At 46.8% G+C, this 72,089-nt stretch overlaps 1 protein-coding gene across 1 annotated transcript; it reads right to left on the reverse strand.

Annotated features, from left to right (window-relative positions):
- Positions 1-15,148: 15,148 nt before the first annotated feature.
- On the reverse strand, positions 15,149-27,509 carry LOC138497973 (lymphocyte antigen 6E-like). The gene is made up of 4 exons (XM_069621747.1): positions 27,358-27,509; positions 24,534-24,653; positions 16,079-16,299; positions 15,149-15,352 (listed from the first exon to the last, which is right to left on the reverse strand). Exons 1-3 carry the CDS (start codon positions 27,494-27,496, stop codon positions 16,103-16,105), a joined length of 456 nt encoding a protein of 151 aa, XP_069477848.1. The 5' UTR covers positions 27,497-27,509; the 3' UTR covers positions 15,149-15,352; positions 16,079-16,102.
- Positions 27,510-72,089: the final 44,580 nt, after the last annotated feature.

The following is a 72,089-nucleotide window of genomic DNA, read 5'->3' on the forward strand; positions in this document are numbered from 1 at the left end:
ACAGCAACTGAAGAAATCCTTGAGTGAACATCAGGTCTGCTCCGCTCTGCTGCTCAATAGACTCTGCTAGACTCTGCAACCGCTCCACGGTGCGAGTAAGCTTTTACAGGGTCTCCGCCTCCAAAAACAGCAACTGAAGAAATCCTTGAGTGAACATCAGGTCTGCTCCGCTCTGCTGCTCAATATACTCTGCTGGACTCCGGTCTAATATCCCTGTATGCTTGGCATCTTTGGCAGATAGTTGCCTTGTTTAGAAAGTGCCTTCTAACAACTGACACTACTATGCTGATAGATACCCTTTCCAAGCATGTGGTTTCTTTGAATAATGATTATATGCGGAAGTGGCGAGAAGTAGTAATTAATGTCCTAGCGGATGTCGATGTCTCTATTGGCGTACTTTTACACAATCCCTCTAGAGCAAAAACAAAAATATTTATATGGGATTGGATAAGAACTAGAGACAAATGTTTAACATATCAAGATTTCAATGGTAATTGTCAAGTTTAGAAGATGTATAGCTTAACTGAGCCGTATGTGATTAAATCTCCTTCACTCATTCATAGAACAGAGTTTGCACGACTCAGATTTAATCTATGTCCGACTAGAGCGATTAAAGATAGGCGAAAGATGATCTTACCACAAGATAACATTTCTAGATTCTGCAAAATCAAAGGTCAATCTGAAACCTTGCGCCACTTGATGGTTGAGTGTAAATTTCTTAGAGTAAAATGAACTGAGCACCTGAAACCAGTCTTAGAAGAATATAAATAGATAACTCCAGAAAAGTTGTGGCAGTTGATTTATGGTGGCTTGAGTACACCGTTAAGAATTAACTCAATTAGATTTTTTAATGAATTGACGCTATTTGAAGACTAGTATGTTTGAATCAGCATTGTCTCAAGCCTATATGTGAAGCATGCCTGTCAGTCAGTTTTACGACTAATTGTTATTGGCTTGATTTATTACTTATTTCTCTTATTTTTGTTTTTTTATTTGTTTTTACCACATTTAATCTGGCTAATGGTTAATTGTAGAGTGTTATAATGATGTTAGTTTTATTAATTGTGATATAAAATATTGTAAAGTTGATGAATTTCAGCTCTATCAATAATAAAAAGTTCTTCTGGCCACTAGGGCCTTTTAGCAATCATGCAACAAGAAGCCAGTTTGTTTAATGGTGTTGAAGAGACCTGGGCTAGCAACACAGCTGCTCCTGAATGGAAGCCAGGTGGAGCTGTGAGGTTACCCTGTTGAGCACTTAGGTTTCTTTGCACAGAGCTTGCTGCTGCCAAGACCGGGCACACGCATCCCACCCGATCCTGCGCACAGCGGTGGCACAAGAGCATTCATATTTCTCTATCCATTTATGTTCCTCTAGGGCACATGTCTGGATTACTTACTCCAATCATTACTTGTAGCCCTACTCTTCCTCGTCACAGTCCTTGCATCGCCACCCACTCTCCCTAAGGGTCTGTGGTTTCTGCCCTCAATGGGCAGGAGTGGGTACTTTGCAAGAGGTTTCTCTGTGATACATCGCACCTAGAAGAGTGGGCCAGCCTGGCCTTGAATGGGGTGAAAAACATTTGAAGCAACGTGGAATATTCTCTTCGAGGTGCTATTCACCTCTCTATGTAAGGACGCTGAAGAGAAAGAGGGTTGAGGGGGTAATGTTGCTGTACCCAGCTGCATAGCATGCTCTCCTTAGTCAGGCATCTCCATCACCCCAGTGGTAATCTTTTGCTCTGCAAAGTAGTGGCGAAACCCCAGAAAGCAGAAGGTCCACGCCTCCCACACGTCTTTCTTTTGCCAGGAGTGTATGGATTTGTTTCCCGGAGTGGCGGAAACCCATGCACGGTATAGAAAACAAGCAATACAAACCCCCACTGCAATCCTAGGCCTCTCTCACATCACATGGGTCCACCCAACACTGCTTAACGATGCATACAAATGGCAGTATAGATGATCCAATCAGAAAGTGAAGATATGAAGCAAGAAAAATTGGGCCAATCAGATGCACTTCGGCAGTAAGACTAATTACAAGAGTAAGCACAAAGAAACACATATACCCAACCCTGGAAGAACCCTACGACACCTCGACTGGCTGCCACAGGAGGTTTGACTCCCCGGCTGAGGCATGCTATTCTACACACAAACAGTCTTCCTATCTCATAGACAAGTTCACTATTCGGGCCCATTGTTCCAGAGAAGTTACCACCATGGTGCTCTCTATTCTAATATTCCAAAGAAATTACTATGACAGCAGACGCTTCTTGGGCAGGGCCGAACCCATCTGGCATACCCATCCTGGCCACATCAGACACACGGAGTGCCTTCAATTCTACATGCACCTATGGCAACACCCAAATGCACACATCAAAAATGCACTTACACACCCACCCCAACACCCCTCTGCTCTCTCTTTCCCTTTCCCACTTTGAGGTTGCCACTGAGCTGCCTTAAGTGCTGCATCAGCAAACTAAGATTGATGGTGCTTGCTTTTCTGATCCTCTAACCCCCTTCCTTGTCTCTCTCCTCACCCTGACAGACCTTTGCAGTAAAGAATGTGTTATCAAGATTCCAGTGTGTTTCTACTCGCTTTTAAGAAATAGATCTTATGTGTTAGGTTTTTGTTGTGTTATACTTAAGCCCGGAGTATGAACAAATGTGCTTTGCAGTGCACAATCTGGACTCATTTTTCCAACTTTTGTTGGGTTGTGAAGCTCCCAAAACACCCCTGGGCTTTCTAGGTTTGCTTGCACTGAGTACTATGTGGGCACTTTGAAACAAAATTCAGGGACTTCTTTGGCTCTACACACACCCTCCTTCAGGTAAATTAGGAAACCACATAAAATGGACATGTGCTTATGACTTCAGTAAAGTAGAAGATTTCATCAGCAAAAACATCTGATGGGAAAGAGTTAGAGATGGTTGGCATAGAGATGGTTGGCATAGAGGGTGTTACTCATTCTGGTCAGAGTAGTGGAATAAGAGAAGAAATTACATAACAGACTAAAGAAAAGCCAAACATAGATGCCTTAAGAATGATTACAACCTACAATCATGACAGCCTGGAAATATTCAATATCTATCTATCTATCTATCTATCTATCTATCTATCTATCTATCTATCTATCTGAGTTATTGTATTGTGCCACTAACCCAGAGGCCTCAGGGCGCACACGAGAGAGAGGAAAAGACAAACAACATAACAACAAATAATCCAAAAAGCCAGACAAGAAAAACCAACTTCATCCTACAAGCCAGCAGGAAAGATCAGGTGATGTTACAAAGGTGGCAATGTAGGGATAACATGTCAAGATATCCTTGGAATACATCTGCATTTACTATTACTAGATGAAGACATCAAACAATACCGGACTCCAAACTCTCTGGTCACTTACAAAAAAGAAGGACCCAACTTCAAACAGAAATGATGCCATAGCACCCTCCCCTGGTTGACACCAGAGACTTTAAGACGATGGCTAGAACAACGTCTGTAATGATTCTACAGGTGAGGTGTATGCAAATTATGTGAGAAATAACACAAATGTCTTCCGGGATTGGTTGATTACTGCGCTGTTTGCATGAGAATTGGTCGCAATTTTTTGGGTGCTTTTTTGCCGCCTGTATTTGTGGGGGGGTGTTTAGGGATATCATTAATGTAAAGGGGAGGCTGCAGGGGGTCTCCTCCCTCATATATATGCGCCAAGATGTACCTATCAAAAACAATTCAACCAATTCTCCCACGAGTAATTCGATTCGACCAAATCAACCCAAACTAGTCTTTTCGATAGGGTAAACAAAACAAATGGGTTTCAGGAGTACTAAAGGTCTAGAATGTGTTTGTGGAAGACATGCAGGTAATAGTATCAGAACCACTAACAGCGAGACTAGCTGAAGAATAAGAGCAATTACAGCAACATTGAACCTTACCATGTGGGAGTACATGGGACCTGCCATTAAAAGACAGTATAGCCAAGATTAAATGTGGTGGGATAAAACAAATGAAAAAGGAAACAATGAAAATCAGTGACCACTGACTATTGTAAAATAGTCAGTGTGCTGTCACTTAGGACCATGCATGAATTCATTCTTTAATGCTGATTCAACTAATATGAAACATGTGTGTCGGTATGTTTAACTTCCTGAAATGCATCAATAATGGAATATACAGACCACTGTGAAAGTATCTATGTGGACATTGTTACCTTTTTAGTAGGACATTTTATCATTTTAATTGACTACACAAATTATTATTAATGTACATATAAAGAAGCAGCCTTTGAATGAATTGCCTACATCCACTCTAATGATAGGGCAAGGGAATAATACAATGAATATTTATTTTAACTCAATAAAAAGGTTTGGTATAATTAAAAAAGCATCTAATTGAGTGTGCCTGGTCACTGCTCTCTTTACTTCGTACTATTAAAGTGTTAATACATTCATTCTTAATTGCAACCGATCAATAATAGATTCTTGAGCATAGGCCGCTGTCTACACCAAGAATGTTCAGTGAAACGCCCAGGAGCAACGCACGCCATGAGTCTTTCCTCTATTTTTAGTTAGTCATGCACCTGTATTGAACATGACAAACACAAGTGTAAATGGTTTCAAAGCAAACCAATGTTTTAGGGTTAGAATTCCTTACACACCACTAACTGGAACTAATATCAAAGTGAAACATAACCCTTTTTAGGATTTACACATAGATTCGGAGTATGCAATGACGAAAGTCTTCAATTTCTATTAGATTCATCACGATATATCAACATAGCCTGTTGAGGGTACAGTCATCACTAGAGATGCTTTTCACACATTGTGGGGTGCATTTAAAGGCCCCTAACAGAAGTCCCTTTCACATGTATAGCAAGATGTTAAACACTGAAACAAAAAACAGACTGGATTTTGCTTTTGTTTTTCAAGTAAGGTTAAAGAGCATTGTGGAAAGGGGCCTACCTGTCATTACCAATGGACAAGCAGCAAATAAAAATGCCTTTAAAAAGCAAAAGTTAAAAATAAATCATTGCTCACGGAACATTTTCAGGAAAACAAAATGTGTGGGTTGACAAAAGCAATATATATTTGGTTTCACCTACACAACTCCAGTGACATTTGAAGAGCCACTTTGTCTGCATGACAAATGTCAGCCCAAGGCAGTTTCTGTTCGATGGCCAAAACTTCACAAAAGAAAACTCCCACTTCCAGCCTAGATGTCTCATCTCCCATCTAATGACCACCCGCAATGAAAATGTGCTGCTAAAGGCGTCGAAATTCAGTGTTCTCCAGACCTGCTGGCTCTGAAAGCAGGGACTTCAAGGAAAAACACCCTTGGCTGGAGTACGACTAATATGTGTGAAAATGGTGGCACCCACTTCAAAAAGCAAGTTTGCAACACAAAGGAGGCCGATTAAGGTACAGGCTGACCCAGTGAAAACAAATGGCCGGAAACAGAAATTGCTATTTGTCCCACATGAAGATTCACAATTAAGTTAAAAGGACTATTACCATTTAGGCCTTTTCTTCAGCAACCATAATGTGGATTGATTTCATTTTTGTACCTTTTTTTAATGTAATTTCTAGGCGATTTGGGGGATATAAAATGCATCTACCTTTGACTCTGGGAACTGTATGGCCAGTTAGACTAGGTTTCCGGCTGATGTGAGAGTTGGTTAGCGGGTGGAAAATGAAATTAGGGATATGCTTAATAACACACATCTTCATAACTGTGTTGCTATTTATGGAAACAGCAGAAATGTGCCACATGGCCATGCTTGTTACGCTCACCTGGTATCCACGGGGGCGCCACACGATACTGGATGGAGGTCTAAGCGCTATCCCGGACCCCTCTCTGCTTGGTTATGTGCCAGATATTGGGTAGCGCCTATAACAGGAGAATGGAGGGTTAAGATACTGGTTCTGTGATGGGTGGACTCCCACCTCCCTCTGGTCCAAATCCCCTCCCTTGGGGTTATTGCTCACCTTAGGTTTTTGTGCGTTGAACTCTCCGTCCTGCGTCTCTGTGCAGGGGCGTGTGGTTGGTGCAGGAGTTCCATGGACCTAGTTGCTTCACTGGTCCGTGTGCCCATATGTCGGGTCCAGACCGGCTGTAACTCCGACTCTGCTTGCTGTCTTCCGGGTGAGTCATAATGTCTTTTCCGTCTTTATTCTGTCTCTTTCTTTCCCTCTGTTTTCTCTGTCTTCATGGCGACTTGCTCCACTACGCTGTTCTCTAAAAATGTCTCTTTTTGTTTTCACAGGGATAGTTGCGATCTCGGAGTTGCCGCGCAGATGGCAAAGAACATGGTGAGTTATTGATGCGTGGAGCGCTGCGCTGTTTATTGGTGTTAATTGCTAACCTGTGTTCTCTTCTCTTCTTTGTACAGGTTGCAGTGATGTTCCGGAGTGAGGAGAGATCGAATCGCTGCTTGCCCAGGGAAGAGCTTTGTTAATGCTGACCTTGTTCCTCCTCCCTTGCAGGTTTCGGTGAAACCCGGAAGATGGGCGAGGTAAGCGAAGCGCAGGATGGATTCAAGGCCGGTTACTTCACAGGTAAGTGTTCTTGCTCGGTAATGCTGTTCTTGTTCTTCCAGGTTATTAATGGATTCCGGATCTAGGGCTTCAGGATAAGGCTGCTGGAGAAGCAGATGAGCAGGAGCTGGACACGGTGAGCGTTACGCTGCAGGAGTGCAGAATAACGCGAAGCATGTTCTGCTGTTTGGGTGTGGTTTAAATAGCCCAGGTAAAGTAGTTCCAGGCCAAGTAGTTCCAGGCCCAGCCACACCCAAAACACTAGACCGCATGGCTTGGTTCTAAAGAGCTGAGCTGTCTAATAGCCCTCCATGTTGGATTAAGGTCCAAAACTGGTATTGCTTTATTCCTGATAAAGTGGCTGGCGCCAAAGGCGCCAGGACGGACTCCATGTATGTTTCTGATGGAGTTTTAAGGCCTGTGGGGCCAGTGTGAAGGGCTTTAGCCCCACTGCTGCCAGGGGGTTGTTATACCTGAGGGGGTCAGGGGCATGGATCGTGACAATGCTACATCGTACGGATTTGGTGGTCAGCTAATCTAATTCTCCATGATTTGTTAAAACAGAAAATGTGTTTAGTAAGTCAGTTGCTAGTAAAATTATGAAGTTGTGATACATGACTCCTTTTTGCCAAAAAGTTCAAAGTAGAACAGATGATGACAAATAGCAATTGCCATATGTTGCTACAGACCCCTAAACCGATCGTGACTTGAAGGCTGGGTTGGTAGGAAAGAGAGGGGTAACTGCCCAATCCTAGTGGCAGGAATTATTGCAGGGTACTTACCCAAGATTGTAAAAATTGGTGATGTCATTGCTGCTATATAAGGGAGAATGCACTAGGACAGAGAACACACAAAAACCGGGGAGACAGAAAATGAGAAAGACAGGAGGACAGAGAGAAGAGACAGGCCATCAGGAAGGCTGTTGAAACTTACCATCTGACAGCTGTAAGGAGGTACCAGAGAGGATTGCTGAGAGTGTATCTGGGTGGAACTGTCTATTTCTAGGAAGGCCTCAAAGCTGACTGGGTTCTGTGGTGGAGAGCGGGAGGCCATCTTTGAGAGTGGAGTGACCAGACCCTTGCCCTATCTTTTCGGAGTGTCCTGAGATGCAGTTCGCTTTCCTGAACAGAGGCTTGCTATGTAAGTAGAACTAAGACCTGGAAAACCAAAAGGTGGAGGCAAGCTGCTTGCCTTGAATCCTTTCCCTTTATAGTGGGTGGGGGGGTCAAAACTGTGTAGCTCCTTAGCCTATGTAACACAAAATATTAATGTAATGAATTCCCCATTTGGCAGAACACTACAGGGTGAAAGCTCACGTCCCAGTGTGCGCTGAAAACTATACACCCGGCAACCGTGAAGTACACAAATTGCACAGGGTTTGCGGGACGGTTTCATTGCTGCAGGCGAGCGGTGGTGGCAACGGACAGGTGAGCGCTGCTACTTTCTCATGATTAGATCCCTCGAGTAGGGATGCTGTATGTACCCAATATCTTTTATAACAGTGGCCCCCCCAGTGGGAAGTGGCGCACACGTTAAATTAGCAATCAACTTGTAACATGGAGCACAAGCTCGTTAACATCATGCAAACTCTCACTTTCATGGGGAACCGTGGATACGGGCGTACGAATTTGTCCAGATTTATACTACACTATCTAATACATCCTATTTTACTTGCAGGCATTAGGCGGAACGACCGCATTCACTCCTTTCTTCACCTTGCAGCTAAATGCTTTGCAGTGTCACTTTACCCGATACGGGAAACCAACCCTCCATCTTAGACCAGAGATTTGGGACTAGGACCTCTTGGATTTAAACATAAGCAATGGCTAAAACTCCAAGGTTAGTAATGTTTTGCAATACACGTCCAGCAGTACATTAAGGCATATATTTAGCAATGGCATATTAAAAGACCCTTTAATATTTATTTTCAGATTTCATATGAGTGACAACATTGAAAACAGGATCCATTTTAATCAAGAATAATAGGCACCAGGCCCTGAAGACGGATTATATCCGAAACGCGTCGGCACACACATAAAGGAGCCTATTAGAGTCAGACTATAGACTTTGAATGTTCACAGAAATGTGATTACACCCTTGTGTGACAACAACACAACCATGTACCTTACCACTGCATTTTAAGTGGACTAGGTACTCATTTTTTAATTGTGAAACCGTGATGTCAATGGTGTATTAGAATTGACGTTCTTCTTTATTTACTATTGTGTTATGTATACTAAAAAATGAAAATTGAAACCAGTAGAGTGTCTGTTTTTTGGCAAAAGATACCTTCACAAACATACAGTTGTTTCCAATTTATTGCTGGAAATGAAATGATTATTCAACAAACATATTGAATTTGTGTAATAATAAGACTAGTCATAAGGATTTCTTGTCCTAGAACACCTTTATATGAGTTACTACGGGATTTATATCTCCATAAGAGTGTGCTAGTGGGCCTCCTGTTAGCGACTAACAGATTTTGCTTCATATTTGTTCCCCATTAAAGACTTGGGTGGCCCTTAGACTGTCTGACCCATACGCACCTGCAATAATTCAATGTATGTACCCATAGTTAAGGGTTGAATTGGTGCGTCTTGCACTACTAGTAATGACCACAGTTTAACTTGTTGCGCCCCCCTACTACCTCTCTTATTCACTCGCTGAAAACTATAGCCTATAGTTTAAATGGGTAATCCTTGTTGTCCAGTTTACCCCGACTTCTTTAAGGAAAAGGGGTGTCTTTTTTCTTAAATTAGTCCAACCTTTTTATCCAGCTTCCCCAACACAGGCCTTTCAGTTAGGGGCGGTCTGAAATCCAACATTTCCCCAAGCATTGCAATTTTTGAAATAACCACGTGTGTGGAGAGGGAAGGAACTCCTCGTGTTGAGGGTGGCTTCTCAAAGAACCGTTATAAGATAATAAGGGAGCTTGTAAACCCTCAATTCAGCTACATATTAAAAATGCTGAACTCATCTTTCCTATTACAAACATACATACATATTTTTCCCTGTCCATTAACTGGCTTTAGAATGCCAGGCCTTCCTCTATGTCCTTTACCTATCATGGAAGCCACAGATACCCCAACAAACACATACTCCCAGCAAAGAACCATCCCGTTTTTTACTTAGGTTTTATGCAACGTTTACCCCTTAAGTATTAGATAAATCCTTCCTTCCTGTTGCTGAAATATAGGAGCCTAAATGTTGACTTCCAAGGCACGAATGAATAAATATAAGTGACACTACCACCTATGTCTCTTTTGGCCATATAGAAATCACGTACTATGTGGTCTGTCAAAGATCAAAAAGCTAAGGAATAATGATTACTGTTTCAGTAATGAAACAATGACATTCGGAAATGGCTTGGTAAAACAATGAATGTGTGCAAAAATTCTTAAATCAATACAAATCTCTATGGGAGCAACCTTGGAAAGATACTAACAATCATGAGCTATAGTTTCAGCAAAAGTAAACATTTTGAATCTGAATGCAAGGGTGAAAAAGAATTCAAATAAAAATCACACATGTAAAATTTAGCAAAATTGTGGATTCCCTCCTAAAATTAACCAAATGTTTTTTAATAAAAACGGGTAAAATACACTGATTTCGAGGGCAGATGGGTTGGATTGTGGCTATAGGTTTTATGTATAATCCAGAGTTGAAATGAAGTCTGTAGCTATTAAATTGAGGAAGATATGCAATGTTCAATGAGAGGCGTTTTGGACAAGAAAATATTTACTATAGTTTTACTCTATGCTAGGGTATTCCGGAGGGACACAGTAAGCTCTAGAGTTGATTCATGACTTCAACACCAGATCCCCAGTGCCCGCCCCGGCGGAACCAGTCCGATCACTCGAAGTGGAATTGATAGTTTAATATTTACACAAGATAAAAATGACTAATGAAATGGCGCTTAGCAAGATAAATCAAAGACAGGATTGCAATAAGGATTCTGACAAAATTACAAGTTATTAAGGTAAGTATAGGGTGGTTTAGAGATTGGGATGAGACAAGGGAAGCAAAGGTATGCTATGGTTTTCTATGATTCCTATTTATACTTACAGTCCACTTTAATTTAGGATTTTGGACTGTCAAAGGTTCTGGTTATCACAAGGATCAGTCTGACTAAGGACAGCTGGGCAAATCTGGCGGGACAGGATCGTCTGGCCCGTTCTGGTCACCAGACTGCACTGGACTGGCCCTTCTGGTTACTGGAGATCAGTTGGATGGCGAGTTTGGAGTAGGCATGCATCTCGTAGTAGCAAGCCAGGTTGGATCAGGAACCTTCCCTTGGGTTTTTGGGATTTTAGAATGTGAGGCCTAGCTGAAAAGGGGTTCAGCAATTCATAGGCCTTGGCTTTGCAATGAAATCTGGAATCAGGATCAAGCAGGATGAAGAATACAGGAACAGGAGGCCACGCAGGATATCAGGAAGAAAGTCAGGAATCAGCGTGTACTCTGTGTGTTGTCAGGTTCCCTTATCTATCATGCCAAATGACATCACTACAGTATATGGCAGGGGCAGACTTACTATCCACAACCATAATGCTAGGATTGGGCAAGAGCATAGTTTCCGCCTTGCTCGTCACTGATTGGATCACAGAAAATGATGCCATGTTTATGGGATGATTTTTACGACGACTAGAAACTTCCCCTAGCTACTGGAACCAATATCTAATTTTAGCACAAATACATATTATGTAGTTATGACCTCTGAGAAAATCTCTAAAAATGCGTTACAAATGCCATATCATATCAGATACACAGGTTACACATTTTGTGGGTCATATTTCAATCCAAACCTCAAGTCTGTGGGACCTGGTTTTGCCCTTCTGCTAAAATTTCCCAACTTCGTACACAGATGCACATTACCCGTGGGATGTGTGTACAAAATGTTATGTTCGCAATATCAATACTTTCCCCACAATCTGTCATTCTTTACAACTACTGTTCCTTATGCGGTAATAAGTTCTACCAAGTTTTCAAAGAAAGAGCATAAAATTAGATTTAAAACTCTAACTTTTCATATTGTTCCTCCTTCTTGCTGCAAAGTTAAATGTCTTTAAAGTTCAGTTACAAAATAGGGTTTTTAAAACCAAAAGGAAGTCTATTGTCACTTCATCAGTTTTTTTTCCTTTTCTCCAACTGTAAGCAAATGTCAATTCCTTTGAAGCAGGATGAGGGGCCTCTCTCTTGACTGAAGTTTTTACTGCCCCTCACACTTGACAAGTGAGAGAGTCTTATCACGAGTTTGGCGGTAACCCTTAAATGTGGCGGTAGAACTATTACTGCCACATTTAAGGGTCCACCAAATCACAGGCTTGGCAGATTTCCCCCCAGCTCTGAGCTGGGGGGAAATCAGCTGAAATTTCATGCTCTTACCGCCGGCGGAAAATCCGCCGGCAGTAAAAGTGCGAAAATTCCCCATTGAGCCCAATGGAGAATGGGGAATTCCCGAATGGGCTCAGTGGGGAATGGGCAATGCCCGTTCTGCCAAACCCGTGATCCGGCACTATTAGCGCCGGGGGGTTTGGCGGTAGGGGTATTAACGCTGGTGCTAATAGTGCCGGCGTTACCGTCCAACTCGAGATGAGGCCCAGAGTCTAAGCCTGCTATTGTCTCAGCCTGGAGCAAAGACGAATGTCTGATGAGACTTGGGAAGTCCCTTTGTCCTGGTGTATTCAAATCCTCCAAGCAAGCAATTAGAGCTTTCCTGTACCAGAAGTTTGAGGTGTCACCCTTTCTCAGGGCTAGCAACTGGCAGAGCAAGTTTTTTTTAATATAGTTTGCCAACTCAACCTGGGTTTTAGCTTTTATTTTCTCCTTTTAAATCTTGACTTGAAACCTATGGAATTAAAACAGTTTCTAGGTGTATTTTTACCAGTAACAAATCCTTTTGCATTTCTGAGTACGCAGGCCTTTACACAACAATGTACTTTTAAATAGCCTATTTTCCCCCTTCAGTCAGGAAAAAGCACATTTTACTATCTCTATAAATTCGGTTTTCATCTCCAGCAAATACACATGTTCTGCAGCTATAGTTCTTTTCTTGAGTGCTGTAGTTGTTTTGCAGCATGGATAAAGTTACAGGCATCTATTTAGAGTATTTCTCTGGACAGCTGATTCTTGATACTGTTGCAAAGAAATAGATGTGTTTCCTGTGTAAAATGAAAACAAAGCCCCTGGTTGATTTTTCAAAGATACATTTGACAGGAGCTGTCATTCAAATGAGGCCCGGTTCCTCTGAGAGACAATGGATGATCCTGGGCATTGCAGGACCTTTTTAATCACAGTGATTCATGAGACATTGATGAATTTAGCGCCAAGCAGCACTTTTAAGGTTGAAAAGATGTCCTTTTAAAGAGGTATTTTGGGTATTCAGCAAAATAATGCTGCCTCTTTCACATGTTAAATGTTTCAGAGCACACTGGCACATTCCTGCAGTGAGTACTCTGTTGCACCCCACCTGAAATATGGGTGGCAGGGTGGTGCAGCCATTTTCTGGTTGTTACAAAAACACAGTTTAGAGATCTTGGCGCACCCAGGAGACAGTGCGGCCATTTTGCTGTTTCTTGCCTCAATGCAGCAAAGTGATGTAGCATAGCACAGCTGAGTGGGTCTAAATATCCCAGATGCCACAGCTCAACATTGGCATACACAAGAGAAATGAATGCACACAGAACAGAAACATTAGCATGGAGCTGACCCACATATAACAAATAACACTATCAGTTGTGTTCTACCATTCGTGGATGGCACCCCATGAAAACGCTACTGTAGTCAAGATGCACTGGGCCAGTGATGGGCTCTGCCTGCCTCACAGAGAAATAGCAGAAGCTGCTTTAACGTTAGCATTCAAGGAAACTATGATGCTATGTTGCAAAAACACTAATCTGTTCACAACTGCGTTCCTCAATAATATGATGCATTGATGTGTCCACTGTAATGATTCGTCATATTCTGCAGCTCAAAGCTGTAACACACAAGGGGCCTCATTACAACCCAGGCGGAGGACCATGGTGCTATGAGCACCATGGTCCATGCCGGTGTCCGCCATGGCGGAATGGGGAATTACCACCCCATTCCAAGGTTGGCGGGGCGGTAATTCCCCATGCCACCATGGCCCTTCCCCATTCCCATTTTTGCCCCATAGGGCTCAATGGGAATGGGGAAGGCGCTAAGTACGGTGCTGCAAATTGCGGCACCGGACTTAGCACCAAGGTCCCTTTGCGGGTCCCTACTTTAACGGCTGGTAAAACCAACCGTTAAGGTCGGGTCCCGCAAAGGGACCTCGTAATTAGGCACTAATAGGTTAACAGTGCCGCATCCTTTTACGGCGCCGTTAACCCATTAGCGCCTGGGTCGTAATGAGGCCCCTAAGGAAATCACCACTGAATTGAAGGATTGTTGCACTTGGCAAATACAAGTAAGCGATGACCTTGTCAGGGACACACAACCATTCCAGATGGGCTACAATAAAACTACTACTTTAGTTAAGATGCAAGAGCCCAATGAAAAGCAACGGCTGCATCACAGAGCAGCTGATTGTTATGGATTGGGAGCCTGGTTATTGTATTCTTTAACCTCACTGTAGCGCAGCACAAAAGTAAAAAACACAGAAATGTGCCAAGAATCATTTATATTAACGAACCTCTGAGAAGCAACATTCTACAACACTTTTCCCAATGTACTCAGTTGAACCAGCTTCTACAAAATGGCCAACACTCTAAAGAGGTTTCACCATGATACACTCTTTGTGCATCTCTGAGCATCTGATTGGCACAAGGGACCCTCAAGATGCTGGTGCAAGAGCTCCGGCAGAGAGCTAAAGATCTCTAGAGCTAGGCCTAAAAAAAACATACTTTCTGCTTGAAACTCCACTCACCATCCATCTCCTCTGCACCTCCTGATTGAGGAGTAAAGTGCAGATTTAAGGCACAGAGAAATCTCACTGGGGTTTTCCCCACTTTTAGCTTAAGAGTTTCCAAGCACACGGTCATGATCCAAAGGCAATGTCACTTTAAATGTGACTTGGCAGCCAAAGGCAGATATCTCTGTCAAATACGTTAAACTTTGACAGATAAGCCTTTGGGCCTAATTACGACCCAGGCGGTAAGTTACCGCCTGGGCCGTGACTTTACCACCATGGCGTAAACTACGTTTACGCCATGGTGGTTGGCGGACTTACCGCCCCATTCCGAGGTCGGCGGGGCGGTAAGTCCCCAATCCCCATTTACCCTTCCCCATTCCCATTTTTGCCCCATAGGGCATAATGGGAGTGGGGAAGGCGTTAATTACGCCACCGTAAATTACGGTGGCGTAATTAACTCCATGGTACCTTAGCGCCATGGATTTTAACACCTGCTAAAAGCAGGTGTTAAAAGCGCCATGGCGCTAAGGGACCTCGTAATTGGCGGTAAGGGGTCGGCGCAGCTAACGCTGGCGTAAACCCCTTACCGCCAGGGTCGTAATGAGGCCCTTTGACTGTTGATAATATGGACTGTTGATAATATGGACAATGTAGCTTTAATTAAAAAACCGAGGCAGTGCTTATTAGGAGGGTGAAAATGGAACATCAATCGAAGAAGGCATGTTTCTTATTGAGGAAACAGACTATTGGCTGATATTCTTTATTGTCTTGTGGCAAGTACACAATGGACCTGTTTCAGAAATGTATTGTTTAGTCCTACACATTTCTCGGCATCACAATCTTCTCCTGGATGCTGTCCTTCTATAATGCAGTTCCCCTCAGATAAACTTGCAGAACTTGATCAAATATAACAAGATGTGTGATTCTCCTGGAACTCTGTCTTTCCCCCTGTAGAGAAGAAAGAACACAAATCACCCTTTTAGGCAACTATATTAAAATCCATCCGTCTCCTGCCACATGAATTACCCTCACACAGTCCGTCATCCCAATGTGCAATATTATAACTATCCCCAAAGCCTCCAAACTGAACCCCAAAGCCTTTAGTGGAAAATACACCTAATTCCTTATCTCCTTTCTGCAGGAGATAACATTCAACAATCAACCCTGGACAAGCTTCGGCCTCATTTGGTGCCATCCGTGAGGGGTGCTTAGCGATCTCGACACAGAAAGCCCAGGAACCACGTCTGGACAGACCCGTCGCACTTAAGGCGACTATTGTATCCTGATCAGATGAACAGAGCTCCTTAAAATCTAGACACAGCTATTCTAAGAGCCACTACACACAACCCCTTCCTCCAGTAACTGGAGTGGCTGAATGAAATTCTAAAATGGTTATGGTTACAATAAAGAACTGGTGGCACCAGAAAAACATCTGTGGGATACAGTAAGTGTTGGAGATGCATGTTTTGGAGGGTGTTGCTTTTTCTGTTCAAAACTGTGCAATGGTCTCAGGGACAGACAGTAGCCAGGCACAAAAGAGGCATTTGAACTTAATTGTATATAACGAAGCCCCAAAAACAGATGCAGGATCATGTGAATACAGATACTGCATGCTACGCGTACGGGACTAATGCTCTTTATGTAAAGTAGACTGTGGGGCATCACTGAACTCACCAGTTTGCTCCTTTGCCTCATTCCTTAGAGTCGACTTCTCTGCAGGAGACAAATGAACCCCGCGGTGACAGCCAAGGCAAGGTAGCTGATCCGCACGCTGGTCGCGCCACTGACATTGCACAGGTCGGTGCTGCAGCAGGTGGTGGTGATGCCAACCCCAGCTATAGTTACGGAGGATGCAGCACACGAAGCACTGCATTTCTTGGTAATTGAGAGACCAACTGCAATGGAAAGGAAAAGAAAGTGTTCAGGCTAATCTGCAGTCGTAACTCGTAAGTAAGCACCTTTTGCCAGGGCAGGGATCTGCATCCTTTAGCTCTATACATGTTTTGGACTGCAACTTCCATCAGCACTAGTCAGCATTGCCATTAGTGAGGGAGTATAAGAATTTAGGTTAAAGTTGAACACATGTGGAGTGCCACAGGTTGCAGAACCGTGTGCTAGGGTATGAAAAACAAAAAGGTTTGTAGGTATTAGACACCACCAGAGTGGTTTTAGCGTGCAAGATACAAATAAGAGTGAAGTACGATGTAGACAACAAACATTATTACAGAAGACTACAGTGCTGTACAATACTGCAAACAAAAATTAAGTCATTATACAACTTGGGGGACAATTTAAAAAAGACAAAGGGTAACTCCGCTCAGCAAACCCACAAGACCACTCCTCCGACGCGCGACTTAAACCACCTGCTATCAAATTAGCTTAGCCAGGGCTTCAAATCTCAACCAGTTGTTTGTCTCTCTTTTGTCTTGCGGCAAGAGTGTCAGGCAATGGGCACGCTGGTACGCACGCACCACAACATGTCCAGGGAGGTCTTACCAGATTGCGAACGGATGAGGCAGCTGAGTAGAGCGAGATGCATACATGGGTTGGCCAAGGGTTGCAAGCCGACAGGCCCACCGTTATGATGAGCCTTGATGAACTTTCCAGAGCAGATTCACCTCCTTCAAAATGATTCTGTCTTCATCCCATAATCAGCGGGGTCCAGCACCACTTGGGTAAGGTTCCATTGGCAAAGCAGAATCATCCATACCAGCCTTGTGGCCCTGTTCTGAATCTTCAGCAACATGTCTAAATATTACTTTGAAAAGCCTGTGTAGATGCTGGTACAACACAAGAGCCTGGACGAGGGCAGGCGATATCAAACAGGGCTAGAAAAGGATGGCAGGTGAAATAAGCCTCTGGAACCAACAATCAGGAATTATAATTGACACATAAGCTGCCTTCGCCATGGAGAAGTAGATACATTACCAAGTCGATAATAGGGAGCTTGGTTGGGCTTGGATGCCATGGTTAAACATTAACACAAATTTGTATGATCTTGTTTGGGACACATTGTAGATGTTTGAAACAATATCATTTATGTATTCATTTATTTGCCTTGGTTTGAATACAAAAACATTTGCATGGCATATTCATGATCAATAAATACGTTCCATAAATTAGCCACAAAATATTACGATGTACGGCAATATTTGCACTTGTCAATAACATTTGTCTTATAAATCCTTTACCCCTCACTGTTTACTTTCAATTGAAATAGATTTCTATCAAAAAAAGATAACAACATCAGTATTAAAGACACTTGATTTCCATTTAACTGCAACTGGTCAGTTGGCACAAATTCCCTGTTCCTTACAAATTTGCCCAAAATAAACAGTCGAAATTTCTCAAGTGCCAGAAAGACGGTGATCAAATGTTTGAATGTTTTCAAGCTCCTAGGACTTTACCATTCCTACAAAATCGAAGGCTACTAGACAAACCTATTCCTTCGCCCTAAAATTCTTTAGTATTTAAACAGTGAAGACAGGACACCCTATCTTGATTGGCGCCTTTCGGCTTTGCTAGGAATCCAGCCAATGTGCTTATGACGGGCTCTGTGCCGTGCCATTGAATGTCCATTTCTCCTGGTCTGTGAGAGAGAGTGGGGGGTCTATCATTGGCAGAGGAAGGTGTAATGCAGCCCAGGTGTATCCTCCCCAATCTTGTTTTTTTCTGTGTCTTATGGCCGAGGGATGCTTCCTGGGACAATCCTCTTACTGAAGTGGAGACTGGATCTTCTGGATGGTCTCACTTGTTGTGGACAGGCTTGGTGAGACTTTACTTTGGACAGCTGATCATGTTGCAAATTGAAAAGAGGACGGACTGCTTCAAGTGGTGGGTTTTATAGGAAGGGATTATGGTATTGGAGAATGCTGAACGAGATTGTAGAGACTTGGTGGTTTCGTGTTCTTTGCTGCATTGCATTCTTACTGCTGTGGCGCTAAATGAAAGAGTGTAAAGTGCATAATACTCGCCCCCATGCCATTACTGGAACCCCGACTTTCCATCAATGTTAACTGGGCTCCCGCGGGAGAAGGGTGGGGGGAGAAGAAAGGGGTTGCATTAGTGCATAATACCATTTTCTAAATGCTGTATGGCTGATCGGGACAAGGTTTAGAACATCCTTAATAAGATAATTATCGGTACGGGAGGCAGTGCAGTAATAAAAGTTACAGCATTGCGACAGTTATACAAGGTGACAGTTATTATGAGTTTTGTGGTAATTCGGCTGTAAATCCACAGAAATACCCCCAAAATCAATTACTGTCACCATCACATGGACTCATGGAATTACCACAGATTCACGGGTGTTCCTAGTCCCCATTCTTTGAGTCCTAGGACTCCAAGGGACATTTTTAAGAATTACTCTGTCAGTTATTCCGTTGTGGTAATCCTGACGATTTTTGGTGCATAAATCAATGATTTACCTCCAGCTTTTTCTGGAGGTAAATCATCCAGTTTAGTGCCAAGACTCAGAGTTTAGTGGTGCAGTAAAGTTATGGTACCTTTGCTCACCCTTTCTTAAGTGGCTGTAAGGCAGAAATGATATTAACACCACTTTACAGCCCTTTTTTTTGGCTAGACCACTGTACTCAAAATGAGGCCTAAACAGGCAAAGAGGACATGCGTGGTGCGGCAGCTCTCTCTATTACAAAAGAAGCAAAAAAAAGGGGGAGTCTTTTATTAAAAGAGAAAATCTAATTTCTTAATGGTATTTAATATAAAAAGGAAAGAAATGTATATTCATTTTAGAGTACATTTTATGATAAAGTATGTACTTTTTCAGTTCTTTGCAGTAGTTCTCCTAGTATGCACTTTGTAAAAGAAAATGCCTGCATTTCGACCTAGAACCGTTTGCATGAGGCATGCAGGGCTTAAAGGTCAGATGATCAGGGAGAAACTCTGGTCTATGGATTTTTTTTATCCAATACTGAGTCCAGCTAATTGATGCTACATCAGTTATTTATTAGCAGCTATGGAAGCTATCTATTGATATTAAAACTGACATGTTAATCCCTAAACTACTTGAAGTCTATTGGGAGGAACTTCAGGGAGAGGATTACAGCCCACACCAATGAGGAGAGCCCAGACCAGTCTAGAGTTTAAGCCAGATAAGCTGGAGACTCTCTGTAGGCCCACAGAGCCCTAACTGAAGGTGTCTAGTCTTATTTCTGGAGGGGTTCACGGTTGTCTTGGTGACTAGTTATATAGCAAGTTCAGATGCTGATAAAGCATTTGACCGGGTTGATTGGGAGTTTATGTATTTGGGATTGGAAATGTTTCATTTCAGCTATATGCCCTCAACTAGTTGAAGATGCTGTGTCCCAAGAAATTCTGAGTCAATGATGGATTGAAGAGCGAGCTGGATGGCCCGCTTGAAGATGAGGAAAGGCTTTGGACATGACGCTCTACCAGAAAAATATTAACAATCATCTGATTTAAACTCAGACACTGCAGTTCAGATCCTACGTAACACTGGTATCCATATGCGGAGTTATCCCTAATACACCAGCCGAATGTCGCCGGTGCACCACCATAGAGCCTCTTTCAAACACATGATATTGAAGTGTGATCTTGTGTACAATCTGTGTTCTGCATTCCTTACCCTGAACAGAGAGGACGGAGGAGACATAAGCTAGAACAGAGGGTGGGGGATTGAGGACCATTTTCACACTGACTGAAAGGTCACTATTTATTTATTTATTCGGATTTGTAAAGCACGCTAACAGCCCAAGGGCATTGAGGCGCTGTTGCTTGAAATCGTCTTAGTTACATGAAATAGTCTTAATTACAGTTCGTCACTAGTGCTGATAATGAGCATTAAGTGACTGGACAGACAAGGAGAAAGTTTTGAGGGACTTAATAGACAAGGTAACGTTACGTAATAGAACTTCTGGGGTAGTCATCACCTTGACGGGTTCTTGTATAAGTGTGAGAAGCTAGGAGGATAAACTTCAAAACTTTTTCCAGGCGTTGGTGTTGTTTTGATATTCGTTTGTCAAGTGCATTTTGCAGCCATATTTGGGGCCTCATCACGAGTTGGGCGGTAGCCCTTAAATGCAACGGTAATAGCGTTACTGCTGCATTTAAGGGTCTGCCCGATCAAGAGTCTGGCGTGTTTACCCCCAGCTGATAGCTGGGGTTAAGCATGCCAGGAAAATGCCAATTTTCTGCACAATTACCACCAACTGTATTTACTGTGCGGTAATTGCCCCAAAAATTCCCCTTTGGGTGCAGTGGACCCAATGGGGAGTAACGGTTATTGCTCAACCCACGATCTGGCAGTGATACCGCCGGACGGGTGGGCGCTAACGCAAATAAAGTTGGCCGGTATCCCAGTTGGAATACCGCCCAACTCGTGATGAGACCCTTGGTCTGTAAGGCAACCATGCCATACGCACAAAGTGGCAACAGTGATAGAAGGGTCCATGGAGTAGTGGCAGATTCTTATCGGGATTAGCTGTATTGTAAATATACATGGGGCAAATGCAGACGGTCGCTTTAGTGACCACTATTTCAAATAACTCCCATCTCTTTGACACTGCAGCAGACAATACATGAAGGCAGTGCTCTCCAAAGAATGTGGCTGCCACCCCCGCAGGAACCAGGGTGTGGGGCTGGCGGTCAAGACCATTTCAAAAGGATGAATGCGGAGTGCTTTTATTAGGACCACTGTATTTAAAGCATGCTGTCCATGCGTCATCACTTCCAACATGCAAAGAGTGGAGACATTAGGCTTCGGTCGGATTAGCCATCAGTTTTGGGACATGCATGGAGGTGGGAAGCTGGGGGATGAAAGCCTTATATGTGCCAACAAGGACAGAAAGAGGAAATGAGGAGAAGGCAGCCGGGTACTGAGAGCATCGGGAAAGGAAGTAATCACTGGCTAGAGGAACAGGGTTGTTCCGATTCACAAAGATCTGGACCGGATCCAATAGCGAAGCCAGTCCCTGGCTCGAGCAACAAGGCCCGCTTCACAAAGATCTGCACCGGATCCAATAGTGAAGCCAGTCACTGGCTAGAGGAACAGGGCTGATTCACAAAGATCTCCACCGGATCCAATAGCGAAGCCACTCCCTGGCTAGAGGAACAGGGCCCGATTCACAAAGATCTGCACCGGATCCAATAGCAAAGCTAGTTACTGGCTAGAGGAACAGGGCCCGATTCACAAAGATCTGCACCGGATCCAATAGTGAAGCCAGTCACTGGCTAGAGGAACAGGGCCCGATTCACAAAGATCTCCACCGGATCCAACAGTGAAGCCACTCCCTGTCTAGAGTAACAGTGCCCGATTCACAAAGATATGCACTGGATCCAATAGCAAAGCAACTCCCTGGCTAGAGGAACAGTGCCCGATTCACTAAGATCTGCACCGGATCCAATAGCGAAGCCACTCCCTGGCTAGAGGAATAGTGCCCGATTCACTAAGATCTGCACCGGATCCAACAGTGAAGCCACTCCCTGGCTAGAGGAACAGTGCCCGATTCACAAAGATCTGCACAGGATCCAACAGTGAAGCCAATCACTGGCTAGAGGAACAGGGCTGATTCACAAAGATCTCCACCGGATCCAATAGCGAAGCCACTCCCTGGCTAGAGGAACAGTGCCCGATTCACTAAGATCTGCACCGGATCCAACAGTGAAGCCACTCCCTGGCTAGAGGAACAGTGCCCGATTCACAAAGATCTGCACCGGATCCAACAGTGAAGCCAATCACTGGCTAGAGGAACAGGGCTGATTCACAAAGATCTCCACCGGATCCAATAGCGAAGCCACTCCCTGGCTAGAGGAACAGGGCCCGATTCACAAAGATCTGCACCGGATCCAATAGCAAAGCTAGTTACTGGCTAGAGGAACAGGGCCCGATTCTCAAAGATCTGCACCGGATCCAATAGTGAAGCCAGTCACTGGCTAGAGGAACAGGGCCGATTCACAAAGATCTCCACCGGATCCAATAGCAAAGCTAGTCACTGGCTAGAGGAACAGGGCCCGATTCACAAAGATCTGCACCGGATCCAACAGTGAAGCCACTCCCTGTCTAGAGTAACAGTGCCCGATTCACAAAGATATGCACTGGATCCAATAGCAAAGCTAGTCACTGGCTAGAGGAACAGGGCCCGATTCACAAAGATCTGCACCGGATCCAACAGTGAAGCCACTCCCTGTCTAGAGTAACAGTGCCCGATTCACAAAGATATGCACCGGATCCAATAGCAAAACAACTCCCTGGCTAGAGGAACAGTGCCCGATTCACAAAGATCTGCACCGGATCCAATAGCAAAGCCACTCCCTGGCTTTGGCTTAAGTTAAAGGCATCTGTTTGCGTGAGGCTCAGATATTGGTAAAGGGGCGCAACCGCGCTACACCAAATACCTATCCAATTTCTCTCCTGTGGAAGAAGTGTGTTTAAGTTTAAAGAATCATTAACAGGGAGCAGGAACAGAGGATGGAAGCCTTCCCTGCCCATATCAATAAACCCCCCCATGATGCTCTGCTTTTACATGGCTCCCACCTCCCAATCACTAGCACCTCCTTGTGAAATTAAATGCACTTTAAATAAGGGCGAATGAGGGATCTAATGGGCCAAAGGAAGGCTTTATAGATATCCTCCTCGTCTCAAAGGAAAGGGGGAGGCTTTATTTATTTATAGCATTTGATAAATGCTGTAAACCCGGAGGCATCAAGGCACTATTTACATACAGTAGAAACACAACGTTTAAGACCAGGTACAAGGTAGCATAATTGAGATCAGACAAGTGGTATGTTCGTAGAGAAGAGTATAGTCTGAAGTTGTTTCTGGAAAACCCAATAGGATTATTCTTTTTTTTTTTTAACTTTACTTTAAGATTAAAACATTAACAAAAAACGAAGCATTCAAAAGAAACACAATATTCAAAATACAATTTGCTCATAGTATGTAACCTGTACATATTTACAACTCCCCTCCCCCCACAACCATGGTTCACATCAAATCATCAATTAGAAATCAATACATGGCGAGGAATTTCCCCAATAGGATTGTTCAGTTATCAGTGTCAAGGGTGGGGAGTTCCAGATCTTGGATATTGGGTTGATAGCTTAATGGGTTCATGCACCTAACACTGCTATCTATGTGTTACTGCAGGCAGCCAGTTCCTGGCGCAGAGGCGTAGACAGGGTAGGGCCTGAGCGGGCAAGGCCCACCCAAAATCTGTAAATGCCCACTCAGCAGCGCTGTGTGGGCATTCACAGATGTTCATCTCACTTCAATGGGCCCAACTACATTAGCATCAGGCCCCATTTGTTAGACAATCCTGGCTACGCCTCTGTCCTGGCGAGATACTGATACATGTCTGCTTGCTATGCTGGGACCTGTAGTCACCTCACACCACCTCGAGAAGGTGCCCTGTTTGTTATCAGCACAAGTAACTTATCAACCTAGACCTTACTGGGGTCAGATTGCACAAAGCAGACACACAACTGATAGTTGCATGCACGTCCTTGGAGGGGAGTTGGGTACTGGATGATCTCTCATGGCCACACTTGCGACCCGCTTTTTAAACATGTCTTCCAGCCCCAGAAATGTTGAGGCTGGCTCCACCCAGGGCTGGGACGAGCCAGGAGATTCCCGCAGTGTCTCAGGGGTGCGGAGTCACAAAGGCTCAAACTAGAGCAAATCCGGGGCAAATCCTGAGCTTCCGGAAACATCTGCGAGATGCCTGCGAGCAACTATTTGTGATTCGCATAAACACCTCAAATCTGCTTCAGAAAGGCCAGGATTTGCCCCCGTTTGAGGTTTTTTCAAATAAGCCATACGGTAACCGAAGTAAATCTGAAACGCTCGAGACACCGCCTGATTGGCTCCAGGGAAAACATTTGTGAATCAGGCGCACGTACAGCGCACGTTTCCGGATCATTGAAAGAGAACGGGGTTCTAATCCCAGCTCAGCCCTTGACCAAGCTTTGTGATTCTAGCAAAATACTGTCATCTGCACTCAGGAACAGGATTAACGTGGGTATTAGGCGCTATATACAAGCATGAACATGCATTGACTAAAGGAAGAGTCATTGGCGAATGCGGCAGAAATCAACGCCACCGCAAGCGAACCCACATTTTTCAATTCAGGTGCCTGTATTGCCTCCAACTTACCCAAGTAATTGAACACATCTGTCTCACAGTAAACATTTTCGGGTGAGGTGCAGTTGCTGCTTGTCATGCACTGGCTATTGCTGCTCTGCGAAGTGCATGTGTAGCAAGTCAAGGAACATGCTGGAAAGGAAACAGATAATAGAAATAAAAAAGAGACACTCAGGGGCATTGTTTCGCTTTCTTCCAGGCGTAAAGAAGTTATTGTTAAATTTAAAAAAGAACTATGTTGAAATAATATTTACAATAGATGGGTCGTAGCACCATGGCAGACTTGTGTATCTGCACAGTCCCAAGGAGGGGGCCGCCATGTATGTTTGGGGGTGCTTGTGGCCTTGTGCAGAAAGGATGTGATCTAGCAGTTCAGGCTGGGCTGCCCCTTTTGGGATGGAATCAAGCCTTATTTGCATATGGTCTTTCCCCTTTGAACGATGGTCTGTTCGGTTGCCCAGAGCCGTGCCAGTGGTTATGATTTATTCTAAACCTTCCAGCCATCACCTCTTGTGTTTGAGATACCCCAGCAGTGCACCATGAGGACGAGAAATATTGTAGTGACTGCCTCATACTTTATGTTCCAGCCTTGAAATATACCAGTTGCTCCCTAAGGCAGACATGTTGACCAGTAGAGGTAGCAGAGAGTGAGCCGTTAGAGCGCCAGTTCCTGCCAAGGCCATGAGGTGTTCATATTAGACAGGAGAGGTATGTGAGGCCAGTCCTGTAGGAAGTGCAAGCTGTGTGTGCCAGCCCCCTCTCCCCCTCCCCAGTCACTCTTCATGAATCTGATTCCCGCTATTTTCGGGTGAGGCAAAGCCCGATTACATTTGGTCTTTCCCCTTCCTGTAATGGCTTGTCAGGCGAAGAACGATTGTCTGGAGAATTGGCCAGAGCCATGCCAGTGGTTATGATTAATTCTAAACCTTTCACCGGTTTTACTGATTGCGGCTATGCCAAAAGGGTTGCAATGGCGCTGACTTCAGGCAGGCAAGTACACAACTAGATGAACAACCTCTTGGAGGTAAACACGCCCCGTGTATTGCACAAGATTTTCAAGCGAACTAATCGACGCGACACTGCATGTTTGCTGCACATTACAAGTTATCTTGACCATGTCCCCGGAAGCTCCATTGGATCCACCAGTAGTCTGTTGCCCGACCAGTTGCCTGAGTTTATCGGGGCCAATTGATAAATCAAATCAACTCTGGGATCCTCTCCTTTACAATGGGCAACCCTAGGGGCCAGCCACCCTTCCATGCCTGCTTTCCGTCTTATTGACCATGAGGCTGTCACGGCAAGGAAAAAGGGCAAGGTGGCCTTAAGGGCAGGCCCCTGAAGTAAGGTAAGTCCCCATGTGCCCACTATGCCCTCCCGCCCAAAATGGTGCCCTTGAACTCCCGAGTGCACCACTGTATTCCCTGAAGTGGCCATTCCTGGCCACAAAATATGCCAGGACCCTCCTGCTGCCACCATAGCCCACGAGGCAGCCCCTAATGGCCGCCGCACATGTAGGCCCTGGCAGCGCCAGCATTCTCAAGATCTGTTAAAAAGAAAGGGTAACTTTATCTCTGCAGCCCCTCTTTCCACTCAGCCACCCCACCTTGATGGGTGCCCATGGGAGCCCGCTCCCCTTTGAGCAGAAAGCAGCCTGGTTCCGTGGTTCAGAGAGCCCGTCATCTGCATAACTTCAGTGGCAGCGCCAGTGGTGGCCTGCGGTGGCTCGTGCTACCCCTGGAATCTAGGTGGCGACCCCATTATCCTAAACTATGATCATTCTGTGTGGGTGCGCTCGTACTTCATGCCACCCCTGCATATGCCAGTGCCCCACTTGGGCCACCCCACTCCGAGTGTCTGGACACGCCAGTGTGTGGCAGAATGTGCGCCCACTCCAAGGGTTCGCTGCCCTTCTGCTGCCATTTCCTCTGGACGCTCTGGGGCGTGGCGAGGAGAGTAACTCATTGATCGTAAGACCTCGATTCGAATCCCGGTTTTGACAATTGATGAAAAAAATCTCTTTTTTCGTCCTATGCTTGAATGGTTAATGTTGCTATTTGAACGTAAAGATTTAAAAAACAAAATGCTCCGCGTGCAGTGTAATACTACGCCCACTGCATGCTCCTCAGCGCCCCATCCTGGTCTCAATCCTACCCAATACCGCTTTCAGAGACAATCCTGCTACAATTATTCTCTGTGTATAGCGCTCCGCTGATCCCCGGATCCAGATCGGCGCTACATCAAATATCTACACCCATGCAGGCTCTCCACCCAGGCATAAAGTAATCGCAAGGGTGGCATGTGCGCACTCATGTGTCTATAAAAATGATAGCTTTAATTTCATTGCGAGACAGAACATGGAAATTACATTTACATTAATAATTTTGAGACCATTTCAATGTTCGGAACTGCACTGAAGACAGCATAAAAGGCATTAATCCCAGCCATACGCCCCCTGTTCCAGTATTTCTCTATTTCTTCCGACTTTCTTGCACTGGGACCCCCCCCCCACTTTCTATGAGTGAAATGTTCAAATGAAGTTAGAGTTTTTTGCTGAACAGGGCAATAACATTTGTTAAAGGCCTTCCTCTGTGCCTTGGTCCTATTCCGTGGAAGAGTGGGTATATGAAGGGGGCGTGATCCTTTGTGGCAGGCTGTAAAACGCCATAGTAACAGTGGCGTCTCCAGGAATCAAAAGTAGGGGGGGAGGGCACCTATGAAAGGTAAGGTGTGACTTCACAAGCACGCATACAGAGAGGTTTTTGTGCACACCAACCACCCACACCCCGCTGCACCTCTCTCTTCTCCTGTCGCCCGTGCCCGCCCCCCCCCCCTTTACCTTGCTCCACACAGAGGACTGCAGCCACCAGGACGGACAGGAAGAGCTTCATGTTTGCACAGTGCTTGGTGCTTCCAGGAGTGGTGGTGAGGGTACCCCGGGGGTTTATATACCTCACCTCTCCGGAATTTGCTTCCATCGTCTTGGAAACAAAGGGCGTTGCTAACAATGCGCTGTGACCCCCAGACCCCGCCCAGGCCGGGTGGCCTGTAATTATTGTGCTCTGTTATTGCCTAGCATGTTTTGTCGTTTTCCTGTATTTTTAGTCAATCCATCCTTAGCACAAAAGCTGTTCTCCAAGCCCCCACACAGGATCACCTGGGAGAGCAAGACATTCACGGTGGCGCCAGTCACGGGAGGATAGCTCAGTGGCAACGTGCTCGCCTTGAAAGCAAAACGACACGAAGTAACACCGGTTCGATCAGCGGGGTCAGCGATTTAAAACCTCTGGGTATTTAAGCGCGTTATAAATACGCAACTAAAACAAAAAAAAAAATTACGTATCTAAAAAAAAAAAAAAACAATTCCCGTAACAGCGCCTCGATGCCCGCGGCCTGTGTGAGAGCTTTAAAAAATGCAAAATACATTTATAAATCTGAAGAAATGAGGTTTCAGCAGTTTCTTTCCCGTCAGTCCGGGTTTCAGGAGCCATCCCGTCGCCTTTTACAGCGCAGTTTGGTTACTATTTGTATAACGTTTTTATAAAAACCAGGACGAACATTCAGGGGCATACAATTGTCTCGGGCACCAATGAAAAAGTGGCCCTCAGGTGCAAGTGGCAATTCATTCCTTTTGTGACAGACTGTTTGAATAGTACCCAAGGGGGAGTTTTTATTTTTTATTTTAATAAAGTGTGGTGCAAATTGAGCATTTGAAAGAATATGTATCCAGCAACACTGGTCAAAACTACGAGCCGCAGAGTGAAGCAATTCATCACACTGGCTCAGATTGGTCAAACAAATGCCCCACACTGACCGCAAAAAGTGGCCCACACTTGCGTTTTGGTTCGGGCATTGCCCTAGGCCCGTCCGAGCATTAGCTATAGGACACGGTACACATACAAAATGATTGATTAGAAAAGAAGCCTTTCAGACAACTTGCATTTATAAATCATCGTATGTTCCCAAATTAACACGTGCAAGCGGTTATTAGAGTGCATCATTTTTTAAGGTCCGAGTCCTATATATTAGAATTATTCGCACCCATGGAAGGGCACTCAGACAATCAGGCGGCTGTAAATGAGGGCGGAAACTGCCGGTGTGCCCTGTGGAACTTCCCAGGACGCCATCATCTTTTTGGATACGTCAGTGCCTTGGCCCTAGTGGCCAACGTCACCCCAAAAGCCCCTCACCCACCCTTCTAACCCGCAGGCCTGGTTCTGGCTGCTGTACCCCACTCCCTGTCTGACCGGTTCATTGCAGTGCCCCTCAAGTGCCCACATACCCATTATAAAGTGTGCCTTTGCGTTGTGCAGTCTGCCCTCGTTGGGCCTCGTGCATAACCTGTTCTTTTGCTCTCAACTGACCTGAAAGCAACAGAGGGTAAAAATAAAAGGGAAGAGGATGGGTCAGTGTTTATAAGTGGCTTGTGCTGGGGTCCCTGCATAGCAAGCAAACATGCATCAGGATTTATTTATTTATTTATTTATTTATTATTAGTATCTCGCCAAGAACTGGATGTGTGGCCAGCAAGTTACCCATAGATCCCTGCAGTAGTGTCGCAAAGAAAATGCTGATCATTGGGAGCTGTGAGCCAGCTAAATGCTGAGCAGGGCAATTAAGGGGATGGTCACCTCCAGCCCTAGTTCTCTATGATAGACCAGTACACCTGCTCCGTACTTCATCCTATATGTTTGTTTTCTAGGGCTCGTCAGTTACATTTTGATGCACTTATGTCTGCACCCCACACTGGTTCGCCCTGGCCATCTCTGTGGTAACACAAACTCAGTCATGGGCGAGTTAAGTTTGAATGCACTGGCAGCACAAACCAGAGCATATGCCCCTGCAGGTGGCACCTGTGGCAGCACAAACCAGAGCATACTCCCCTGCTGGTGGCAGCTGCGGCAGCACAAACCAGAGCATATGCCCCTGCTGGTGGCACCTGTGGCTGCACAAACCAAAGCATACGCCCCTGCTGGTGGCAGCACAAACCAGAGCATACGCCCCTGCGGTAGCACCTGTGGCTGCACAAACCAGAGCATACGCCCCTGCTGGTGGCAGCTGTGGCTGCACAAACCAGAGCATATTCCCCTGCTGGTGGCACCTGTGGCTGCACAAACCAGAGCATATGCCCCTGCTGGTGGCAGCTGCGGCAGCACAAACCAGAGCATACGCCCCTGCTGGTGGCAGCTGCGGCAGCACAAACCAGAGCATACGCCCCTGCTGGTGGCACCTGTGGCTGCACAAACCAGAGCATACGCCCCTGCTGGTGGCAGCTGCGGCAGCACAAACCAGAGCATACGCCCCTGCTGGTGGCACCTGTGGCTGCACAAACCAGAGCATATGCCCCTGCTGGTGGCAGCACAAACCAGAGCATACGCCCCTGCTGGTGGCACCTGTGGCTGCACAAACCAGAGCATACGCCCCTGCTGGTGGCAGCACAAACCAGAGCATACGCCCTTGCGGTAGCACCTGTGGCTGCACAAACCAGAGCATACACCCCTGCTGGTGGCACCTGTGGCTGCACAAACCAGAGCATATGCCCCTGCTGGTGGCAGCACAAACCAGAGCATACACCCCTGTTGATGGCACCTGTGGCTGCACAAACCAGAGCATACGCCCCTGCTGGTGGCAGCACAAACCAGAGCATACAACCCTGCGGTAGCACCTGTGGCTGCACAAACCAGAGCATACGCCCCTGCTGGTGGCAGCACAAACCAGAGCATACGCCCCTGCGGTAGCACCTGTGGCTGCACAAACCAGAGCATACGCCCCTGCTGGTGGCAGCTGTGGCTGCACAAACCAGAGCATATGCCCCTGCTGGTGGCACCTGTGGCTGCACAAACCCGAGCATATGCCCCTGCTGGTGGCAGCTGCGGCAGCACAAACCAGAGCATACGCCCCTGCTGGTTGCAGCTGCGGCAGCACAAACCAGAGCATACGCCCCTGCTGGTGGCACCTGTGGCTGCACAAACCAGAGCATACTCCCCTGCTGGTGGCAGCTGCGGCAGCACAAACCAGAGCATACGCCCCTGCTGGTGGCAGCTGTGGGTGCACAAACCAGAGCATACGCCCCTGCTGGTGGCAGCACAAACCAGAGCATACGCCCCTGCGGTGGCACCTGTGGCTGCACAAACCAGAGCATACGCCCCTGCCGGTGGCAGCTGCGGCAGCACAAACCAGAGCATACGCCCCTGCCGGTGGCAGCTGTGGCAGAACAAACCAGAGCAAACGCCCCTGCCGGTGGCAGCTGTGGCAGCACAAACCAGAGCAAACGCCCCTGCTGGTGGCAGCTGTGGCTGCCGCAGCATAATGTAGTTTTAACACAATCAAGTGTGGCCATGGAAACGCGTGAGGCACTTTCGCCTGCAATGCATTTCAACAAATCCATTCCCCTGTTTTCACTTTATTATCCACGTCTGTGTCTTGCGCTTTGTTCTCTGTGATTGAAACGACCTTAGAATCAACATTTTTCTTTCCCAAATGATTCACAATATCTTTATCAAGCCACAGCACCCTGGACCATACTCTACATCAGTCAAATCAAGTGCAGCTCTAGAGAAATAGATTTTCATATTAAATAGTTTCAAACTATAAAAGGATCTGCTACTGTCGTGTCTTCATTACACTGAGCTTTGCATGATTATGTGATTTTTTTTACATTTGAGATTGCCCCAATTTATTAACGTGTACAGTGTAAAATAATTGTGTTAAGCATTTTCTTTAGACATTACCCAGTTTTTTGTTAATTTCACAAACTGTGTGATGACTATTGTTCCATCATTTATTTTTTTGCTACTTCGTGTCTTATCGATATGTGTTGGTCATCAACAGTGTTATTTTTGTTTCACCTCGCCTCTTTAGAATGTATAATGATTGCTTTGCACACCATGGGCCTGATTCATGGAATTATTTGCGTTCAAAACAGGGATTTGCGCCCCATTCTGCCCTCAAAGCCCCCATTCGTCAAACAGGGATTTGGGCGCAGAAAGGCACGCAAGTCCCTGTTTTACAGGTAAATAATTCCACGAATCAGAGCCCACACATTTACACTCGAGTGAACTGATGCAGGAATGGAAGCAAGACAAAGGGCCACATTACGAGTGTGCCGGTCTGGAAACAACGGTGCCGGTAAGCCTACCTGCACCGTTGTTACCTGACCGGCACACTCCGAGCCTGCAGGCAGCTGCCGTCCTGCCCGCCAGGTCAGACCTGGCAGGCAGAATGAGACACCCACCCGCAGACATTCACGAAAGCACCGGCACACGTCATCCCCATTGAGTCCTGTGGGACCCAATGGGAATGGGGATTAACGATTTTCAAGCACCTGACTTCCAGGAACACCAGGGTCGTAATCCCCCAGTGTTTCCGTGAAGTCAGGGGCCGGAAAAAATCACAACTCCGGCACAGCCTGCCGGTTTTACTGGCCCGGCTACCGCCAGAGTTGCAATGAGGCCCAAAGTCTAGAATTCCTGAGGCAAAGCAGTGACACTGAAGAGGAATTTCCTGAACCTCAATCAAGTCGTATTGACGATGTAATGCTACGTGCCAATGCCAGCGGCAAGAGCTGATGCCCACATGAGATGTTGCCTAATAGTTCCACTTGCAGGGACCACCCGGATTCCAAAGAACAGTGCATTACTCATCAAAAACACTTTAGAGCAGCTTTTCTTACCTTTCTCTTTCAGCTGATGGCATTATACATGAATTATACATGAACTACAGGGCACTGTTTGTCCACAGGTCCCCACTACTGAGCGAGTAGTGAATACAAATATTTTACCAACAGTCTCTATCGCATATGTTGTGTTCAGGGCAGGGGCCTAGGGGCTGCAAACGACCTTTTTGGTCTAGAGGGAGTCACACTTTTTGCCTTGAAAAGACAAAAGTGTGACTCCCTCTAGTAGGAAATATAAGGAGTTTTGGGATTTGAGAGGGCGGCAGTAAGTGAGCAGGTGCAAATGGATCTTGGTCATGTGACCTTAGCCCCACCTACCTGTCAATCAGCACTAATCTTGTGGTTCCTTTTTGTTTTACGGCCCTTTTTCCCTCCATCGTCTTTTCCTTTCCAGGTGATGAGCAGGCCATGTGACCTAAGCCCAACCCACTTGCTTAGCCCTGCCCCTTCCTCTCCTTTCTTAACTATTGGATCAAGGGTGTCTCTTGCCCGGGCATCCAGAGTGAAGGGCAGATGAAAAAAAATCCTGTTTGCACCTGTTCGGACAGGAAGGACCCAGGACAAGAACCTATGCTCCTTTAACATCGGGAAAGCTCCATCGAATATGTGTTTCACCCCTCTTATCGGGCGGCCTCCCTTCCACAAACACAATTGATAGCCAGTGTAACGCAAGGAAATCGAGTGCCAAATCCTTACTACATGGTGGGCTGCAGCATTCTGGCCGGGCTTCACTGGTGCTTGGCAATTTATTGGGTGGACCATTGTCATGGGTTTATAACACGGCACACTCCAGCCAGGTACTCCTTCCCGACAATGAATGTGGTGCACAATAAAAATGCTTTTTCTCTTTAATATACTACGGATTCTTTCTGAGTAGGCCTCCAGCCCGTCTCACACCGAACCTTCACAAACACCCCGTGTCACAACGGACTAGGAACCAGGCCGGTGTGTACCAATAAGATATTAATTTATTATTCAATGAAAAAGGAAAAATACTCAAAATACAGCAGCCACCAATATGTGGAAACACAAATGTAATGATTCCTACAGAAGAACAAGTTACTTACCAGCTGTAACGTTCTTTTGACTGGATGTTCCTCCCACTTATTCCTCATCTTTGGATATCTTGTCTCCCATCCTTGCTGCTTCAGAATTTTTTTTTCACCAGAAGTCGCTGTGCTTGAGGCCACGGAGTCGTAGTCCCTCAAAAGCCGCCATCGAGCGTATAAAGGCCTCGAGCTACGCCGGTTACCTTTGTTCTGTTTTTACACTGTTCACGGTTGCATCAGTTGATCAGGCTTTTAAGTCCTCAGGTTCTTAAGGAAGTTCGAGTGCAACTGGCGCGAACTGTACGGAGGGGTAGGTTGGGAGGGTCGATGAGGAATACGTGAGAGGAACATCCAATCGAATGAACGTTAGAGCTGGTAAGTAACTTGTTCTTCGAATGAATTGTGTCCTCCCACGTATTCCTCATCTTTAGAAAGGCTCCCAAAGCAGTAAGATTTTGGAGCAGGGAGTACCAGAAAATTTAATCATGGACTGAATGAAGGACAGCTTTTGCAAAGAGTCCTCCTTGATATGAAGTAGAGTCCAAGCAGTAATGCTTCACAAAGGTGTAGAATGATGACCATGTGGCCGCAGCACAAATATCCTGCACCGGGACACCCTTCTGAAGAGCTGTGGAAGTTGCCATGCCCCTGGTTGAATGAGCCCTTAATCCATTTGGAGGCTCTTTTTCAGCTAATTTATAGCACTCCGAGATTGCTAGAATTATCTACCTGGATAGAGTTTTTTTAGACACTCCAAGGCCCAATTTGTGTCCAGTATACCCAACAAATAGTTGGTCACATTGTCGAAGGTTTGCCAATCTGGAAATGTAGAAACTGAGAGTGCTTTTTGGGTCCAGTCCAGTCTGTGCAATCCTTCCTCTTCCTCACTAGCGTGAGGACTAGGGTAAAAAGAAGGTAAGGTAATTTTCAGTGACAGATGGAAATCAGAGATTATCTGAGGCAAGAAAGATGGTTTGACTTTTAGAATAACTTTGTCCTTATGGAAAACTGTGTGAGGAGGCTTACAAGAAAGTGCCTGCAACTCACTTACCCTGCGGGCTGATGTTATAGCCACTAACAAAATAGTTTTTAGAGTGAGAAGTCTTAATGGGCAAGAATGTAAAGGTTCGAAAGGGGCACACATCAGAAATTTTAAGACTAAATTTAAATCCCAGGTAGGCACCTGAAAAGGTGTCGGAGGGTACACATTTGTCAGCCCTTTCAAGAATTGAATGACTAAGGGCATTTGAAAATAGGACATCTCTTCCGAGGAGGACTTAAAGATAGATAGCGCTGCCAAATATCCTTTTATAGTACCAACTTGGAGCCCCAAATTGGCCAAGTGTAAGAGGAAACAAAGTACTGTAGTAGTATTACATAAAAATAGATCCACATTCTTATCCCTGCACCAGTTACTAAATTTGTTCCAATGACACTGATACAAGGATTTTGTTGCTGGCCGCCTGCCGGAAGGAAGATCTCCATTACGTCATCCGGGAAGTCCTAATCCTTATATCTCAGCCTCCCAGAAATCATGCGTGAAGGTAGTGTGGCATGACCTCTGGATTGAGAACCCAACCTTCCTCTTGCGAGAGGAGATACTCTCTTTATGGAAGACGTATTGGAGGGCAGATGGACATGTCCAGAAGGTCTGGGTAGCACGTCCTCCTGGCCCAATCGGTGGCAATTAGGATCTTGGTTTTCCTGAACTTTCTCAACCTCCTGATTACATGAGGAATCACGGGGACTGGAGGAAACGCGTATAAGAGTGGAAATATCCAGTCCACTCCGCACGCGTCCCCTAGAGCTCCTCTTGGGGGAAATTCCCTTGAGCAATACAGTTCGGACTTGTGGTTGGCACTGGTCGTGAACAGATCCACTTGAGGGGTTGCCCAAAGGGAGAAGATCTCTTGAAGGACTTCCTGAGCTAGTTCCCAGTCTTGGGAGAGTGTGCTCTGCCTGCTCCGAGCGTCCGCCGCCGTGTTCAGCTCTCCGGTTGGGTGAGCTGCCGATAGAGATTCCTTCTTGCATTGCCCAGAACCATAGCTGCATTGCCTCTCTACACAGTGGTAGTGACCCTACACCTCTCTTGTTGAGGTAATACATGGCCACTGTGTTGTCCGTCATTATCAGGACATTCTTTCCCTGTACACAGGGCACAAAATCCTTCAGCGCTAGTCTGATTGCCCTCAGCTCCAAAAGGTTGATGTGTAGTTTGGACTCCAATGGAGACCAACAACCGCTGATTGTCAGATCATTGGTGTCAGCTCCCCACACTGTGAGTTCGGCGTCCGTCACTACCGTTATCTCTGGCCATGGTTACCAAAAATGTTCTCCCTTGAGGATATTTTCCTTGCAAGCTCACCGTAGAAGATCCTGAGCCACTTTGGTCGGGACTTGCAGAAGATCTGACATTTCCCCCGAAAATTGGGACCATTGAGTCCTGAGGGCCCATTGGAGGGATCTCATCCTCAATCTGGCATATGTTGGGCATTTTGAAACTTTGTTACCATCTGCAGAATGTGGTGAGCTCTCTCCTCGGGAGGCAAGGCTTTCCCTGAGGAAGTATCCAGGACGGCTCCGATGAATTGGAGTCTTTGGCTTGGTATCATTTGTGACTTCTTGTAATTGAGGGAGAAGCCCAGTCTGTGTAAGAAGTGGCAGGTCATGGCCAGATGTTCCTGGACTCGTTTGGGTGAACTTGCCCTGATTAGCCAGTCGTTCAGGTAAGGGTAGACGTGAATCCCCCTTCTCCTGAGACTCGCTGCCACTATCGCCATCAGCTTGGTGAAAACTATCGGGGCGGAGGTCGCCCAAATGGCAGAACCCGAAACTGAGAAGTGAGAACCACCAACCGCGAACCTCAGGTACTTTCTGTGCTTGAGATGGATTGGCACATGAAAGTAAGCATCCTGAAGGTCCAATGAAACCAGCCAGTCCTGAAACTGAAGAGCCTGAAGGATCTGAGAAAGGGTCACCATCTTGAACTTGTCCTTCCTGAGGAATTTGTTCCACTTTCTCAAGTCCAAGATGGGTCTCAATCCTCCGTCCTTTTTGGGTATGAGAAAATAAGGGCACCAACCCTTGTTCCTTTCCGGTACAGGTACTTGTTCTATTGCACCTTTCTCTAGCAGGGTTGAAATCTCCTGCACAAGGAGTGGGTCTGGAATTTTTGCAGAGTTGGCTCCTGGTGGATGATTTTGAGGTCTTTGATGAAAAGGAAGGCAGTAACCATTGGTCACTATCTCTAGCGCCCAGGCATCTGATGTAATGCCCCACCATTCGTTAAGATACCAAGTGATTCCACCTCCCACCGGGGTCTTGTGGGTGAAGACCTCAAAGTGGCTTTGCAGGGGCTGCAGCATTGGCTGATGAGGAAGTAGCAGCTGCTGGGGCTGTTCTAGCAGCTCTCCCTTTTCCACCACGAAAGGGTTTTCTCTGTTGGCCTATTTGACTGGCCTGCCCCCTCCCTCTTCCAAAATAGGAATGGAAACGAAAGGGGTGACTCCTCCAGGAAGATGAGCCTGCGTAGGAGTGTTGTTGAGGCTGTCTTATAGCGGCGCTAAGTGATTTCGGTGCCGCTTTCGAGGTCTTTCGAGGTCTGCAGCTTCTCCAAGATCTCGTCCGCCTTGCTCAGCCATGCAAATCTGCGTAGGACCGTCGTGCTAGATGCCATGGACCTGCTTACACTATCAGCAGTGTCCAGTCCTGACTGAAAGCATTCATTCATAGCCTCTTTCCCATCTTTTACTATCGCCAGGAAACCATCTCGTTCCTCACCTTCCGGGATGCGTTCAGCCGCTGATGTCAGACAGTCCCACAGGGTGTATGTAAATCTTGCTAAAGTACAAGTTACATTAGTTGATTTAAGGGCCATGCTGTCCAAAGAAAAAACCTTCCGGGCCCAAGCATCAACTTTTTTTATCATCCCTGTCTGGTGGTATTGGGGGGTAAGCTGATTGCTAGTGGAGGTTGCAGCTTGTACCACTAGACTTTCAGGAGAGGGATGTTTAGATAGGTATTCCGGATCTGATAGCGATGGCCTATATTTTGCTACATATTTCTTGTTTACTGCTGAAACCGAACCAGGAGTATTCCAATTTACCATCACCCTTTTCTGTAGTGCCTTAAGGAAAGGAAGGACAGGATCATTTAGGGGACTTTCACTGAGGATGTCCGTCATATCATCCTGGTCAAAATTTGGGGAAGCTGACTTCCAACCCTTGAAATCAATGACCCTTCCCATGAGATTTCTATAACTAGGATCTGCGTGATCTGTAGTGTCTGGTCTCTCAAATTCCACTTCAGGGGAAGTATCTAGGCCACTGGCATTTTGGAGACAGTCATAGAGATCTGTTATCTTGGTATTCGGGTCCACTAGCTCTTTAAGGACCTCTCTGGCTCCAAACCTAACTCCAGCTGAAGTAACATCCTCTTCAGAGGATTGTTCTTCAAAGGTGGATGACATGGATCTGAAAAATTCCCTTCTGGGTTGAGGATGGTAAAACTTTTTCAGGTAAAGAGAGTGGTATCAATTTAGGCATGGGTAATGGCGTCGACTTGGGTATCGGGATTAAGGAATGCCTCGATAAAGGTGTCAAAGGCGTCGAAAAAGAAGACGCTGGCTTTGACGTTTTCTAAGGAGGCTTTGATACTGTTGAAGGAGGCGTTGATACAGTCAAGTGTACAGATGCCACTTTTTCCGGCTGTTTCGACGCTGTAGTCGCCAACTGTGTCGAGTCGAGTTTCGACTTCAACGCGGTTGTCGATTTCACTACCACCGATTTATGCACCAGAGGTTTTGTCTTCGTACAAGGTGTCGGAGAACTTTCCCCAGATGACACTCTCGACTCTTTTTCGGCTCTCGCGTGTTTAGTCTTTAGTCTCCCTCGGTCACTTTTAGAGTGGGTAGGGGTATGATCTCCACGCGGCATCTTGGAGAGGGTCTGGGCCGCTTTCTCGAATATTTTAAGCATCAAAGTCTTAAAGGCCTCCCCTTTTTCAGGGGAATCGTGCTTGGATGGATAAGTCACTCTCCTCTCAGAAGAGGTAGAAGAGCAAGAAGACCTGTGACATTCAAACAATTAGTTTTAGATATCCTATCACAGTTTACACAGCTCTTTAATGTTAAAACAGGAAAATGAACAGTTTTTAATAAAGGGATAGCATCAAGGTTTAGCACTCCCCCCTGCACCACTCACCCCCAAACATCAGCTAACTTAATTCCTTTGAATGGAAGGGAGTGGCAAGGAGTAAGGATAGAGAAAGAAAAATCGGATTTGGAATAAAGCCCACCACCCCAAGATGGGAAGCCAGAAAATAAAGTGAAAAACCAGTTTTTGGAGAAAAACGGAAGAATCAGACTTTGATTATTACTCACACGGCTACTCACAACTGCGGTGGGACAGAAAAAAGGACATTCGTGTTGCTACACTTGAGGAGATAGGGAAGCATAGAGCCTACTAATCAGTACACAGAACAACGTGGAAATGAGGTAGGAAAATCGCTTTTGGGGAGAAAGCAAATGCAAAAGGAAAAATACAATGGCAAATGGAAATTCGTTTTACACAGGATTTGCAATGAGAGGTAGCTAAGGAAAGGGGCTTAGCTTTCAAAATCAGAAATCGCTTTTTAAAGACAAGGACAGAGGCACCTAACAGATAGGATTCTAGACAAACGGGGTTGCTGTCAATGGGACTACGGTTTGAGTTTTTTAATAGGACAGGTGCAAATTAGGAGCTTGTGGGGTAATGCACACAGTACACGGGTAAATTCAGTTTTCAGTTACACAGAGACTTATTCTTTTGAGGCAATACATTAATGACTATAATTATTAAAGAAAGACACTAGGCACAAGGGTGTTAATTTCGAATTTTAACCAACTCGTACTGTGAATTTCAATGGGGATTTAATTGATTTATTTCAAAATGATACTAAGGACTTATACAGACAACTGAGCGATTTATCAAAGGAATACGCTACCATACACAGGCTAATACAGGTTCTTCTGTGGAAAGGTGGATTAATTACACTGGCAATTTGGGACCCTCAATGTGATTTCAATGGGATTTACAATGGGCTCATCTGCTACTTACAAAGTAAGCCTTGGTTTGGGATTCTGGAAAGCCAGCTGGATCTCAGGACACTCTGGACAGGTAGGGCAGGGGATCTGGTCACTGCACTCTCCTGGATGGGATTCTGAACAGCCAGCTGGATCTCAGGACACTCTGGACAGCTAGACAAGGGGTCTGGTCTCTGCACTCTCATTGGTATGGTCCAGATGCATCCTCTCTGTCCTCCTCGGATTTTGGTGGGTGTCCCTGTGTCTAGTACAGCCCCCCCTTACATAGTCCAAATGACATCATTCACTTTACAATCTAGGGGGAGTATTCTAGAATTACTCTTACCCTGGGATAGGACAGCCTACCATTCCTCTCTCCGCCCCTGTCATCATTGGTTCAAGAGGAGAGAGCACCATCTGTCTGTTTGGCACTTATTACAGTTCTTTGTCCTCAGGTCAACTTTTTATCAAAACTGAGTTATGCCTCATAACCTCACATTTATATTCGCCATGGCCAGGTGAACAAGATATACATTTGTGTCTGGTCATGGGGAATTAGATACATTGATTTCCAAATCCGTATGATTTAGCATGGCCCTCTGGCAATTTCTTTTCCTTTTCACACAATATCTAACAGTAATAACTCTGTAAATGATCAAGCATATTCATAATGTCCATCTCCATCTTTCCACCAATTGTCATATTTGTCCCATTTATAAATAAGACAGAAACTAGTTTTTACTGGCCTTTTCTGTCTACAAAGTTCTAGGAACATGGACTTAGTGTCTAAAAATCCACCTGGAAATTGCATGGAGAAATAGCACAAAACAGAATTATTTCTTATTCCGAGTGCTGCGAAAAATGCCTAAATTGAAATCAATTTTTAAATGTCAATTGAAAGGATCTGCCCTCCTCTGTGGGAGGGCGCATCATCCCCCAGAGTCCACTGTCTTCCTAGGTCAGCTTGCAACCAGAGATTTTTACGACCTTCTTTGAAGTCTGTTAGTTCATCCTTAATAGGGTTTGCAGGAGGTCTCACCCCTCCTAATCATTCCCCATCCACACTTCGCTTTCTTTGTCCTCCCTGAGCCCCTGCCTTAGAGTCTGGCAGAGCAAGGAATTATGACACCCTTAATCACATCACAGGTTACTGCGGAATAGTTCACTGGTAGCTGCGACTTTCAGTGAGAGCGGGGCATTTCCATGATAAATTTCCTGCTTTAGGCCAAACTGGTTTGTCCGGTGTTGTGGGCCACTTCAAAGGTGTTTGAAGTCTTGTGGAGGAAAACATAATGTACCTTGCTGTAGTCAACCCCCCACCCAGCATTTCTCCCTGCAGCAGCGTTCTCTTTTCCCAGTGGCTTTTGAAATTAATTTTTCTTTTTCCATTTGTAAAGTGCTGCTGTTCACATGAAAGGGAAAACAAAGCTGTTTCCAATTGGAGTGATGATTTTCTTGCCACTCATGTGAATTAAAAGTCAAACAAGCCCATGTTTTGGATGTAGTGTATACTTCTTGTCACTTAAGTGAAATCAGAGCAACGCAGGGCCGTTTTTGGTGAAAGGTTTAACTTTTTCATTCCGATGGAATGAAAGCACACGTAGGGCCATTCTTGGTGAAATGTTTAACTTTTTGTCATTCAAATGGAAGAACAGCAAATGTAGGGCTGTTTTCCAGGATGCAGTGTTCACATGCTTGCCACACATGTGCCAGGGAAAGCCAAGCACAGCCGTTTTTGGTGGCAATGTGTAACAATTTGTTATTCAGATGGAATAAATGCACACGCAGAGCCGTTCTTGATTTTGTTGGAGGAACAGCCTTTACCCTACCGGCTATCCTGCTTTCGAAAATATGCAGAATCTAATTTACATTTCACTGAATCTCCGCGTGCATTAAAAAAAATGGCTGCCGCTGTACTGCTGTTTACTTGTTGCTGAGCAACCCATGTGTTTGAGTTGCTCGGCCGATTGGCTGCCGCTCTGCTTTTGTTTGGGCAGGCTCCACCGGAAGGTGTGAGCCGGCCTCCTTCTGGAGGACCTCCTCATAAGGCCCAGGCCTGGGTGGCCTGGAGCTGATGGCGAGCAGCGGCTGATCAGCCGAGCTCCGGCCGAGACGCCGTTTCCTGATCCTTTCACCCGGCAAATGTGAAGTGACAACCCGTTGGAAAGCACGCAACTGTGGGGGAAGCGGTTCCTCCCGGGACCCCCTTGGAAGATCGAGCTACCGGACCCCCTAGACGCTGGTGGTAGCCCCGCTGCATGCTCCCCCTCCAGCCGCGCCCGAACCCAAGATAGCGCCCTGAGCGGCTCACCGAGGCCCTGCGCTGAAGTGCCCACACTGGCACGCTCCTGCGACCAGACAGCGGAGAAGCTTGGCGGGAAGGCACTGCGGATCTACGGCCGACACCCCACCGCAGCTGACACCTGATTTTCTGTGCTCCGGCTCAGCTCCGGCTGACACTACGCACCGCTGCGGCAAACACCACGAGGGCGCTCCTACATCTACGGGCCCCTGCATCACGTATCCCGCGGACGGAATATGTGCGGTCCGCACTGACGCTGTCCACCTTGGATCGAGGTGGTTGCTCCTGCCCACGAAGCAGCACCCCCTCCTGGTACGGGCCACCGGAGCGAAGCTGAGCAGAGCCGCGCCCGAATCACGTGGATCACCAGGAGGACCGGAGCCTACCCAACACGACAGCAGTGATACGGAACGCACCGGAGACAGTGCCCCGGGGGATAAGGTGCGTGCAACCGCGGGACACCCGCGGGTAGTGATCCCGATACTGTCCTCCCTTGTTTACCTCCCGCATCCACCTCCTTGGACAAACTCCAGGCACACCCGGCTGGGCCCGTACAGAAGCGGGCTTCACCTCCATCTTACAGCCGCCACCAACAGAACCTAGTGTGCTCCACTACTGGAGCCACTGAGCCCGGCTACCAGGGTGCGGGCGTTGCTGGGACAGCAGCAACGGGGGACTTGATTCCTGGGGAGGCCTGGGAGTACTTACAGCACTGACGACCAGCACCTCTGACCACGCACAACTATAGGCACTGGACTCTCCGATCACAGTTCACCCGAAATCTCCCCCCCTGGCCGCAAAGGCAAGAGGCCCCCAACTTTCACTCTAGCGGAGACCAGGATTCTGGACTTCAGTATACCCCCCACAGCTACCCCGCAATGGCCGCCAGAAACAAAAATAAAGCTGCCACTATGGACTCCTATGTCTCAGCCAGGGCTAAGACTCCTACCCAAGCCAGGACCACCCCCTCCGAAAACGCTCGGCCGTCCAATGAGGACGCAAGTGATAACCACTCTCAAATCCTCGAAGCTATTGCCTCTCTAAAATCCCACATAGACTCCAAGATCGACGAACTCAAAGTAGATATACAACTAATTCGCCAAGATGCATGCAAATTAACTGAGAGGGTAACGACCTTGGAGAACTCAACGGAAGAGTCGGCCGGGGCCACTGCTGCACTACAAACGGAGGTCTCGAACTTGAAAAGGAGGGTCGCATTCCTTGAGGAAAGGTCTGAGGAGGCCGAGGGTAGGGCCAGACGGGGGAACATCAGGATCCTAGGGGTCCCAGAGGGAAAAGAAGGCCAGAACACCACATCCTATGTTGAAACCCTGCTGTTGCAGGAGATTGGGGCCGGCAACCTGTCACAGGGATTCGCAGTCGAAAGGGCCCACAGATCCCTCCAGAAAAGACCTCCCTCTCACCCACGTCCAATAATAGCGAAGATTCTGAATTTCCAAGACAGAGAAGCTATATTGAGATACTCCAGAGAAACAGGTCCTATTGAGCAGGGTGACTCCAAGATATCCATATACCCGGATTACACTCAGAAAGTGCAGAGAGAAAGGAACTCATTTGTCCCGATCAAGGCAAGGCTTCGCCAGCTGAACTTCAAATATAGGCTGCTTTATCCGTCTCGTCTGAGGGTAATCCATAATGGGCGAGTGGTATTCCTTAACAATCCAGAGGCAGCCAACATGTGGCTGGAAGACAACAATTTAGCGGATGGCAAAGAAGCCCCACAGGGGAAGGATTGAATCACAGTGGCCTCTCACAACCCCTACACGCGGTCACAAAGAGCGCATGAAACCGACGTTGCCGGTTAGAAGGTAATCCAGTTAACAGTTTGCAATAAGGAAGCGGCCCTCGTTCGGCCCCGCCGCCTCGCACGAGCCCCACCCCCGGCGAAAAATCCAATCGGGCCAGTTCTCCGCCCGACCCAACTCGTGCCTGATCCCCGGATGGGTCCAGATGGCTCGAGAGCGCCTGAGCACCGCGACACCGTTGTAGTCGCTGGGCGCACCAGTTTTTGTAATGTACTTCGTTATGTTAGTTTTACAGTCTTCGCTCCACTACAGCTGAAAAATCACGAAAAGGTCCCAAGAAATGGCCCAAGAGCTAGTGAATCAGCAGATTCCCACATACAACCTGCTACCTGATGTCACACCTGCGCAAAGAGGTTGTGGCCCTTGCCAATTCTGGAACACTGAGTCAATGGCATCACATCTTACAGTGATGACGTGGAACGTGAGGGGAATGGGCTCGTATCTCAGGAGGAACCGCATACAATCTTACCTCAGGAGGAAGAAAGTTTCGATTGCAATGTTACAGGAGACACACCTAACGGAAGAAGCCATGTCCAAACTTGCAGACCGATGGGAAGGGACTATGAGAGGGTCCCCGTACTCCAAATACGCGAGAGGCGTGCTAATATGGGTGAACCCGAACGTGCCCTTCCAACTACAGGGGTGCGAATCCGACAAGGAAGGAAGACTCATAATAATGTGAGGCACCATTGAGCAGACCCCGATTTGTCTGGCCAATACATACTTTCCACAACATGGAATCCCGTCATACCTAAGTGCACTAAATGCTAAATTGGCACACCATCGAGGCCGCACTTTTATATGGGGAGGAGACTTCAATTGCGTCATGGACACGGCGATGGATAGATCCATCCCTCCCACCCAACCAAACAATCCCGCAACTCGTACTCTGATGGAGACACTTGCGCAACTTAACCTGGTGGATATCTGGAGGGCACAGCACCCAGCTGACCGAATCTACTCGCACTACTCAGCTCCACACGGAGTACACACAAGAATCGACTACCTGTTCATTGACAGGGAGCAAGCTCATCTGGCAGCAGCAACGGAGTACTTGGGCAGATCTGTCTCAGACCATTCCCCGCTGTGTATGCTTTGGCAGTTACGAGGACCCAAACCTCCGATACCTATGTGGAGGATGCCTACAGCGGCACTAGAAGACCCAGAATTCAGAGAAGACCTAGCCGAAAGACTCGAAGAGAATGTCGAAATCAACAAAGGATCGGTGTCCACATGGAGCACACTATGGGAAGCAATGAAGGTGGTTACCAGAGGCGAAATTATATCAAGAGCAGGAGGCACTCGAAGACGGCTGAAGGCGTCATTGGAAGAACAGGAAGCAGAGATCACGGCCCTGGAATCCACCTCAGACATCACCCCGGAGATTGAGGGGAAACTGAAAACGGCTCGCGAAAAATGCCAACTATCTTGGGACAGATTGGAGAAATTTGACTTTGCAACCCATACCACTAGATCCCACAGAGAGTCAGATAAACCGGGAAGACTTCTGGCCTGGCTATGCAGGCGGGAACACCCTAAACATCTACCAACGGAAATAAAGGACGGCGAAGGTATATCCAACAAGTCGCAAATGAGGATCAATGAGGCCTTTGCGAAATCTTACTCTAAACTTTATGCCCATGCAACCCAGATACCCATCGAAGACTTAATGGAAACCCTAGAGGAGATAAACCTACCCCAAATATCCAATGAGCAGAGAGATGAACTGGAGATGGAGATCACTCCCGACGATGTGAAAGAGGCTATCAGGTCACTCCCCACCAACAACACCCCCGGTAGCGACGGCCTACCGCCGGAATTTTATAAGACATATGAATCAATCCTCACCCCTATCCTACACGAAGTTTACCAAGAGGCCTACGCGAACGGGATCCTGCCCAACACCATGAGAGAAACTATAATTATCCCCATGCTGAAGCCACACAAACCACCCACTGATTGTGACTCCTATCGCCCTCTGGCCATGTTAAATTATGACAGCAAGATCCTTACCTCAATACTGGCCAGCAGACTCGCCAGGGTGATGGGGTCCATAATTCACGAGGATCAGAACGGATTCGTCCCGAGACGCAACACTACAGCTATCCTGAGGAGGCTACAACACATCATGGCCGAAACCTATGAATCCGTGGAGGACCTGGCCGTAATTTCACTTGACGCCATCAAGGCCTTCGACTCCATCTACTGGGAGTGGCTCATGCAGGTCTTGGGAGGCTTCGGCTTCGGTAAGGGCTTCATCAGATGGATCCAGGTACTCTACAGGTCTCCGATGGCTAGGGTCAAGGCGGGCAAAATAGTCTCCGAAGCCTGGGAAATACAGAGGGGCACGAGACAAGGATGCCCACTCTCAACTATGTTGTATATACTGGGACTAGAACCGATTGCTATATACTTCCGCCAACAGTTTTTCGATGCTGGCATCAGGGTGGGTAATGACTATAACATCATATCATTATACGCGGAAGACGTCCTTCTCTACTTGAGGAATCCTGAAGTAAACGCACCAACATCTCGGGAGGTGCTCGATAACTTCGCAAAATACTCCGGGATACAGTTCAGCAGACACAAATCCTCTGCATTTCCTCTGGCTGGTCTGCGAGATACCCCAGTAAGTGAACTCCCATCTATAGGGATAAAATGGCAAACCGACAAATTCCGATACTTAGGAATCAATGTGGGCCACACTCCGCAGCTCACACATGAGCACAACACCGAGGTCGCAGTCACCACCCTCCGAAGATCTATAAAATTCTGGTCCAAACTACCACTAACAATGGTTGGAAGAGCAGCAATTACCAAGATGATAATCCTCCCCCGACTCCTGTACTTCTTTGTGAACATTTGCCACTACATACAGCCACCATTCTTCAAGAAGCTAGAGGCCATCATCAAAGACTTCTTGTGGGGTCCCCACAGGCACAAATTGGCGCTGGCCACGCTAACTCTGCCACACAAGGAAGGTGGAATAAATCTCCCTGATCTACAGCTCTACTACTTGGCCGCCCAACTCGGCAGGAAGGTATGGGCCAGGGCCTGCTATATAAGAAAGGTGAAACACCCGTATTCGCCCGACAACCCTATAATGGTCGATGTGTGCAACACGAAGGTAGAGATCTTCACAGCTAGGAGATGGGAAGAAGCTGGCATATACACATGGGGGGACCTGTTCGAGGATGGAGAATTTAGAAACTTCGAGTCGCTACAGGACAACGATGGAATACCCAAGGGTCAATTCCTCTGGTACCATAGGCTCAAACAGACCGCCAAGAAGCAGTGGAGTGTCTGGCCGGAGGAACCCGCCCCAGACACGCTGCTACAGGAGATGCATGACCTTTCGGATCGATGGAGACCAGTCTCAAGGCTCTAAAACAAGCTCATAGACAGACCTAATCCCAAAGGAACGGCACTTAAGGAGAGATGGGAAGCAGACCTTGAAACACCACTCACAGACAAGGAATGGGAGAGAGCACTAATATACCCCAAGAAAGTGTCGAGAAACGCCAGGTTTGATCATATACAACTGAATGTCCATCGGACATACATGACTCCCCAAAGGGTCGCTGCATTCAATGAGAGGGTCCCACCGACGTGCCCATGGTGCGGAAATGACAAGGCAGACATGATTCACATGTTTTGGACCTGCACTAAGGTGATGACACTATGGTCCAAAGCTAAACAATCCTGCATGGACGCTGGAATGGAAAGATACGCTTGGACACCTGGTGAATGCCTTCTAGGAACTTATTCCAGACCAAGTAAAATCAAACATATTGTGAAACTAATTGATATTTCATGCATATTAGTTAAAAGAACCATAGCGATGGCCTGGAAGACACCTGCAGCTCCGAGGCACGAACGCTGGCTAAACGAGATGGCAAGATGGACCGCTGCCGAAACCAGAGCCTGGAAGGACGGAACCATATCCTGCGGTGACATCACAAGCGGCACTCTCGACTCCTGGAAGGCCCTCCTGAGGGACATGCGATTCAACGCAGACCACAATCCTCCCTGAGCACCAACAGCGTGGGGCAGCAGCAGATAAGCTGCACCACTGCAAAGTCGAAGCCCCCTGGGACGGATCCCCCCCCCCTCACTTCCCGAGATACTAACATTTTGACCTAATGTGCCATTCCGGACCTCACATACACCTTATACGAAGACTGATGTTGTCACTGTTGTACCCTTTTGTTCTGTTACAGTTCACATGCATATACCGTTTTATTCCTGTTTTAAAAACCAATAAAAATACCTTGAAAAAAAAAAAATAAGGCCCAGGCCTGTCTGTGCCTGGCTACGCCGCAACAGAGCTGCAAGGCGTGTCCCCCTGTCCGTGTCACCATTGGCCGGATTCAAGTTTATCCACATGACTCTGGGTAAGCAAGTCGCACCCGACTAAATGCCAATACAAATACAACGTTTTCGATCCTACTGCCCTACTCCTCCACCCAAACCCTTCCTTTATCTGAACCCACAGTTATTATGGTCCCCATTCCCCAATACGAGTTGTGACTGCATCCAGCTGGCCATTAATAGTGGTCGAAGTGTACGAAAAGAAGTAGTGGAATTATGTTCTGTACTGGCCTGCACCGCTCCCCACAGACCCCATCGCCGCTCCCCCTCCCATGCACAATAAAAACCCCAAAACACATATGCCTGCTCTACAAGGAAACGTCCTGTGTGTTGGGGGCTGTCCCGGTCCACCGGGCAGCCCCATACTCGTGTCGGGTAGCACCCGACACGACACGCTGGAGTGCGGCGATCACGCCGCACGATGAAGGGTGGGGGTTCATCCCACCCGCTCCGGGATACCGGAGCGCCACACATGGCCGGCTGACAACCGGCTTACCGCGGCCCCGGCTCTGGGGGCACCCAGGCCGGGGTCGCATCCCCAACCCGCCTCACATGGCTGGGGGACCCACAGGGACGGCGTTGCCCGGCAGGGGCACCGTCCGGACGGCGTTGCCCGGCAGGGGCACCATCCGGACGGCGTTGCCCGGCAGGGGCACCGTCCTCCAGCTGGGCCCCGACCTTGGGCCCAGCACACGTGGCGAGGCACCCCCCAGGCACCAACACAACACACACACGCGGAGTCAGGTTCACTCGTGACTGCCGAGCCGGAAGCGGCTCGGACCTTTTATTAGGTTGGTCACATGGGTAACCATGTGACCACACAACGCCATGGAATGTACCATGGCCCCTCACAGGGGTGCCATGCAACACTCCTCCTTTTTCATATCGACAAAACAAAAACCCCAAAATCCCCATCTAGCCACAACTACTACTATTTGAGCCACTCTACTACTTTGCACACCCTTTATTAACCTGGGTGAGTGGCTCTCATATCACTAAACGGCACCAGTGAGGGCTACTGGCACCACATAAAGCACTCGGAGCCTACAGGTGCGCACCACACGACATTGCCCACTAACTGGACCATTTTAAGCAAGTCCATGTCTGCCGGCTCACAGTCTTCCGGGGAATGTCACTCCTGATGTCCACCTTCAGTATGGAGTCGCCGGAAACCAGCTCGCACCCTCACCAGAGTTCATTTAGGACAGTCACAACACCGTCACACAACACCGGCAAAGCCGCACCTGGGTAGGCCCAGGGGCCACATCGGCCAAGTCCACAGTCTTCGGAGGAGGCCCCCTCCGCACGCCTCCTTTCCTCTCCTTCATGCCTGCCGTTGGGGGAAGACCGGTAGCCCCCCTTCGTTGTTGCAGCTTCAGCCGCCACCACTCCTCTTTTCCTTGCTCCTCGGAGTGGGCACACACACACCCTCGCGGGCCGTCCCCCTTCAGATGGGAGTGGGGACAGCGGAGGGGCAGCTGAATTCCCCACTGCGGCGGATGCCGCTCCATTGCCTGTAGGGGCAGGGCGGGCAGCTCCTCTGCCCGCTCCTCAGAGCGAGCACTCCCCTTTTTTCCATCGCGGGCCCAGCTGATAATGGGCCCGCCTCTTTATTTCGGCAATGCTCGCCGTTTCCCCTCGTCGCGGGTGGGGGAGGGGCGGCGCCTCCTCACCGCGGCCGATGCCGCGGGCCTTCTTCATCTCCCTCAGGGGACGGGACGGCAGCACGCCATCTTCCTTTTCCGCGGGCCCAGCTGGTGATGGGCCCGCCACGCCATTTCTCCGGTGCGGGCTCCGTTGGAAATGGGCCCGCACCAAAACCTCCTGGGGGCACGCGGGGCCCCCATCCTCGTCGCCATTGTTGGGGGCTGTCCCGGTCCACCGGGCAGCCCCATACTCGTGTCGGGTAGCACCCGACACGACACGCTGGAGTGCGGCGATCACGCCGCACGATGAAGGGTGGGGGTTCATCCCACCCGCTCCGGGATACCGGAGCGCCACACATGGCCGGCTGACAACCGGCTTACCGCGGCCCCGGCTCTGGGGGCACCCAGGCCGGGGTCGCATCCCCAACCCGCCTCACATGGCTGGGGGACCCACAGGGACGGCGTTGCCCGGCAGGGGCACCGTCCGGACGGCGTTGCCCGGCAGGGGCACCGTCCTCCAGCTGGGCCCCGACCTTGGGCCCAGCACACGTGGCGAGGCACCCCCCAGGCACCAACACAACACACACACGCGGAGTCAGGTTCACTCGTGACTGCCGAGCCGGAAGCGGCTCGGACCTTTTATTAGGTTGGTCACATGGGTAACCATGTGACCACACAACGCCATGGAATGTACCATGGCCCCTCACAGGGGTGCCATGCAACACTGTGCAGTGCACTGAAAGTGCAAGTTCCAATCTCTTACTACACTTTTATTTTAAAACGAAACCGTTCCGGAACGGTTTCTTTTTAAAATAAAAGTATAGGAACGGTAAAACTTAATTAAAAGAAGTAGAAGAGCAACGCTCCCGAACACTCCCACCCACTTCGACCACTGGCCATGAAGCCTCTCAATATCCTGTCCTGCTTTGTGTACTATTGTGTACTATTGCTCCTGCATGCTACTCTGTGCCACAATTGCTCATATGCTATCGACTGCACTGTATTACCATATGTTATTGTTACCACTGTAATGACCATCGATAGCTAGCATTCACTATCACTTTGCCTATCCAGCATTACATACAACCTAGCCATCATTAACGCACTGCCACTGGTCTCGGCCTGCCACTAATGCAACCTAGCTTGAATATTACTATTCAATATATATAGCTGAATCTAACCTAATGCGCTACCCTTAGCGCTATGCCCAGTACTTCAACACATATCCTATACTGCTACTATTGGCCCTAGCCTTGTTTTGCACACCATATTTGATCACTCCCAGCCTAGTATGTTGCTCACTGTACCCAGCATCATGCTACTCATCCTATAGTGTTGTTCTTAGACCAGTCAACTACCTATTAAGCCTAGCCTTGTTTTTGCATTTCATATATGGTCGCTCCTAGCCTAGCGTGTTGCTCACTGTACCCAGCATCATAATACTTACCCTATTGTGTCGCTCTCAGACTACTGTGTTGCCGTGCCTGGCTGGCCTTGCCTCTCCCCATAACACAGCTCCTAGCCCACTGTGCAGTGCCCATTACCTATCTGCACATGATACTGTGCTGAACCACACAAAGCATTACCCTATCCTTGCCTCCAGTCTCTGCTCTCATGGCCACTCTACGGAGAGTAACGCTTTCTATGGCCACCCTCCTACCCCTGTTTCATACCATATCCCCAACTAACATTAATTCAAAACTAATCACTGATTGCTCACTCAAACATTCCCCTTGCCCCCAGCTCCTCCTGCCCACTCACCCCAGCTGAATGGATCCTCCGTTTCGCCTCCACACCTATGTCGTTTGACCCGTGCCCATTTAGTCAGAGGAATGCAAGAATAGGCTCTCGCTTCCCCTACAAGAAGACTCCACCTAAGCTTGTGACGCGACAGGACACTAACATGCCAACAATGCAGATATCACTAACCACTTAATTGGAGCCCTTAACTCCATCGAAATCGCACCCTCACCTGCACCCTCTAACCCACCACCAGAAGTTCCAGTCCCAGCTACTCCAACCATCAAAGAATCCCTTATCAATGCACACTCCCTATTATCCCATGCTCCTGACATTGCTGACTTCATCTCCACCAACCAACTAGACTTCCTTGCCATAACAGAAACCTGGTTAGTCCCGGCTGCAGGACCCACCCTTTCTGTAGCCCTCCCAGGGAACTATACAATTATCAGAGCAGACAGATCTACAGGCAAAGGAGGCGGCGTGGCCTTCATAGCTAAATCACACCTTGCCCTTAGAGAATTCGCTAGTGCACACCTACCATCAGCTGAGCTGCTGTAGGTTAAACTTCCTCTCTCAGCCACCCGTACCTTACTACCTCATCTTATCTACCGACCCCCTGGCCCTACATCCACCTTTGAGGAAGACATCACCTTCCTCCTGACCCAAAATAGTAAACCTGGCTCACAAATGATCTTGTTGGGAGACCTGAACCTAGGCCTTCATGACCCCAACGATGCGAATGCCACCATCCTTGAAAATACTATCACACAACAAGGGTTCAAACTCTGCATTAATGAACCCACCCACAATAACTGTACAACCTTGGATTGATTGGTAGACCTTAATTGCACCACTACAATCCTCAACAATGAGCCTTGTGCCTGGTTCGACCACCACTGCATCACCTTCAGAATTCAGGAAAGTGCCCTCCACAACCCAAGCACGGCCTTCGCTCCTCAAACCCAGTCCAGAAACAAGCGCAACATAACTTTAGACAACTTACTACCCTAAATACAACCCATTGGCGACCTGCCATATAACACAGACAAGGACCCATCCTCGCTGTTTACAACGATACCCTAGAACGAGCTTTGAACAAAATTGCACCGCTAAAACTAAGAAAGGCTAAACCTTCAGCCCACTTATATAAGTGGTTCACTGATGAGTTAAAAATACTCTGCAATGCCAAAAGATCCCCCGAAACCATCTGGAGAAAAACACCCTCAATCCTCAATAAGGAACATTTTCCACTGCTGCTTCTACCTACAAAGCAGCCATTCTCAACAACAAAAGAGAGATTTACAACCTCAGAATTCAGAACGCTAAATCTGGCACAAAATTACTTTTTACAATACTAAGGGAACTGGAGTCTCCCGCACCACCGACAGAAGCCTGCACTACAGATGCAGCTTGGTGTGCTAACATCCAGAAGGCTCTTTTAGACAAAATAGCATTACTACAAGCTAAAATCGAGACCAAAAAGAACAATTTAGCCCTGAGTGCTAACGCACATAAACTACCTGACCCTCAATGTCAGATCCTGGTTTTTTCTGGCGCAGAGGCAGCACAAACGCCTCCCTCCCCGTTAGGTCTCGGCACCTGGGAGAGGATAACACTGGCCACCTTGACCCTTCAGGGAGAGAGGGTTAGGGTCCGAGGAGTGGATAGGTAGAGGAAGTTAGGTACACCGGAAAGAGGTTTAGGGAGGTGTAGTGGATGGGTTTGGGGAATTTGGGTTCACATGCTCCTTGGCTCCTGCTCCTGGTTCAGCGGTACTCCGCCCTTGCACTCTTCTCATTCACACAATATGCCCCAGGGTCTGTAGGGGGCCTTTGTGCTGGAGCCCCTAAACCAGGAAACTGTACATCCTGTTCTACAGCTGCTAAGTACTATGCACTACCTTACATTGCTTCATGCAAGGTTTCCAAACGTGATCCTTCCTACTGCTTAACAACTCTGCATTGCCTTCATGCAGTAACACTACGAATATCACATTACCCCATGCAATACCCAAGGTGCACAATCCTTAAAACACTTAGCTTTGTTTTCTGTCCCAGCCAACGTCCTTTCAGGTCCCTGTGGTACTGACTCCCCTCGATGGCACCTCTGGTGTCGAGCTCTGCTGAAAGGAGGAACAATAATGTCAATAAAAGAGCACGTTCACTTGCGTGGCTCTGACTTAGGTTAGTTTTTTCTGAACTGTGGATTCATGCAACAAGCACGTTCAAAGGACACACGCGGCGGATATCAGTTCCACTCCCATGCGGGTTAACGGTTATGCGCCAAGGTTCCACACACATGCGGGGTTAATTCGGGAGAGCCTAGCTTCCCCCTGTCATGCTTTCCGCGGGTCCGGAATGCACATGGCTTCCGGAGGTCGGTTTCTAGCACCGGCCCTTCAAGTTATGTCAGCGGGCTGCGCGCATCACTGCAAGTGGCACTTATCTTGATCTGTACGCGGGGCTGGGGTTTCTACTGCGGCAGGCGGGAGCCCCGCGAAGGCGTGCCACTGGAACTCTGTTGCCACACGTCCTTCCTCCACGCTGGTTGGAATTGCGAGCCCTGCTCCTTGGGCGCAGCTCGCGCATGCGCGTTGGTGCGGGTGCGGCTGGGGGCGTGGCTATCTTCCTTCCAGCAGGCTTGTGTTGCACACGGCCTGCTGGGAAATGTAGTATCCAGGCTGTTCTCCGTCCCAGGGCTTCAGACCTGTGAACGGGATGGAGAACACGCCTGGAATGTCTGGTTGAAGGCTGTCTGCACTCTGCTAGGGCAGCTACTACCCTGGTTGTCCTGCCCACTACCCTCCTTGCCCCTGCTCCAGCCTGAACCCTGACACTCAATCCCCCACTTGCTGCCCTTTCCACTTCTCACCAGTCACCATCAAAGAAGTGGAAAATATCATCATGGGGCTAAACCCCTCAAAGTGCCAAGGAGACACTTGCCCAGCTCCCATCATTAAGGATGGAGCAAAAGAACTAGCCCTGTTGATCACCACCTTGATTAATTCTTCCTTCAAAAGCTGCTTAGTCCCCAACAATCTTAAAGTGGCTTGGGTTATGAAACTCCTCAAAAAACCCAACCTAGACCCAAACATAGCAACCAATTATAGACCCATAACAACAGTCCCAGTCCTCCGAAAAATATTAGATAGAGCAGCCTATCTCCACATTCAGAAACACTGAAACCGCACTCTTGGACTTAAAAATCCAAATGGATGTAGCTAACGACAAGGGCAAGTTTGCCATACTCCTACTGCTGGACCCCTCAGCAGCGTTCGACTTGGTCGACCATCAGATCCTGACCAAACATCTTACCTCGGCTGTAGCGTTCTCCCCGAATGCAGCATGATGGATCCAATCCTTCCTCTCGGGTCTTTGCAACAGTACCTATCCACTGTGGAGTTCTGCAGGGATTGTGTGTGTCACCCACGCTTTATAACATCTTCAGAAAGCTTATCTATGATCGCCTTGACAACCTGCGTGTCACCTACACAAATTTTGCAGATGACACCCAGGTCCTCATCACGCTCACTGGTTGCTATGTTAATGATTCCAAAATGATCAATGATGTTTACCTTGAAATCCAGGCTTGGGTGGCAGCCCATAGCCTATGTCTTAACGACGATAAAACGGAACTCTTGATTATCGGCTCACCAGCCCGGCTAAACAGCCTGGGCACATGCTACAAGACCTTTAACACTGATGGGGATTTCATCAAAGTTGCCAATGAGGTCAAAACGCTGGGTGTCTACCTAGACTCTACTCTCTCCCTCAAAAAACAAGTCAGCACCACAGCCTCAGCCACGGCATATACCAACAAACTGATAAATGCCTTCAAACCCTACTTATCAACCAACAGCTGCCCCATGCTAGCAAGGGCCCTGATTCTCTCGAAGTTAGACTACTGTAACAACCTATTGCTAGGCTCTTCAGCACGGAACCTAAATAGATTACAAGTTCTGCAGAACAACGCCCTTAGATCAGCCCTGAATATCCCTCACTCTAATCATATCTCAGCCATCAGACGGGACACACACTGGCTACCAGTGCGTGACAGAATCACGCTACGCATGTTAGTCATCACACATAAATGCCTCGCAAACACAGCCGCTAAATACTTGACTGACAAATTCACTAGGTACCATTCCAACAGTCCCACCAGATCCTACTACCTCAACCGCCTCAACATCCCGAAGTACAAATTGAAAACTGCAGGAGGGTCCAGTTTCCCTGTGTTAGCTGCCAAGTGTTGGAACTCCCTCCTCCCAGCCATCAGAGACGAACCCTCCTTCTGGACGTTTAGATCCAAAGTGAAAGCCTGGCTCTTCTCCCAGCTGTAACAACACAAACCCAGACTCCACAAACACTTTTTAGCCCCCTTTAGTGACTTCTCGATCCCACCACTGTTACTGAGAGGCCCGACCCAAGCGGGGCTCACCTTCGTTCTACTTGATAAAATGCATTGACTGTTAGTTCCATGTCCTACAGATAATAGAGGACACTGTAACATTCCTGTATCATTGTGTAACCTCTACTTAGGCCTCTTGATCAATCTGTAACCTGGTAAACAAGCCGTGTCTTCCTTTTTTCTTGTATGTACCCGTAACAATTTATGTATGCTCAAGCGCCCAGATACCTCCGGTTTGGTGCGCTCCACAAATAATAAACTAAACTAAAGGTGTTCAAATGCTTGCCACATATGTGCCAGGGAAAGCAAAGCCCAGCCGTTTTTGGTGGCAATGTTTAAAGTAGCTTTTCAGGTGACAGGGATTTCTGTTTAGGGGCTGTAAATGCACCCCACACCACCAGGAGGGCATTTCCATAATCTGGAAAGGATTGTTGCCTGTACCAACAGGTGGAGGTCAGACTCTGTGATGGGTGTTTTATTTTCCTTGTCTGCTTAAGCTAGAATTGAGCCCATAGTACCATGTTTTTGATATGAAGGTCTAGGTGAAGTCTGGTGTCTAGAACAAAACATAGATATTTGACACAAGTGACTAGAGTTGGAGCTGGCCCAAACTCAGAGGGATATGAACCAGTGTTGTATTGAAGGTTGGAAGATGACAAAGGCATCTGAAGGAATTCCTTTACCTGAGAACCTGGCTTCAGGTAATGTTGGAACATCCAGTCTTTCATTCTCCCTAATTTTTCAGCAAGTTGATGAGGTATTACCCAGGTTGACTGGGGCCGATTTGCCAGCGACCGATTTGTAGATTCTTTTTGCTGCCGGTTTGACCACAAATATATGTGGGGGGTGTGTTTGGGGTAATAAATAATATAGGGGGCTGGAGGTGCTGCGGGAGATTTCCCCCGCGTATATTTGCGTTCAAAACGGTCAATAAAAAACAAAAGAACTGCCAAATCAGCCACGGCCAAATTGATACGAACAATTCGTATGCATCCGTTGATGATGGGCTTCATTACGAGGTTGCTGGCAACCCTTTTATAAACATATCTTTTATAAACCCATCTTTTCTAAACATAGAAATATGTTACATATTTCTATGTTTAGAAAAGATGGCTTACATAGTACACATCATGTAAGCCACAGCATTTTCTTCCCGCTGGCTCTGACTGCGCGAGCCCTGCTGCTTGAGCCCCTTTTCACAGCTACTGGTGAGTTATCAATTACACATGCCACATGGGTCATTTTGCCTCGGGTTCGGGGCCAGTGACTGCTCTACTCTGGTGCCAAATCCTGATGGCGCCGTAATGGTTTTACACGCTGCCATTTCTCACGCCTCATTTTTGCTATGTTTGGTGTGCTTCCCTCCACAGCACCCATTGTGGCGCCGTTTTTGACCAACATTTACCGTACCAGCGGTAAATCCATTCCTATTTGATTCCATGGGCCAGCCCCACCTGGAGTACAATAATATAAGGTATCCCTCAGGTCTATTGCTATTCCTTTGGGTCTCTCTCTCCTTTGCACATTTTACACTGCATTCCCTATATTCTATGTGTATATTTCTCTCCCCCCTACCACTCCGGGGTGTGTCTCCCTCCGACTGGATTTCCCACCTTTGCACACTCGTTCCACCTTTACTGAGGTATCGCCGTTGTGCCGCGCTCCCACTTTGTGCATGGGTTTTGTGCGCACTTCAACCTTTATCCTAACAGTGTGTCTGCCGTCTCCTACATAAGCTTCCACTCAGTTCCATTAGCCTAACCTCTCCCTCAGCTACTCTCTCCTTGATTACTCTGCACCAACCACTGACTTTGGTGTTTACTATTATATTTTTCTGAACAGTCACAATCAATTCTTCTTGATTCAAAGTATAGGCAGTCGAATTTATCCACCTGTAATTTACTTGCAGTAAGCTCTCATGGCCTCTCTGCCCTGCAGCCCACCATTCCTGTTTAATTAAATTTAATTTTGTTTATACAGTTGGTGGACTCTCCCACAGCGAGCCTAGAACCGTCAATCAGGTTCACTCTCTTCTTAATATCAGGCTGCACCGTTATTCCATGCAAGAAGTTTAATAAACTGGAAAAGTAGCTCCCACGGACTCCACCCCGTCTTCTCCAATCTGTACTGGGTGAGTGTTCCGCACACTAAAAGACAGCAACCCTTGAACTTTGATATTCCTTTGAAGTTGTCCCAACAGAAGCTTGTATGTATAATCTATGTCCTCTCTATTTCTGCCCCCTTTAGGGTGATTTTACCAATTTACTCCAATCCTGCCCTGAGGAAGGCCTCTACTATTGATGCCAGTCTGGCACGCCGAAACGTGATATCTTCGGGAACGAGTTTATGATTTCCTCCTATACGTTGGCAGATAAACATGCGAATTTAGCTAATTGAATATTTTTTCTCTACACCTACCATGGTAATTTCTAATACACCCTGGAAGGCCCCATGCTGTAGGAACAATTGGTATCCTGCCAGGATTGTTTTATTCTTCTCATTAAATGCTCTTGAACACTCCACGTTTGTGAGTTGATGAACATGTTGTTCTTTTGTACTCTATGTATTCATGATGAATGTTATGTTTTATGTATTTCTTCATTTTTTTCAATTGCTTTTATTCAATTTTTGTCAAAAGTATAAAAATTCTGATCCATTAAAAACTGTGCTTTCAACAATAAATTTATTGTCAGCATACTCTAGACTTCTTCTTTGGTTTACCCTTAGTGACTGGCCATTGCAAGCACTAGCCTCAAATTGATATGGAGATTTAATTCAAATTTTTGACAGAATTTAGGACTGTCTACAGTGTGAGTACCCTTTTGTTGGTTCTGTTTAAGTAGTATATCTTGCCCCCACTCACGCTCGCACACAGGGGCACCCCTATTGTTTGTTATATATTACATAGTACACAAACCATTGTAACATACGCACATAAATATATAAATGGTTACATTTATATATTTGTTTGCTTGCCTTACTATGGTTTGTGTAATTCTAGATGGCTTGAAAGTACACAAACAATAGTAAGGTACGCCCACAGATATATAACATTTATATATATTTTTGTGCATACCCTACGGTTTGCGTGTTTTTCAAGCCAATTTTTTAAAACATTTCTATGTTAATAAAAGATGGCTTGAAAAGTACACAATTTAACCCATCATTTATAAAGCTTGACATATGTCAAGGAATCCCCAGGTTCGCCGAGGGTAAAAGACGCCTCAGCGACCTGGGGAAACAAAAGGACAGTAACTTCCTCTGGTGACACCTTTCGCAAGGGGTCCTCAGAGGAATTTACAGTGACTGACAGATGTGCCAGCCAGCCACAGCATAGCTGTGGCTGGCTGGCACATCTGTCAGCTTGTCTGACTTAATGGCAGGCGCAAATCCTGTCGCGGATAATGTGTCCAGCCAATGTTGTGGCGCCCCACTTTTTGGAGACTGCTGGAGCCTGGCCCCGGCCCACTTAAAGCACTGCTAGAGAGAACATTCATGCTGCTGCACACTGCCACAGTGACTGGCATACCTGCATTGATTGCAATGTGCTGGAGAGTTTGAAAAGCACTGGCTCCTCTGTCTTCTCCCTCAGACAAGAAATGAAATGGGCCAAGAGGAAACAGCACAATTATTTTATTAGGATATTGGAAGGGACAATGCATTTCACTAGGCCTAGACTATTCACGTGGTTGCTTGGAATTCTAACCTAGAGAGAAGCAACCGTTACTGGAATGAATGCCTGAGGGCTTGTGCATGCTTTACATGGGAAATAAATAAATACCTACATAGATTGCAATGTGTGGGAGGGTATTAGAAAGCACCGGCGCCCCGTCTCCTTAAGAAATGAAATTGGCCAAGAGAAAACGAGGAAACTGAGACATACTTAGCACGCATGCAATGCTGCAGTACTTATAATGATCCATGCTATAACCACTTGCCTACATTGAGGTTGAAAGAGCAATGGTACTTCTACTAGCAAGTCATCATTTTGTCTGCCTGAGATGGCCTTCTTTGTAAATTCCTGAGACTCGTACATCTCTGCACTGAAATGTTGGCTACATATGCATCGATTTCCTCTTTTATCTCCTAATACTTCATTGGCACTTCTATCCATTACATATCATTTGGTTGAATGCCACAATTCAGTAGCCATTGTTGAATCAGTGAAATATCTTTTAGGAAAAAGCCTATTATTGTGCGCTGCATCTTGCTAAGTCGAGTGTTTAGTTTAGTTTATTTATATAGCACCAATGTGGCCCGAAGGCATAAGGCATAAGGGAATACAACAGCAAAAGGAAAAGAAGGACAATTATTTTGTAACTAATTGAGCACAATCCTTAAATTAGAGGTGGATGACACATTGGTCAGACTTTTACATAAGCTCAGAAATTAAGGGAGGCTGCTCTGTCCACAGTCTATAATAATACAGTCTGTATTGGTCCAGGTGCACCATTCCTTAATATGCAACCTTCGAAAAGTCTGAAGTCCTATTCTCTGACACAGCCAGGGCCCACTTTGGTGTGTAGCCAAGACAAGACCTTGTTTCTAAGTGACCCTCTGGTTTACCCCTCTCTGGTTTTTCTACATTGGTGATCACGATGATCCTACAATCCATAGTAAACTCTCTTTGAGAGATATCAGTTATCACAGGCATTCTCGACTTCTTGACGAAATATCCACACCATGAGGGGAAGTAATTAATCCGGATGGTGGATTCGCCCCTTTTCTAAACTTTTGTGAACATACAAAGGCCTCTCCCACTGCTCCTACCACAGCAGAGCCAGCATCATGGCACATCATGGATTGGTGTTGTTTGATCGTAAGCAAACTGCTCACAGTAAACTGAACGAAAAGAAACTGACTGCATGAGCATTTAATAGTTACTTTAGGTCGTAAAGTTGTAGTATCTGACTTGGATTGAGTGCACCAATGCAAGTATCGGAATGTAGCTGAGCAGCCTGGAACCTTACACTACACCAAGGTTCCAGGAGTGTCACATAGTTACGCGAATGTAGATGTACAGCGAGAGGGTTGAGAAAGTGGTTAGTAATCGTGAGGGTGCTGACTGTTTGTTTTGGTGGTCTTTTGTGAGTTCCTATTTCAGTGCTTTTTGTTGGTGTGTGTGTCTGTTATAAAGAGAGAGGATGTGTAGTATCTGACTTGGATTGAGTTCACCAATGCAAGTATCGGAATGTAGCTGAGCAGCCTAGAACCTTACACTACACCAAGGTTCCAGGAGTGTCAGTTGGGGGGACACACAGGATGGGAGAGAGACTAGAGAAGATGTATATACCTTGAGCTCCTACCTCCTTCCTGTAGCCTGCCCTGTAACTAAATAAAGTAACTTCCTTTTATACATACCTGTCTCCAGTCTGGTTCCTGCGTACCTGATGAACCCAAATACTACAAAAGTACACAACACGCCTTTGCGCGTGCCTATATAATGACAGCATATTTTTTTTGTTTAATGAGGAATATAAGAGAATTGGACTGTCTTATTGATTCTTTTAACTTTTTCATAGAATATTAAGTTAGTTGTGTTGTTTTTTTATGATGTATATATTTTGTTGAAATTTTGATACTTTGTAAACAATGTTTGCTTTTAATATACTAATTGTTTTTTTTTTGTAAAGGTTCTTTTACGAACCATGGACAAATAAAAAAAAAATGACAGCATATCTAGTCTACATAAACCATAATATATAACTTATCTCGCCCCCTTCGGTCACGCAATCACGCTAAAATATGTTCGCTTTAACTTACATCTAAGGAACTCTCCGTTTTCCTGCACTTCACCAGCTAGCTACGTGACTGCAACTGCCTTTTTCTCAATGAATGAAATTCATGGTTAAAGTATTAATAGAAAACATTGCTGAGTGCCACAATAGAAAATCACGGTCTGAAACTGAAAGTGTTTGGAATGGAGGAAGCGAAGGAGTGATTAGAGGAATGAAAGCACCATTGAAATCTCGCGAGATTTACTTTACCCACGTAAGGGAGTGTGCTAAAACTTGAAAGTTAGTTAAATCATTGAAAGAGGTGAACTGAAAGTGCGGAAGTGTGGAGAAAAAAGGCTTCAGTCGGAAGTATACACAGTAATGCATCCATACTTGCCAACATTCTGTGAGCAAAAAGATGTAGGATTTTTGAAGTTTCAAAAATAAGAATTCCCATAACAATGACATCACAGGAAAATACAAAACATACATTGTTGGCACCATTGAAGCATTCTAAAATACACAACACGTCAAACAGCACAATATGGATGTTCAAATGTTAAAAATGTATAATTCTGAATGGTAACTTAACACCAAATTCAATTACGTAACTTCACAGAAGGTAATCACACAGCTGGTATGCAACATTTGCCACTGCTCTGTAGCAGCAGCCCAGGAAGTACATATTTATTGCAAGTTGAACACTGAATGACATGGCGACTGATACCCCCCCTCAGTCTGACAGGCAGGTGCTTTGCGATGGTGTTACACTCTGCCACTTGCCTTCACTGGTGGTTCACCGAAGGGTTGTCCTGGCAAGAGTGCAGGACAGAGTCAAGTAGCTGTCAGGTCAGTGGATTGGTCTGAGCCCAATCAAAGTAATCACGTATGAGTCCACTGTACAGACAGACTAATTAATGTGTTGCATGCTTTGTCCTGGAGCCTGCCTTAGAGTCACTTAAATTGCTTGCCACTGTAAAAGACAGTAGGATCTGTCACTGAAATCTGTAGGTGGTAGGACTGCTTAAAACGCAGTAGCCTACTGCCTAAATCTGTAGGGTTGGCAAGTGTGATGCATCCCATCGTGCTCCCCCTGAGGCAGACTAGATTGCATTTTTTAGGCAGTATCGTTAATGATCTGTGTTGACAAATATAGATATGACCCTTCATAAATGAACGGGCATCGATAGATCTCTTGCACATGTCAGCAGCCTACTTAACGTTTGATCAAGTTATCCTTCTACACTGTAACAGATGAAGAGAGTAAACCATAACATATAACTTATCTTGCCCCCTTGGATCCCGCAATCACGCTAAAATAAGTTTGTTAGTTTTAACTTACATCAAAGGAACTCTGAGTTTTCCTGCACTTAGCCAGCTAGGTGACTGGGACTGCCTTTTTCTTGGTGAAGCCTGAAGTATTGAAAAATATTAAAAAGGTCAAATTTGACCACACCAAAAAGATCAATTTGGACCACACCAAAAAGGTCAATTTGGACCACACCAAAAAGGTCATTTTGGTCATTAGCTCAAATGTTTTAGGTCAAATAGGCTAATTCCCATAAAATGTCAGACTCAAATACACTGATATTTTTTGTGATGTTTGCCCTACTGGTATTTATAGTCATGTTCGTTTGGCATGCTATATCCATCTTATTGTCCTGTAGCTCACTCAGGTCACGTTGACATGCTTTATCCATCCTATCCATGGGGGCGTGTGAGGTGATCTCATCAAAGGAATCCACCCAGTCAGAAAAGTCCCAATATGTTTTACACTGGTTCAGAGCATGAATGATCTTTTCCTTAATATATTGCCAGTTTACAGCTCCATTTGGCTAATTATTTTCATGGCCCAAATCTTCAGCAATCACAGCATCCATGCTTTTCGAAGGGGAATGCAGCACCTCATTGAAGACTGGTGGCATTTGGGAGGAATGAGCAGCAATTTCATTGAACATACCAACGAGAACCTTCTGACCGATGACAGCTTCCAGCTGCGCTGCTATATTAGTCCCTATGGGATCCACAGCAACAACTCCCTCTTTTTCCCCTGAATCCCAGCTACGTTGTCTTCTCAGGGCACTCCTTGCCATAACCTCCAGCACACAGTTTTTGCCCATGCCTACACATGTGGGAGAGACTCCCACTTCAATATCAGAATGAGGACCAAATTCACTTAAGACTTCTTTTTTTAAACAGGCGCTCTCCTGGTGGGCATTATAACACTCCAAGTCAGTTAAAGCCACAAAGGCCACAGAAAGCAGAGGGCAGCTAGCACGATCTAAACTAACCACACTAGCAAATATGAGCCAAAATACAGTTGGCTTCCAAACGTTCAGCCTCCCACAATGTACTTCTATTGTGGTATGCCACTCCCCCACATTCCCCAGTGTGTCCGCATGACCCTCACTAAACTACTCACACTGTTGCCTTCAGGAGTCATCACACACCTCTCAGGCGGTTTGTCAAGGGAGCGCAGGGGCATAGGGTGCTGAAGCCTGGGTCAAGGACCAGCGGAATGTGACTGCGAGGGAGCAGCACCCAGCACAGTGAGCCGAACCGACCGCTTCCAGGTTAGAGGAAAGAACCGAGAAGCATGCTGGCCATGCTCAAATGATGAAGCATTTGTATGGTGGAGAGGAAGAGAGGAGGCGTAAACGCAAGTTGCATTCCACACCTCCTCTCCACCATACAAATGAGCCATGATGGAAATGCAAGTTGTTAAAGTCTTACTCAAGGCATTTTTGGCTTGCATTCTCATTACGGCTCTATGGAACATGGGCCCCTATGACATTTCCTTGATATTTTCAAATACACAATTAAAGAGGGATGGGCAGAATCACCCTCTCCTCCCCAACCGATGAAGTATATGATGCGGAAGAGGAACCGAAGATATCGTTATCGCCCATACAATTTCAGACCAAATTCTAGTGCTCCTATGGTGGACAAGTATGTTGATAGGTACCCTTGTCAGCCACCCTTACCGAGGTGCGGTACAAACCATATCCAGAATGGATGAAGACTCCCAAGCCGCAATCAAGGAGACCTCAATTGACAGTGTTGAATAAAGTGCCAGAGGCCAAGCCACTGACGTAGTTGGAGACATCACAACATAAATGCATTAGACAGGAGGCACACATGCCATCCGCACATCGGGACACAAAACACGCACCTGACTACCTGAAGAACACATGAAAAACAGTTCTATAAGTTAGAGGACAGAGACATATACATACTGTCTTTGCTTTGTTATTTTGTCACTAGCTTCAACGTAGCAATGCGGAAACAGCAAGAAGCAAGAGATCCTGAACAAGCTTTCAGATGCTTAGACGTGACTAACCATATGGAACTACAGGAGCGCCCATGGGACCTGACAGTCCAGTGTGACTAACATATGGAGAATATAGGATAGCGCAAACATACAGAAACCATAACATGGCTCAGAAATCGTAGCAGGCCACAGACCCTCGGCGAGGAGCTGAGCTGAGAGAATTTGGGCGGCACAGAGAAGTAAACATGTGAGACAAGGCTGGCTGCCGAGGCCAGAGATATGAGTGACATTCCATTCCCTGAACGGCGGGTAACACCAGCAGCAGTAAATGCAAATAATTCTCTGTAATTCAGGGCTCAGAAGGTGCTGAAACACGGTCTCAAGACACGTGACTCGCAAAGCTAGGATGATGAATTGAAACCGGCGCTGGGAAGGGGTGCGGTCCCATGCCACTAGACAGAGCTTGCACCAAAGTCGTTACAAGAAGACAAGAGTTGCTTAATGTGAACGGGTACTCTCGTAGATCATGTTCGGACACAGACATTACAATGCAGACACATAGTTGTTCTTGTTATCTTGAAAAGGTACACCTCAATCTGAGAACCATTTCAGATCCCAGGCCTGGGGGCGTCAGCTCTAGTCAATCACAGTTCAGTATCCTAGGGGTGGGTAGTAATGGGCAAGAACCAATGGTGTGACCCTTAACGTGGACATTGTGTAGAGTTAGATAATTGGGGTTGGGCCAAGCCAGCCACCTGACATGCGAGAGCCAGTGAACTAACATGTATAGTGTCCACTATAGGTGGACTACCACTCAATGGCCAATCCCAGGCGATGATAGGTTTTCTGGAGTAGGGCCCATGTTGGGACGTCACAATGATGTAACCTTCAAAGCTGGCCTGCGAGTCAGGGGACACTGAGATGTTCACGGATTGTCTTCTATCCTTATACTGATCCATGTTGGTTTTGGCTGTAATAAACCGCAGTTGGACCTGCTGTCTTTCTGGGTATGCGTTCATTTTCGGGGGAAGGTGTTGGGCCTTCCATGAGTTCTGAGTCCGTGAACTCCTAGTAGCCCTCGAACCTACCTGGGAGTTTGACCCAACAAGTTGGTAGTAGAGGATGGTTGGCTGTGCCAGCACGGCACTAAGCTGACTCCTTCGCAGCCAAACCTGAGAGACTGTGGGACCCTCCCATATTTCAAGACGGGAATACCCGACCCCATTTAAAGGTAATCGGGAGCCGTTTTGGAAATCATCCCGCCCAAGATTGGTGAGTTGTCCAATCAGACCAGGAGGGGGAAGCAAGTGCCTTGACAGGGAGTCGGCAGCCGAGCAGCACCATCATTACTCGGAACGTAAGTATTGGTCCAGACTAACAGAATTGTGGGAGTCAGGGAGGGTTATGAATATGGTGGGGTATTGTCTAGTATTGTCGAGCATTGGCAGAGCATGGTTTAGTAGTGTCAAAGTATTGTTTAATGTTGTTGTAGTGAGTAGGGACTGGAGCAGAGGCAGAAGTCTGTTTTCTTTGTCTAGGGCATATTCGGTCTTTAAGGTAAAAGGTTCTGATGAGCAGTGTGAACTAAGTAGCCGAGAGGATTAGGATGACAAGAGTTTTGTAACAAAATATTCCTGTGGGTTAGGCGTTTTAGCTCGTGTCATAAATGATGGTATTCCCATGAGGGTTAGCCTGAGCTATCCTAGATTGCGGAAGGTGAATTGCCTGGTTGAGTCTCCTGGAGAGAGGCGTTTCCACGTTAGGCGGGTGCAGTTCAATCACAAGAGAATATTGGTATACTCTGCCTGGAGAGTAAAAAACAAAAAAACAGCTGTGGGGTTGTGTGGGGTTGGGGTGTAACGGGTTGTTATCGGGGTGCAAGGTCCTTTGTTTACCTATGTTGTGCATTTAGCTTGGTGACGTCACCCTTAGATTGGTGCATAGGACGGAGAGTTTTAACGGTGAGGAGCTAGTATTGTGAAGTTGCGATTGGTAGATGAGGAAGTAGTGGCGGTGCATGGGAGGTGCATGCGCAGGATTCTGGTTGTGTGCCTGAGGAGGCAACGATTGTGACGGAGGGGCAGTGCGCAGATCATGCCTGGTAGGGTGCAGTGTCAGAGAGGCTCGTAGAAATTGGAAGTATTATTGGTGTCTTGTAACCCTTTCATTTCGAACAGCGGATTATCGAAACCCTCAACATGAGGTCAGGTAAAAGAGGTATTGTCATGTATCAAGGTACCAGTGGGGGGGTCACCCCTTCAGCATTTATGTAAAATGTTACCTCCTTATAAAGAGAAAATGTGTAAGTACAGTATAGAATGGTCCAAAAGTACAGAAGGTACATTAACAAAGCCATGGCCACCTTGTAGTAGTTTCTCCAAGGATGTGTAGCAATCACTATTGACACACATACAGGGTGCTTACAAGGGGAAGAAATTGACCAAACGCATGGCCATATTTGAGTTGTGGCGCATGTTCAAGGAGGGAGAATGGGAAACAGCGAGGCATCAGTGGATCCTAAGCCAGCATGAGGTGAAAGAGGGAGCACACCCTTACGCACCTCCCCGGCTCCACCAGGTGTATTATCTGATGACACAAATGATGAGCAGGGAATGTATACGATGAGAGAACTAAGGGAAGCAGATGGGTATTCAAATCTGACATATAAGCCACCACCATATACTAAAGAGGATAGATAAGCAGAAGGGTACAGGACTGCCACCAAGCAATGGAGGGGCGAGCAGCGAGGCAGAGCAACATGCAAAGGAGGAGTTTGGGAACTTAAGCACGAGCGAATGAATAGCAGTGCAGGTGCTTCTAAAGCTTAAGGGGAAGATAGATGGGGAGGCAGAAAGGGTGACGTAGGTCATTCAGAAACTGGAGAGGGGCAGGGGGACTACAGACTGGGCAGACCTAATGGAGGAGGAAGAGAGAAGCGAAAAGGACAGGGAGGTGAGATTGGAGCGAGAGGAAAGAGAGTGAAGGAGAGAAGAGAAGCTGTAGCACGAAGAGAAGGGGCGGAGAAGATAAGAGGAGAGCGAGCATTTGGAACAGAAACAAGAAGAAAGGATAGAGAGGGATCTTAAGGAACGGAGGAGAGCAGAAATAGAAATGAGAGAGAAGAGGGAGAGAGAACTGGAGAAGGCAGAGAGGCGAAGGGAGATAGCAGAGCAAGAAAAATGCAAGTTGGCAGAGAGGGAGCAGAGGAGGTTGCAGCTGGACAGACTGGCGAGAGAGTGAACACGCAGGGAGGAAGAAGACGAAGCGAGAAGGGCAAGGGCGCAGTCAGCATTCGATAGGGACAAGGACAGAGGAGAGGAGAGCAGACGGCATGAGCCGGAAGGCACGTGTTCACGAGGTAGGAGCGTGACCGAGGGAAGCGGGACAGGCTTAGGAGACTGGAAAGGAGGCAGCAGATATAACTTAGTGGACATTGATCTCAGCTCAAAGGATAGCGCAGACTCGACATCGAGGAGATTTAGCTTTGCTGATGAATTTTGCAGCAACATGGACACAAAATCTGACAATGACGACAAGCATAGTGGGGACAAGAGGAAAGACCATGGGGAGATGCAATCTACGAGGATGGACGATGGGAAGTTTGGGCTGACAGACGGACAGGGGGATGACGTGTGCATCACACACAACACCTATGTCAATAGACTAAAAGATCTCCCAGGACGTAGGAAGGGGCTGACTGCACTAGCATGTTCACTGGGATGATTTTCTAGGGCTTATGATGACAGCAATAGGATACCCACATTAGAACCGGTAGATATATGCACAGACGTTGAGGATGAGAGAGGGCCTCGACAAATTAGACTGTACCGAAGGACACCGGAGGAGAGGGCAGCTTTCTCACAGATGCCTTTACTAGAACGAGGGGGGTCGAGAAGGCAGTATGTGCCTTGGAAGCGCACTGACAAGGAGAATGTAAAGTGTAGGTTACCGTCCTTGAATGCGGGAGCGGGGAAATGGATTTATGAGATGGAGAAGATGACAGCGGGTCACAGACTGGAAGTGGGTGACATAAAGGGGCTCTTAGTATCCACACTAGGAGATGCAGCTGATGACGTATGGAAGAGGGTGGGTTTCCCAAGGGTGACGACACAGAACATAGAACACAACGGGGCAACATTCGCAACATGTAGGGCAGCAGTGTGGTAAGCATTACGAACACAATACCCGGGGCACATCAGACATTGGGAGGATTACGTCACGCAAAATGGGGGATGACGAAGACCCCATGAAGTACATTCAGGAGATTCAAGAGCTTTGGCGCCTCAAAACTCAGGAGACATGGAACAAAATTATGGCCTTATTTGACCAAATCTTGGTACAAGGATTACCAGAGCCGGTACAGAAGAGTTTGAATAAACTAGTGGGGATGGAAGCAAAGGGGTGGCAAGAAATACAGCTCACAATAGTGCACCATTGTAGACAGAGAAGGTAAAGCAAAAAGCTGAAGACAGGAAGGCAGATGAGGCCAAACTAGTGCAGTGGAAGCTATCGAAATATGCAATGGAAGGGGTGGTAATAAACAGTCCCACCACACAACTACAGCAGCAATATCAAAAGCCACATCAGTTTGCCCCACCAATGGGAGGAGGCCACATCAGTTTGCCCCACCAATGGGAGGCGGGGCAGCCCAGAGCAGTGATTCCCAGGAAGGAGAGGCCAGCCGAGGGGGTGTGGATTCGGTCCACAGATGAAACCCAACCAAGGGGGGTTTTCAGGAGGATTTCAGGGTTATGGACAACAGCTACAGCAAAAGCCAGGGGATATGTCAGGGGGTTTTCCAGGACAGAGGAGGGAGCCATAACAGTGCTGGACATGTGGACAGCTAAAACACATATCAAGAGCATGCCGACTTAGAGGGGTACAACAGAGCTGGGGAGACCAAGGCATGCAGTCGTATCAAGGGGGCAGGGAAGATTATTATGCACCAAACCAACAACCACAAGGCCAAGTACAGGGGACATATCAGCAGATGCCACAAACACACCCACCCACACAGGCACCAGCACACGCACAGGTACACACGCAGGCACCCCAAATGGCAGCACCACTTCCACTGTATTTACAGTCACCACATATCAAGGGAAACACCCAACAGTTATCACAGATACAGGACAATGACATGCAAGAGCACATGGACACGATGGCGACAGTACCAGTGTGACAGGTGAGAGGGGTCATCATGGTGGGAAACAACCCCTTCACAGGTAACGAACCATCTATGCATCCTCAATAGGACAGTCCACAGACAAACCTGATGTGTCCCAAGGCATGAATTCGTTTTCAAAAATTGATTAGCAGAATTTGCTAATTAAAATATTTTTGATTAGCAAATAAACATATTTGATTAGCAATTTTGTACTCCTATTTTAAATGTCACCCAAAGTTAGTTTTACCCCAATACAAACAATTAGCAAGAATACAGAATTTCTATGTACCTCTCAAGTAATACTTTAGTTTAATGAGTGTCTGTAAAATGTAAAGGTTCACTGCATGAATGGACCACATAAATAGATCTGATTTTAAAAAAGCTCTGATGGTTTTTTTCAGTTCAAGGCTCTGTGCAGCTGGGTCATGCAGCAGTCAGTTGTCCAGCGTCCATCAAATTGTCAACATGACATCAATAAAGATTCAATTGTGAGTGTGTAATCTTTATTTTATTATCAAGTTTCATTTAGCTAATTTTCTGGCATATAACAGTCACAAGCAACTCCCCAAGATGAAGCCAGCAGCTACAAGAAGTCTGTGACAAATTGGGGACATTAGTTATCTTATTCTGCAGAAACAAATGTCCAGATGCCAGTCTCTTGGTCTGCCCAGGCCAGCAAGGCCCTGATTCAGCACCTACCAGTTACTAGTGCCGTAAAGTCTCATCTGTGGGACAAATGGGCCCAGCAAGTTAACATGTAATCATCCATTTGTGGTCTGGATTTTTGCAAGTCAGCAAAAAGTGAGATGATTTAAAAGATCAAAATAAATAATCCAAAGAGGGAGTGCCATCAGACACCTAAAAGCCAATAGAAAAATCATCAGGGTGCCCAAGAGGTCGGAAATCTCTTCTCTAAACCTATGACATACAGGCACCACATTTTGTGACTCCATGGCATTGTGGGAAGTATTGAGTGGCAAGTTAGCAGCGAATTGTGCAATGTAATGCCCATCAGGCCACCAACACTGCCGAAGGATAAATAATGCACATTTCTGTTCTTGCCAGCACACTGGTATGCCTGGGTTGGGTCAAATGATTTGCCCAGGATCACACAGTTTGGTTAAGCAGTGAAGCCAGAATTTGCCAGCAATTTAAGCAACTTGCCACATACCTTCCAAGCTCTAATTAGTACACATATTTGTTTTGTTTCAAGAACTACAAAATGGTTGTTTATTTGCAAAGAACACAAATCACTCGAAAAAGAACACGTTTGGGGGAGTATTTGCAACACCCTGAATGCTGCGCGGCCACCTGCACCAATAACACATCCTGCTTGCGGAAGGCCTTTGAATAGTCTACAATTAAAAAGATATTTTTAGAATAAAAAGTTGGGCTAGGCTTTGGTTACCCCTCAGGCTTGTTGTTATCAAGTCACAGTAGGATGGTCCTCTCTGCCTAATCTTCCTCTACACTGCAGACCAATTCCTACAAAATAGGCAAAAAGCAACTAATTAACCACAACAATGCACACCCACTCTGAGGTGGGGGGGGGCTCCAGAATCAACAGGGCCCCTCAGAACCCGCTATAGAGTGAAAATAATATTTCTCCCACACGAACGGGCGGGAGAAATAAATGCCAGTGCAGCCACTTGCTAACACCCAGCCCAGCAATCAGGGACAGTGTTGGGGCCTTTCGCCTTTACCAACAAAAGAGGACTCGAACCTCTGGATGTACGGGATCCAGCAACTGCCCCCAATGTTTCCAGTATGCAGTCCAAAGTCTCCATTTTCGTTCTGGGGCAAAATATGCACTTTGCAATGCTCTCATCATTAAAGCTGTAGCCAGTTAGTGTAAAGCTCCCTGGCGGCTGGCTGCCTGCCTCGTGATATCTGGCAGCTATTAACCTCCATAGACCCCACAGGTGCCTTGCACTGTTTTCGCTCTTAGCAGGGGGGCACACATATTCAGCCTGGCCTATTTGCACATAACAGCCTGCTTGCAGAAGCCCTTTTGAAAGGCCTTTTGCAAGCAGCAGGCTATGTTATTACTGTGGGGCTTGGGTGTTAGACAGTGGCTGGAAATAATATTCCTCCCACCCAGCCACTTGCTAACACCTAGCCCTGCATTCAGGGACTCCATCGGGGCCTTTCTACTCTCACAAATAAGAGGCCTCAAGACTCCGGGGAAGGGGGCCAAGCAACTGCCCCCATGTTTCCAGTACGCACAGCAACAAAAGTCACCATTTTCGTTCTGGGGCTTTTAATATGCGCTTTGCAGTGCTCACATTAAAGTTATGGCCAGTGTAAAGCTTCCTACTGGCTCTGGCTGCCTGCCT

Source organism: Ambystoma mexicanum, chromosome 5q (assembly GCF_040938575.1).
Source record: "Ambystoma mexicanum isolate Mex_15411 chromosome 5q, UKY_AmexF1_1, whole genome shotgun sequence".
Classification (NCBI taxonomy): domain Eukaryota; kingdom Metazoa; phylum Chordata; class Amphibia; order Caudata; family Ambystomatidae; genus Ambystoma; species Ambystoma mexicanum.

Bases quoted from the DNA above. Each gene is read 5' to 3' on its own strand.
- LOC138497973 (XM_069621747.1), bottom strand. From the start codon at position 27,496: ATGGAAGCAAATTCCGGAGAGGTGAGGTATATAAACCCCCGGGGTACC. The intron at 24,654-27,357 runs GTAAAGGGGGGG...TTTCCTTTCCAG, and splicing joins AGTCCTCTGTGTGGAGCAAG to CATGTTCCTTGACTTGCTAC. The intron at 16,300-24,533 runs GTAAGTTGGAGG...TTTCCATTGCAG, and splicing joins AGATGTGTTCAATTACTTGG to TTGGTCTCTCAATTACCAAG.